This window comes from Lathyrus oleraceus, chromosome 6 (assembly GCF_024323335.1).
Source record: "Lathyrus oleraceus cultivar Zhongwan6 chromosome 6, CAAS_Psat_ZW6_1.0, whole genome shotgun sequence".
In the NCBI taxonomy this organism is placed as follows: domain Eukaryota; kingdom Viridiplantae; phylum Streptophyta; class Magnoliopsida; order Fabales; family Fabaceae; genus Lathyrus; species Lathyrus oleraceus.
Window position 1 is genome coordinate 241364891 of NC_066584.1, and position 72089 is coordinate 241436979.

Consider the following 72089-nt stretch of genomic DNA (forward strand, 5'->3'; position numbering starts at 1 on the left):
ATGGACCTCGAACAAACTGTCAAAGATCTCCATGCTCAGAATGCTCAACTCCAGGAGATGATCTTGAACTTATCCAAGGGGCAGGAGGAACTGAAGGCTCTCTTGCTCGAGAAGAAAAAGGACAAGAAATCTGTGAGTCACATTAACCCGGGAAGAAGGCAGTTTACGAAGATCAATATGACTTTAGCACAAGCACTTCAGGGTATGCTAAAAGCAAATTTAATTACCCTCAGAGATCCTCCTGCAAAACCCAACACTACTTCTCCTAGTTATAATCCCAATGCCAGGTGTGCATATCACTCTGATAGCCCCGGGCATGATACAAACGATTGTTGGTTGTTGAAAAATAAGATTCAGGATATGATCGACGCTGGAGAATTTGAATTTGATCCTCCGGATACTCCTATTGTCATCACTGCTCCTCTGCCTAATCAAGACGAGACTGTTAATGCTGTAGAAGATGCTGATAGCGATTGCAACCTGGATAGCTGGATTTTCCCAACAATTGGTGACGGACTCAATAATGGGAAGGCTGAAGACACTATCCCGATTTCCTTTAGTCAGGAATAATTGTTATTGCTCATCTAATGTATCAAATTTGGTTAAATGTTTTGTCATTTTCATAAGCATATTCACATTCAATGAATCAATGGATTTTTTGCATTCAAATATTGCGCTCTTTATCTTTCCTGTCATCTTTTAAACAAAGCTATGTTTTCTTGCACACACTCATGTAACAATTTGCCGATCCATATCCACTCTGGATCCAGTTGGTAATAACTCTGCTACTGTTCATTATGACTTTGAAAATCCGATCTACCAAGCCGAGGATGGAAGTGAGGAAGATTGTGAAGTACCTGAGAACTTGCTAGACTACTGCAAGAAGAAAGGACTATTCAGCCGTATGAGGCATCAATCGAAATTGTGAATCTGGACCACGTCGCCCGATTTATCTCCCATTTGACTGCTACTTGCAAACCCATCTTCAAATTACTGAGAACAGTCAAGAGATGATGAATGTCAGGAAGCTTTTTGACAAAATCAAGAAGTATCTCCTATCACCTGTTGAAGGAAGACCTCTAATCATGTATTCGACCGTGTTAGAAAATCCAATAGGGTGTGCTGGGGCAACATGACGAGTCTGGTCGAAAAGAGCATGCCATATACTACCTTAGCAAAAAGGTACCGACTGTGAAACAAGATACTCACAGCTCGAGAAAGCTTGATATGCTTCGGCTTAGGCTGCTCGCCGACTAAGACAATATATGTTGAATCATACCACTTTATTGATTTCTAAGATGGATCTCATCAAATATACATTTGGAAAACCTGCTCTCTCCAATTTGAACAACCAAATGATTACTGAACTCTGCACGCAGTTCAAAATAACACACCATAACTCTTCTCCGTACCGGCCAAAGATGAACGGCGCCGTGGAGGCTGCTAATAAGAATATTAAGAAGATTATACGAAAGATGACAGTTACGTACAAAGACTGGCATGAAATGTTACCATTTGCTCTTCATGGTTATCGCACTTCTGTGCGCACTTCGACAGGGGCAACTCCCTTCTCTTTAGTCTACGGAATGGAAGTTGTCTTACCGGTGGAGGTTCAGATTCCCTCTCTAAGAATCATGAAAGAGACAGGTTTAGACGAGGATGAATGGATCCAAACTCGACTCGATCAGATAAATTTGATTGATGAAAAGAGACTTGCGGCTGTTTGTCATGGGCAGATATATCAGAAGTGCATGACCCAGGCCTTTAACAAAAGGGTCAAGAGACGGGTGTATCAAATCGGCGACTTGGTGATCAAGCGTATCATTCTACCACAAAGTGATCCCAAGGGCAAATGGACTCCCACATACGAAGGGCCATTTGTAGTTAAGAAGGTATTCTCTGGCGGAGCCATGATACTTGCTACAATGGATGACGAAGAATCCCCGCATCCCGTGAACACGGACATAGTTAAAAAAAATATTACGCATGTACACCCAGCAAGTCGAAAACCTGAAAAGGCGGCTTGGGCAAAAAAAAGGTATCCTGGTGGACTGAAAACCTGAAAAGGCGGTCCAGGCAAAAATTAGGGATTAAAGTGTATGACTATGTCCCGTTCTCGGTCAGCTTCACCCAAATCAAAGGGACTGAACAAGCCAATCGCTTTCATCTGACAGCAGGAGATGAGAGGCTTGAAGACATAATGACAGTAGTGGAATTAAAATCGATGGGACTTTTTCTGTATAGCTTTTCTTTATATTCTCAACAGCTTCCTCTTACTAGGATTTCTGTCTCCTTGTACTCAAATTGCCTGTTTATAGGCCCTCTTTCAAAGTCGATACCATTTCATCTTCCAAAAAGATGCTTTTGTTTTACTTTCTCTGTTTTGTTTGCATAAACGTCCATTGATTTAATTTGAATTGATATATGCATTTGAATATGATTGATGTTTACCGAAAAAAATATGCATGAAATAGCAATAACAGTTACTGAAAGACTTTAGGGTCGAAGATAAGGTCTAACCATGCTTTCCAACAAGTCCGGTTACAAATCCTGTTCCCCAACAAAAACTGGCTATTTCCAGAAGAGGTCGGCATCACCAGACAGACTGGTCATCTCTTCTATCCCCAGCCAGGCTCTGTTGAGTGTTTCCATCGTCAGACAGAAATCAAGTATCCCCCAGCTAAGAAAGGATCATCAATACAAATATCTCCGACCAGAAGACTGAGATTTATTTCCCCAGTAGAGTCCCCTGGAAGAACGTTTCAGACGCATAGTGCATTCATTACATCATTTCACATCACATACATGCATACAATGTTCGCATTTATTTCAGACGCATAATCCATTCATTACATCATTTCATAACATACGCATGCATACCTCGTTCGCATTCAGTTTCAGAAGCATAAAACATCTCATGCATCATGACATGGCATGAAGCTAATTTTATATTTCAGGTTAATTATCCTCTTGATACAGTCAAAACAAAGATCCATTCAGACGGACATCTTTATCAATTACATTCAGGATTCAACTACATCTTTCAGATATACTCCATGTCAACATTCATTCTGACATCCTCCTAACGATGGCATCTATAAGCCCATCCCAGACATTTATTGCAAATACAACATATACAAATATCATCGGATATAGCCTAACGGACGGCTCATTCTGCTCAAATACGGTCTAATATACGACCCAGTTAGACCTTCAAGTCCTCAGATGCTACCTAGTGTACGGTACATTTCTGAAGTGTAGTCTAACATACGACTACCCCTTTCATCACCAGATTCAGCCTAACGGACGGCTCATTCTGCTCAGAGACGGTCTAATGTACGACCCAGTTAGACCTTCAAGTCCTCAGATGCTACCTAGTGTACGGTACATTTCTGAAGCGTAGTCTAGCGTACGACTACCCCTTTCATCATCAGATTCAGCCTAACGGACGGCTCATTCTGCTCAGAGACGGTCTAATGTACGACCCAGTTAGACCTTCATCTCCTCAGATGCTACCTAGTGTACGGTACATTTCTGAAGTGTAGTCTAGCATACGACTACCCCTTTTTCGTCATCAGATCCAGCCTAACAGACGGCTCGTTCTGCTCAGAGACGGTCTAGCATACGACCCATTTGGATGTTCATTCCCTCAGATGTTACCTAGCATACATACATCTCTGAAGTGTAGTCTAGCGTATGACTATCCCTTTCATCCTCAGATGCAGCCTGACATGCCACAACTCCAACACGGTCTAACGTACGACCCATTTGGATCTTCAACTCAGATACGATCTGGCATACGATCCACTCTGATCTCTCATCCCCAGTGAAGTCATCCGCCTAATGAACAACTCACTCTGCTATTCAGATACGGTCTAGCGTATGATCCATTCTGATCCCTTATCCCCAGCAGTATATAACACACTCCGACTCCCCGGCGAAGTCGACAACATAATGGAGGACTCACTATACAGTCTAACGTACGACCCGATATGACACCCATGTCTTCAGATATCGCCTAACGTACGACACAATCTGAAGCCCTCATCATCAAACTTCCTGGATGGCATCTTTAAGCCCATCTCCATCAAGACTAATTGACAAGTGCAAATATTTGGGGCATTCTAGTGTTCAATAATCTTCCACCTCCAGACCACGAATGGCATACATACCATTCTAACTCTCTCGGTTCAAGAATATTGAACAGGGGCAGCTGTCATACCCCAAAATTTGCCCGTTAATATCACAAGGCATTTCTCGAAGCACTCCAACTTATTCTGCAAGGCACTGACCTTAAAGGAACAAAAGCCCAGCTCACAACAGGCCCAATCCAGAAAAAGGCCCAAACTAGCTCGCTCGCTAGGCGAGCAACTCCTTCGCCTAGCGAATCTTGCGAATACCAGAATTATTGGGCTTCATTCTGAGCCCATTAGGTCACAAATGGCCTGCTCGCTAGGCGAGCAAATCCTTCGCCTAGCGAACCCTTCGCTACAACGCTCGCCTAGCGAAGCTTGCGATATATCAGAATTTTTGGGCTTCATTCTGAGCCCATTAGGTCACCACAATCACTATAAATAGCCAAGCTTCAGTCAGAAAGGGAGGACGAAAACAGAGCGAAAAGGGGAGACGAATCGGAACCCTGGCAATCAAACCTTGGAGGTCAACCAAGAGGATTCAGAGCAACCCTAAAGGAAACCCTGAAGGCAATTCAACGGCACCAAGGTTACCTCCGCCCAACTCCACCCGATACCAAAAGTGATCTGCCAATCCAGTGTTACAATCCAATTGCAAACAGGTTTGCGCATCACTACTGTTTTATGCTTCCAATTTGTAATCTCTAAATACATAATGCATCATGATTGAATTTTTGGATATGTAATTAGACTTTGCATGTGAATTCCAGTATGCCTGAATATCCTGAATGTTTGACCATGTTATTTCTGTAATTGAATGCCATGGGGCGTGCAGCATGCTGAGATCATACTGTTCTGAAATTCAAAACCCGCAGCCGCTCGCTAGCACATCGCTAAGCGAGCATGTAGCGAGTATTCGCTAGGCCTTCGCTAGGCGAGGCAGAGGCGAACGTGACAGTCGCTAATATTTTGGTTGTTATGTCCTATGCTTATCTGATCTATTCTCTGTTAATCATGTGTTGTTTTGCCTGACATTCATACTGTTGTGTTTCTTTTGCGGTGTAATCTTCGATTGCACCCTGATTTGGTATTCTGACCTGTTTGTTGAATGTTGTAAGGGTTCACATACTCTCGGAAAAGGTAGCTTGCTAGGTATTCCACTTTATTTGTGGGATACCCTTGGGAAGATTCATCCTAATTATTTAATTGATTTTAATGTGGAGATTCATCCTAATTATGTAATTGACTTTAACGTGGACCTAATTACCTAATTGATTACAACTACTTAATCGATTACAAAATATTGCCTTTGAATATGTGATCTTGGACCTCTCTTTGCCCTACGGTATTACGGTATTACGGTCATGTCCCGCGAACGTAGGGATACACTTAGCAAAGACCCTTCGACTAAATCATCATGTCCCTATAAAATAAATCATAGTCCCTCGGATGTTGCCTTCGAATATATGATTTTGTCCCGCAATGACCCTTCGGTGTAGCCCACGGTTAAATGATGATCGTCCCTTCGAATGCTAAGGTATCCTTACAAATGTTGCCTTCAATGACCAATCGATGACCCTTTTACATCCAAAGGATAAAACTACTTACTTCTCAATAGTAAGGACAATTTTACCCTCATAAGGATAGGAAATGCCCATAAAGACCTTGGGTAGGTATAACTCTTAATTGCTTACTCACAACTAAAACTACTTTTCACACCTCACACCTTTTCAAAACATCTTTTAGAAAATCAGCACTTGGTATACATTCATGCTAGAATCATTACTGAGTTATATTTTTCTAAACAACTTTCAAAACTAAACGAGATAACCACTTTGTATACATTCATACTAGAATCATTACAAAGTTAAATTCTCTTTTCAAAACATCTTCTAAACAATTCACCACCACTTTTTCCAGACAAACATAAGTGATCAAGCAATTAAGAGCCCATGGATAACCATGGATACAAAGGGTGCTAACACCTTCCCTTTGTATAATGTACCTCCCGAACCCAAAATCTAATTAAGGTCTTTCCTGTTCTTTTCCACCTTTCCTTATTGGATAAAAGAAAAGTCGGTGGCGACTCTTGCTATCCGCGACATTTGCTTTACAAAGCAAAAACACAAAAAGTTAGTTCACCGTATGACACCCATTCAGCCTCTTGCAATTTCACGTCCATCAGGACTCTCAAAGAGGGAATTTGAACCTCAACCGGTAGCATGGCTTCCATTCCATATACAAGCGAGAAAGGCGTTGCCCCAGTAGATGTACGTACCGAAGTTCGGTACCCATGTAATGCAAATGGCAACATCTCATGCCAATCTTTATAGGTCACGACCATTTTCTGCACAATTTTCTTTATATTCTTATTGGCTGCCTCAACCGCCCCATTCATCTTCGGACGATAAAGAGAAGTATTGTGATGCTCGATCTTGAAGTCCCTACACAGTTCTGCCATCATCTTGTTGTTCAAATTAGAACCATTATCAGTAATGATTCTCTCGGGAACCCCATATCGACAAATGATGTCTCTCTTCAAGAATCTGGCAACGACCTGTTTCGTCACATTTGCGTAAGAGGCTGCTTCCACCCACTTGGTGAAGTAATCAATAGCCACTAATATGAACCGATGCCCATTCGAAGCCGTAGGCTCAATCTTCCCAATCATATCAATGCCCCACATAGCAAACGGCCACGGAGACGACATCAAGCTCAACGGATTTGGAGGCACGTGCACCTTGTCGGCATAAATCTGGCATTGATGACACTTCCGCACAAAATTGAAACATTGGGCCTCCATTGTCATCCAGTAATAACCAGCTCTTAACAGCTTCTTCACCATTGCATTCCCACTGGCATGGGTACCGAGCGACCCCTCGTGAACCTCTTTCATCAATTGGCTTGCTTCTTTATCATCAACACATCTGAGCAAAACCCAATCGAAATTTCTCTTGTACAAAACCCCATCCTTATTCAAGTAGAACACCATGGACAACCTCCACAGAGTCTTTCGGTCCTTCTTGGATGCTCCCTCAGGACATTCTTGGGTCTCCAGATAGCGCTTGATATCGTAATACCACAGCTTCTCATCGTCAGGCGCTGTGTCAACAGCAAACACATAAGACGGTCTATCCAAACGTCCCACCTCAACACTTGGGAACTGATTCCACCACTGCACCTTAATCAAGGCAGCCAGAGTAGCCAAAGCATCTGCTAAAGGGTTCTCTTCTCTCGGCACATGATGCAATACCACCTTGGTAAAAAACGTCAACAATCTCCTCGTATAATCCCGATATGGAATTAAATGAGATTGATGCGTATACCATTTTCCGTTAACCTGATTCACAACCAAAGCTGAATCTCCATATATAATAAGGTTCTTGATCCTCAAATCAATCGCCTCTTCAATCCCCAGGATACAAGCTTCGTATTCAGCCACGTTGTTGGTGCACTCAAATGTTAGCTGGGCAGCAAAAGGAATGTGGGATCCTTTCGGCGTAACCAAAACAGCACCAACACCACTACCATTCACATTAACGGCCCCATCAAACATCAGAATCCATTCGGATTCAGGGTCAGGCCCCTCCTCCAGGATTGGTTCCTCACAATCTTTCGATTTGAGAAACATGATGTCCTCATCAGGGAATTCAAACTTCATCGGTTGATAATCCTCAATAGGTTGCTGAGCGAGGTAATCAGACAATACATTCCCCTTGATTTCTTTCTGCGAGGTATACTGTATATCATATTCAGTCAAAATCATTTGCCACCTTGCAACCCATCCGGTCAATGCTGGCTTCTCAAAAATGTACTTGATTGGATCCATCTTGGAAATCAATAAAGTGGTATGAACCAGCATATACTGCCTCAGTCGGCGAGCAGCCCAGACCAAAGCACAGCAAGTTTTCTCGAGCAGTGAATATCTTGTTTCACAGTCGGTAAACTTTTTGCAAAGGTAGTATATGGCATGCTCTTTTCGACCAGACTCGTCATGCTGCCCCAATACACACCCCATAGACCCCTTGAGGACCGTCAAGTACAGAATTAACGGTCGTCCCTCCACAGGAGGCATCAAAATCGGAGGCTCCTGCAAATACTCTTTTATCTTTTCAAATGCCGCTTGGCAATCATTATTCCACCTGACCGTTTGATCTTTTCTCAATAACTTGAATATAGGTTCACACGTGGCTGTTAGATGAGATATGAACCGCGAAATGTAGTTCAATCTACCTAAGAAACCACGAACCTCCTTCTCTGTTCTCGGTTCAGGCATTTCTTGTATTGCTTTTACTTTAGCAGGATCAACCTCGATTCCTCTTTCACTTACAATGAACCCCAGCAATTTACCGGACCGCACTCCGAAAGTGCACTTGTTCGGATTCAACCTCAGTCTGAACTGTCTCAGCCGGTCAAACAACTTGGCCAGATCTACCAGATGCCCCTCCTCTGTTTGGGACTTCGCTATCATGTCATCAACATAGCATTCGATTTCATGATGAATCATATCATGAAACAAAGTCACCATGGCCCTTTGATAAGTAGCACCGGCGTTCTTGAGACCAAATGGCATCACCTTATAACAAAAAGTGCCCCACGGTGTGATGAACGTTGTTTTCTCCATATCATCTGGCGACATTTTAATTTGATTATAACCAGAAAAACCATCCATGAAGGAAAACACTGAGAATTGAGCTGTATTATCTACCAACACATCAATCTGAGGTAGCGGGAAATCATCCTTCGGGCTAGCTCTGTTCAAATCCCGGTAGTCCACACACATTCTCACCTTCCCATCCTTCTTCGGCACCAGCACAATATTCACAACCCAGGGTGGATAATTAGTGACAGCTAGGAAACCAGCATCCAACTGCTTCTGTACCTCTTCTTTAATTTTCATGGCCATCTCAGGTCGAGTTCTGCGCAACTTCTGCTTCACTGGAGGGCAATCTGCTCTCAATGGTAATTTGTGCACAACGATATCGGTATCCAACCCTGGCATATCTTGATAAGACCAGGCGAAGATATCAACATACTCTTTCAACAAAGCTGCCATTCTGCTCTTAACATTTGCCTCCAAAGCAGCCCTAACTTTCACTTCCTTTCTGACCTCGTCGGTACCCAGATTCACAACCTCAACTTGCTCCTCGTGCGGCTGAATCACCTTCTCCTCTTGTTTCAACAACCTGGCTAACTCCTCCGGCAGTTCACATTCTTCTTCGCCTTCTTCTTCGGCATGATAGATCGGATTGTCGAAGTCATATGAGGGTGTAACAGGATTGTTATCAATGAGATCCGGAGAAATATCGCATCTGCATGAATGTTGATTCATGCATTGCTTTAGAACCGGAGCGAGACAAATTGAAAAAGGAAAAAAGAAAATAAACATTGTCATTTTTATTTTTGTTTTTAAACTGCAAAAATAAGGAAAAACAGGGAACACCGCTTTTAATGAAAAACATCCTTTTATTTATGATGCAAATTTTGCAAAATGAAACATGAGGTGGCCCTTACAATGAACCATTACGTTTTGGGCAAAACGTAAGGCTTCCATGCAAATAAAATTGAAAACAGAAAATATTACTCTTCAAGTAGAGTGACAGTGATGATCTTTTCAGCCTTCCAGTTCTGGACTTCCATTCCTGGTACGCACAGCTTTATCCATTGATCTATCTCGCAATCACTGTCAACTTCTTCACCCACTATGCAGATGTGATCTGGATCCAACATTCCAGCACTGGTGAATGTGAATGACGGACGACGTCCTCTACCTTGTCCAAACGAGCCTCGGCCCGGCTGATAACCCACTCCGAATCTATCCTTCTTGGCGGCGATGTCCATCATCTTTCCCCAAGCAGGAGCTTCCCCACTCTTCACCACCTCAGCAGCCTGTTTGTACGAAGAAATGGACGGTTTCTCCTCTTCTTTGGCAAAAAGAACATTCTCCACCTTGACGGTTTCGAATGCTTGACTCGGCGTTTCCCATATCTCACCCTCCATTTCAACATACTTGAACGATGACAAGTGGCTGACGAAGATATCCTCCTCCCCACAAATTGTGACGACCTGCCCATCCCAGATGTACTTCAGCTTTTGATGCAAAGTCGAAGTCACTGCCCCAGCAGCATGGATCCATGGGCGACCCAACAGGCAACTGTATGCCGGCTGAATATCCATGACATAAAATACCGACTTGAACACTTCGGGCCCGATCTTCACCGGGAGCTCCACTTCCCCGAACACTGCCCTCTTTGAACCGTCGAAAGCTCTCACTATCAGGTCAGTGGGCGTCAAGATCAATCCTTCACAGTTCAGCTTCGCCAGGGCTTTCTTCGGCAACACATTTAAAGAGGAGCCGGTATCAACCAACACGTGCGAGAGCACGGCCCCTGTTACACCCATCCACGGTTAAATCAAGATCGGTGAAACCCAGCCCATGGCTGGCATTGACATTTGACACCACCGTCTCTAACTGATTAATTGTTATCTCCTGGGGAACATAGGCTCTCTTCAGGATCTTCAACAAAGCCTCTCTATGCCCTTCGGAGCTCAGCAATAAGGACAAGATTGAGATCTTGGATGGCGTCTGTTGCAAGTGGTCCACAAGCTTGTACTCTGACTTCTTGATGATCCTCAGGAATTCTTCAGCTTCATCATCAAGTTCTTTCTCCGACCCACCAGGCGCCGGTGTCACCATAGGAGTACCTTCATTTACCACTTGTTTCCCTCTTGCCCTGGCTAAAGCCTCGGCCTTTTCTTTCTTTTCTTTTTCTCCTTCCCCACTTCTCAAAGCATCAGGGGCAAACAACCTTCCACTGCGAGTGAAACCACTAGGTCCGGCATTATCCACCTTTGAAACGGTGGTTTCACTTGCAGCCTGATCCTCCAACTTCTCCCCATTACAATAGACTTCTCCACCATAATGCCACGGCACGGCATCATCTTTGTCATAAGGAATTGGCTCAGGTACCGTGATGGTAACTGGAGCCGCGTCTGCCAGCGTTGACAAATCAACCGGATCGAAATAGATGGTTATGGTGGAGATATCTTCCTTCCCCGAATCAATCTTTTCAAATCTGAGGCTTCCTTCATTCATCAGCCTCTGGACAACCTCTCTCAACAGTACACACCCATCAGGAACAACAGTGCACGCAGCACAACAGTCATCACAGCCCGGAAAGACCCCATTCTTCAACAATTGTCTCTTGACCTCAGCCAAAGGAGTCTTCAACTGGCTCACATCCGTCGCCCCGATTCGGCCCTCATCCTGAGAAATTGCATTCACCCCCATTTGACCATGCACGGGCATGGGATTAGCATTCACATTTGAAGACGGTGCAAAATTAATTGCCTTGGAATCCACTAAGTCCTGGACCACATGCTTAAAAGCTTTACAATTTTCCACGTTATGTCCAGGGGCACCAGAGTGGAATTCACATTTGGCGTTCTCATCGAAACTGGCCGGCCTCTGGTCAGGTCTCAACGGAGCCAACGTTCTTAGCTGAACCAACCCCAAGTCCTTCAACTTCTTCAACAGGAATGAATAGGTCACATGTGGTCTATCAAATTGACGATCATTCATTCGTCCTCTCACCTGATACCCAGCCCTCTGTGGTCTCTGTTGAAATGGCTGTCGTTGTTGTTGCGGTTGTTGATGTTGTTGTTGATTATCAGCAGGAATGGTTACCGCAGCAGTGTGCTGGTAGGAACGATCCCTACTCTATCCTCTTTGGGTATACACAGCGCTGGTATCACCCTCCTTCTTCCTCTGACCATTCCCAAAGGGCTTCTTCGATCTAGATGACGAAGCGTTACCCTGTATCTTCCCCAACTTCAACCAACTTTCAATTCTTTCTCCAGCCACCACTATATCAGCAAAGTTGGTAACCGGGCATCCAACCATTCTTTCAGCAAAGGTCCCATGCAGGGTACCCATAAACAGATCTGACATTTCTCGGTCTACCAACGGAGGTTGGACTCGGGCAGCCAGCTCCCTCCACCTCTGTGCATATTCTTTAAACCCCTCATTAGACTTCTGAGACATACCCTGCAGTTGGGTACGGCTAGGAGCCATATCAGCGTTAAATTGGTACTGTTTAAAGAAGGCATCACCAAGATCTTGCCAGCTTTTGATATCCGAAGATTTCAACTTGGTGTACCATTCCAAAGACCCTCCAGACAGACTGTCTTGGAAGAAGTACATCCACAACTTCTGGTCCATTGTATAAGCAGAAATCTTACGGACAAAAGCCTGAAGGTGAGTTTCCGGGCAAGAACTCCCATTGTATTTGTCAAACGCAGGCGCTTTAAACTTTTGTGGGATCACAATCCCCTCAACCAGCCCCATATTTGACATATTAACAAATCCCGGAGTAGCATGACTTTCCAAGGCTCTTATCTTCTCCGCCAGCACCTGAATCTCTTTATTTGGCGGTTGGACACCGTACTGCCCAAACTGTTCGTTAAGCATGGAGAACTGATCAGCTTCCCTGTCCTCCTCAGCCCCAAAGAAAGGAGGAAACAGACTGTCCTTCAGATTATTACCCATCGGACCTGGTCTACCGCTTGTGGCAGCACCAAAACCACCCCCATTGTTGATCACCACGCCAGCAGTTGTCTTCTTTCCGAGATCTCCTCCATCCCTGGAACCACCAAGGCCATGGTTGGAGACACCCTCCAAGTTGACACCACTATTAGCAGCTGAAGCCCGCTCGAGCTTCTCCACTTTATCAGCAAGTGCTTTTTGCCCCACGGCAAACCCTTGCATGACATTGATCAATTCGTTCATTTTCTCCTTTAGCTCAAGAAAATCTGCGTTGGGTAGATCCATCAGCCTGGGTGTGTTGCGTCTGGTAAAGTATCTGTGTGGACGGGTTGTGTGCAAGGGAATGACTCTACACGCACGAGCAATGATTCCTGTAACAATCAAGCACGTTAGAAACTGACACCTGCAAAATAGAAGACAAGTTATTATGATTATGCATGAATGCAATGTCTATCCATATGAGGAACACTCTATCTTGCGATCCTGGCTTCATCGAGACAGATAATAATCCGGCAGTAATATTCTGATATTCATCGATTGATTTTGACATACAATGCAGAGAATTATGATTTAGCAAAGATACCACCCAACCATGTGTGTGTTGTGTGAGTGAATACAGGAAAGCAAATAAAGCTTGAAGACCAATCACTAAATGAAAACAACCATTGCATATCAAAAGTGCACCATACGTGCAAGAGTCATACATCAAGTCTGATACAAGTCAAATACAATCCTCCAGAAACAGAAAAAAATACAAACAAGTGAATTTCGTCAACAGGCCTGACAATAATCCAACACAAATGATAACAAAAGGCTACGCTGAAGAAGGCCCCACAGAAGGCTCCGCATTATCTACCATCTTGGTAAATTTCACAGCAAACCTGAGCTCTGTGTTCTCCTGCTGCAGTCTCCCTATCTCCTTCTGGTAAATCTTCATCTGTCGGAAATAATGATCCCTCTCAGCAAGGTAGTGATCTCTCTCAGCAATAATCTTCGCTTTCTCAGTTTCCCATTCTGTGGCAAGGACTTTAGCTCTGACATCTCTCTGATTCTTCACAAGGATTTGTCTCCTCTTCTCATCTTCAATAACCCTCAAGGCCCTAGCTAGTTTCTCCTTGGTAAGGTCATGCTCCTTTGTAGACGACTCCAATGCTTGGTTGATCTTGCGGTAATAGGAAGTATCTATCTCAAAGCGCTTCACCTCCATGGCATGTCTCTTATCCTGGTCTTCTATTCTCCCTTTGATTTCCTGATTAGCCATCTGAATCCTAGCAACACTCATCTCCAACTCAGTCTTCTCTACTTGCAGTTGATCTCTGGCTTTCTTCATCTCAAGGAACTCTTCCATGCTGACAGAAGAACGTGGCCCCTCAATCAATGGACACCAAGGATCACCTCCAGGAAATGGTAGATGGGTGAGCTCAATCCTCTTCCTAAGCCAATCATCAAATGGAGGAAGAGACCTGCTATTAACCTTACCAAAAGGAACCTTGCCCTTCCTCTGAATGTTACACCATGCCCCGGACACCTGCCTCAACTGTAACAAATTACCCTCAGCTGGGAAGTAGAAAGACTCCTGAATCTCACACTCGAGAGGAGGAACCTCCATAGCAAACCCCATTTGTCTCCTAAGAAGCGTCGGGTTGTAATTAATGCATCCCTGAACTCCTATAAGAGGCACATTGGGAAAGCTCCCACAACTATAAATGAAGTTTCGTCCAGCCATACCATTGTGAGTCCAAGCTATGTCCTTGGCCCGCAAACCCATCAACCTGGTCGCCCAATTAACCGTAGGATCAAGAGAAACAAAAGCACCTCTGGAAGGCAGATACCCCATAAACCATTTGTGTAACAGTTGAGCACAACATCTGATCAATCCCCCTCGCCTCTTCTCGTTCCGATTATGGACCGAGTAATAAACATCCCCAACCAAGGTAGGAATAGGATTCCTCTGCATAAACACCCGGATGGCATTAATGTCCACAAAGTTCTTCTGATTAGGGAACATGACGATCCCATAAATGCTCACAGCAATCAAAGCACAAACGACCCTCCAATTTCCCACAACAGCATGATCCTTTGCTTTAGTCTCTAAGAAATTCAGATGAAAACCGGGCAACTTCCCCTTCTCCTTCAAACCCCCCTTGGTCACCTCTGGGCTCAAATAAAGAGCACGAGAGATCTCAGCAACATTAGGCTCCCCCTTAGTGACGTAGAACGGAATCTGGTCCCTGATCGGGAGACCCAGGATGCTGGCGTAGTCCTCCATCAAAGGCCCCAACAAGTAATCCGGGAAAACGAAGCACCTCAAACCCGGGTCATAAAACTGGAGAAAAGTGTGGATGGCACTCTTATCCGTATCAATAAGCCTGAAAACCACCTTCAGAATACCACCATAATACTCACGGAACAACCCCACATGGTCAGGTGTAATCAATGTTATCATATCCCTTAACACATCAATCTCTGGATTGAAGAAACTGTAGACGACGTCATCTTTCAAGCCGGGCCTCATGTCTGGAACAAAGAAGTCTCTCAACCGGGATCTCGATCAAGAATGTCCCCTACATATGGATAAACATGAGTTAGATGCAGATAAATGCAAAATGTGAATAATGCTGATGCATGAATGCAATGCACTGTGCCATCCTCCAAGTCATCTGAACAACCCTTATACTGGATTCCGGTTTCTGAATTGATCTCAACCATCTGAGGTACTGAGCAACCATAAATCCAACTCAAGAATTCCGAAATAAACGGAACCGGAGAATACATCACCATCGTCACCAGAAAGTCCTCTGAACAGATAACCACCAGATCCTCTAAACCAACCCAGGGAATCCTGAAATAAACGGATCCCCACTGATAAATACCACGGACAGAACTCCGGCGTCTCAGAAATAAATCCATAAATCCGACTTATAAATAGAACTCTGATCAATAACTGAGCCATTAGTCACCATCAGAACATGCATCTGTAAGAATCAACCCTCCCCTCACAGGTGAATTCTAATCAAGTCATCCTAAGGCGGATAATGGTCTCGACAATCGGGCAAAGATACTCAACGGGTTTGCCCTTTCGGGTGTGCCGTTGCAGCTCTCTTAAGATCGTCTAAACCAAAGATCCGGGAAAGCACGGTCACCGAAGTCAACAGCCCTAAAGAGATAACCTAACCAAAGTGGAATACCCCACTAAGGAAGAGCTCACTCAGAAGAACCTCGTTCGGCTTGTGGTATGTCACGTCGCAACAACATGCTGATCCAACATGTGAGGAAACGTGAGACCACACTAATCCTAGGTGTATACTCGGGCCTGGATTTTAGTCCCACTCAGAACACCCACCCCAAATCAGAGAAACCACCTGTACAGAAGACAGCACAATGATAGTATGATGCATGCAAACATTTATGCAAATAATCACAGTACAATAATCATAAATGCAATAAATAGAACAGCACAAGCAACCTAAACTATCCTAGAGAGCGCTAGGAGAGACTCGCTTAGGGAAGATGGACCAGCGAGAGGTCAACTTCTTGTGTCCCCAGCAGAGTCGCCAGCTGTCGCATCCGTGAAAAACAACCGGCGGGTGAAACAAAACAAACAGAGCCGCCACCGTGCGTTATTTATCCCAAAAGAGGGAAAGGAAACGCTCCAAGTAAACCTGGGAAAGACATGGTCTCGCGACCAAAGAGAGATGGGATCGGGAGTCGGTTATGCGAAGGGAAGGTATTAGCACCCCTACGCATCCGTCGTACTCGACGGGATCCACGCTCAAAAGAATAGAAGAAAGGTTGCTAAACACTGCCCAAGAGAATGCACGCACACTGGAAGGAAACACAGATGGAATAAGAGGGGAATGGGCTCGCTAGGATATCGCATCCTATGCCTATGTATCTCATCTGGAATGAGAATCAGAGCTACCGTAGTTCGGCTCACGCACGCCGAAACAAAACACAAACACAAGAAACTGACTGCCAATCGCTGGGCTTACATCAGACTCCACCCAAACAAGCAAACATGGAAACCGAATGCCAATCGCTGGACTTACATCAGACTCCGAACCAACAAACACACACAGGAAACCAACTGCCAATCGCTGGACTTATGTCGGACTCCAAACACACACAAAAGGGGTTAACCGGACGCTGAGTCGTCAAAAACAACAAAAAAAGTTGAACAAACAAGCTAACAGGGAGTCTGGTACTCGAGCCTGCTAGCTGTCAAGCAAACACACACAAAAAGGAAAAGGGTGCCCGGAGAGATCTCGTACGATCTCCTGCCTACGTACCTCATCTGGTATGAGGATCAGGGCGACGTAGTTCCCCTTAACAGGGAAAAAACTTCTAACCTAACCAGAGACTGGGAAATGACAATCTAGAAGGGAGCCTGACTCGAGCCTAATAGTTATCATGCAATCCACAATGGTCCTAGGTTGAGGTTTCTATCTAACTTGCACAGGGAGCAAGCTATCCTAAACAGCACAGTCAAACAACACAAGCACAATAAACAATCACACACACACTATATGCAATCAATTGGGCTCAAACAAGGTTAGGTTGTGAAACACAAGCCAACTGGAATCGAGTGTAGTTAGCTCTTAACCCTAACATTGAGAGTTAGGGTGAAGCAGATGAAATGGGAAGTGAGGGTAAGACCTCACAGCTCTTATCCCTGGCCTGGGAGAGCTTGACTCAGAATAGAAGATGTGGGAGTTCAGAATGTAGGAACTCTTCTCCACAGATGACTGACACAACATAGATCTTGGGCTATTATCCACAATGCATCAACACAAGGTGTGTGAGAAAAGTGAATGACACACTGAGTAGCAGGAGATGGATTACACATCTCTTTTATCTGCCAATTGCCTCTTAAGAGGTCTTTACCTGCTTGGCACAAAAGTAAACATTCACAAGCATTGCCTCTTAAGGAGGGCTTCAGACAGGTGCCTGCCCATATAACAGGACAGGTCTTCCAGACTACATGAAGTCAAAGGAATTATACCTCAATGGTTAAGCAACCAAGCAAAGCAAAGTTCACAATGAACTTAAAGCAACTTAAGTACCTGTGGAAACATCAGACAAATCAGTACAGTACTCAAACAAACAGACAACAGTTAATAAGCAACAGACAATCCCAATGTACAAAAGGTGTAAGCCAAAAGGCAAACTCAAATGAGTTACCATCAACCTACAAAACACACAATGTTAGTAATCACAAGCAAATATCAATGCTCAAATGATGGAGCATCAACAACTATGGAACTTGGATGTTCAACCTGAAATCAAAGCTCAAATGTGAGAGGCAAACCACTAGGTCAAAGCCTAGGGTCAAAGATAGAGAAAAAATCCAAAACAGAAGCTGAAAATTAACATGAATCAACTTCAAACACATCTTGAAACAATCCAAAAGGTTTCACATCAATATCATATTCCAAAAGCATTTCATGATCAATTGAAGGTCAAGGCAATTTTAAAGCTCAAATGTGATCAACCAGAATGAAAAATCTCACTTAAATCAGAAATGATTCAAATAATTCCAAGAAAATTCATGATCAATCAAGACATTCATAATATGCATCACACAAAAAATCAGGACATTTGGAGATCATTTGGCAAGGCAAACACATAGCACAAGTTGAACATTCAAAGGTGTGACACCAAGTTAGAAAAATCATAAAACAGAAATGACAATTGATAAAAATACCAAATCAATACCAAAATGTCAAGCATTGTGTCTAGTTTCATCATGCAAAATTTCAGATTCATTGGATCAAAGACCAGCATTTCACAAATGAATAAGCAAGGCAAGGTACAAAATGGATACATGCTCACATACCCTAGCACAAAATGAAATCCAGCCAAGCACAATTTTGGAATTAATGATCAAAAAATAATAGACAGAAAAAGAAACACAATGCAAAAAACCTGGTAATTTTTGGAACAATATTCAATTTGTTTGGATTTTTGGAAGATTGAAATGAAATGAAATGGATTATGTAACAATTAAAATGGAATTAATTGAAATATTTATTTAATTTGAATTAAGGAAATGGCGCTGAATGTGAAACACAGTCGTTTCACTTAATGCGCTGGCAGTCAAGCGCGGTCAACATACACTGACCAATGAGAAGCGCGCATGGGCATTTCCATGATCCAATCACAACCAAGCCCTAAGAAACACAATAGGGAACGGATTTGCATGGCAGAAAACAGATCAAAGCGTTGCCTAAAGTTTAACATCATCTTCCTCACCGTGCACGCATGAACAGTAACAATTCCTCAAGAACACCAAGAACAAAAGTTCCAGAAATTGAAATTAAACACATCATTGTGTAGATCCTTCAACATAGATCAAAGATTCATGCATAGCTAAGCTTAACTCAAAGTAACAAGATCAAATCGAAGCAATCATCATTTATGCACAAAACTCTAAATCGACCTAACTAACTCAATTTTGCATGAAAATTTGTGATTCAAAGCTCAGTTTAATCAGCACATTAAGATCTACAACAATGACATGATAAATTTGAGAAATAAGAGATTCGATTCAATGACCTCTTGAAGAGAAGATATGGATTTGTGTTGATTCAAGCCTTGCAATGCTCCAATATTCCTCTCTGAAGCTTGTGAAGTTGATTGGATGAAAACTTGAAGTTCAATTGTGTACGAATCAACCAGAATCTGGATTCACCATTGTTGCTTCCAAGCTTCAAGCATGAATAAACAGGCGCAGATTCTCTTGGTTCTTCCTTCAAACTTGCTCAAAGATGCTTCCAGATGATGAATTGATCACGATAAATGCAATTTGTTTGAAGAAATTGGAAGAAAATTTTGAGAGAAAAATTTGTGAATTTGAGATCTAGATCTGAAATTATGAGAGCTAAACTGAAAAACAGTTAGGGTTTTGGCTTATATATGCAATGCTAATCACTCTTCTAATCATGCTTAAGCCAATGTTAATGAGATTAGCAAAAATGAGGTGTAAGTGCAATTTTGCTTTTCACCTTATGCATGGAAATGCATGTATGAACAGTACACGAGATTGGCTCATTTCCACTTAAAATTCCATTTTGGAGCCAATGGTAATGGTGAAATGTTCAAATGGTGCACAAAATTTGAATTTCATATTTTCCCTCCAAAAATAAAATGAATTACCAAATGTTCATGTGATGATAATTTGAGCAATGCAATGCATGATTTGGAATTTAGAGGTTAAGAGAAGAAAAATGCAAAAAGAGCCATCCAATTTGGAGCTTTGGTTGAGAAGTTATGTCCATTTGAATCTTCAAGTACACTTTGCCATGTTTTAATCATATCTCCTTAACCACACATGAGAAATTGATGATCTTGGACTTTTTGGAAATGGGAGAGAAAGATCTATAACTTTCATGTTCAACAAAATTCCATTTGAAGCTTTTTTGGTGATGTAATTTGAAGTTGAAGTTAGGCTAAAACCTTTCCATTTTTGGCAAGTTTGAATTATAGGTCACTTTCTATTTTTGGAAAGTTTTGACCTGACTTTAAATTCTTCAATATTGATGTTTGAAATGTCAAATGAGACTTGTTTGAACATGAATGAAGTATTTCTAGCCACTTCCCACCCCCAAATCCACAATTGACTTGGCAGTTGACTTTTGTTGACTTTTGTGGGCCTCAAATGAATTGGTCATGTACTGAGGAGTTCTGAGCCTTAACCACTTGATGAAATGGCTCCACCATGAAACCCTAGCTTATACAAGCTCCATAAAATCATATGATGATCTCCATCTCAAGAAAGACCTCATCTCCTTGAAAAACCCTTACTAGTAGAATGCAACTGATTAGGGTTGACCAGAGGTCAAAACCCTAATCCCAAGGAATCTGATCAGGAATAATGAACCATGATGATGATGGTGTATCATTTCAACCAAGATAATACCCAACCTTCTTGAGGAACCAAGAAAACCCTAATTGAAGCACAAACCCTCAGATGGTCGGTGATCAATTTATGAGACCCTCAAGCTTGAATCTTTTAACCCCTCTATCTTCTGATAAAGACCTAGGAGGATGACTTGCTTATTTCTCATGATATGCAAAGATGTAATGCCTAATGCCCTAAAAATGAGATGCAATATGCTAAGCTAGTCCCAAGAGAGGAGGGCAAATTTTGAGGTGTTACACCATTGACTAAATCTATGGAGCAAGTTACCAGAACCTGCTCTAATGCCAAATGTAAGTTAGGAATGAGTCTAAGAGGGGGGGGGGGGTGAATTAGGACTTTAGAAATTTATTCGGATTTTGTGGATAAAGGTTCTTTTCTTTTCTGGATTGGTATGATATTGAAAGTGGTAAAGAGCAGAAAGTAAAGAACACCAGGAATTATATTGGTTCCCCTCACAACTTAAGAGTACTCCAGTCCCCTTACAATGTGTAGGAGATTTTATTATTGTTAGATCTCCTAAAGTAAGCCTCTAACTAAGTAATCAAGAACAATCCTCTTTAAAACTTAACTCACAAGAAAATAAAACAATCCTTCCTTTTCTTGACACTTATATCCAACAATCCTGGATAATAAGCAATACACCTAAAACCAAACAATTCTTGGTACTTAGGATTTTACAAAGTAATTGAATGAATATGAATATTTGTATTGGATAAGACTTTAATTAATTGATTAGAATCTTCTTCTCTTTCAATATGAAAATTCAAAACAAAATAATCTCTAAGTGCTCAAGAGTACTTTTGAAGAAAATGATAAAAAAATTATTTTTCAAAAGTATCTTAATATGAAAAATAGATGAAACTGAGTGTATAGAGATTTTGCAAATTGATTTGAAAGAGGTGAATTTTATAATGAAAATATAAGGATTATTTATAGTATGAATGCATCCCTTCAATCATAACATGGCAATTGTTAGAATGGAAATCAGAGATTTGATGATGAAAAGATGTAAGCTTTTGCCATGAAGAGTCATGATGAATTGGTGCAAAGAATGGTGAATAACTTTTCAGATTTTTCAAAACATTTCCAGCATCAACCGATTGATCCACATAACCAATCGATTGACATAAGCAAAATATTGAAAAAATACACTAAGATCAATCGATTGACATACAACACCAATCGATTGGTCCAACTTTAAAAACGAAAAATTCTAAAATAGAAAGTTTGATCAATCGATTGTAGTATGGCATCAATCGATTGACATAGTCAAAACATTGAAAAAATTTCTAAGTTAAAAAACTTTTGAACATGCAATTTTTTAAACATCATTTTAAAACAAATAATCATGATAGAAAAAGTTTAAAGTGATCATATTAAAGTATGATAAAAACTTTTGAGCACTAGGAGTATATTGTAAAGAATTCCATATACCTTTACTAGATCCATGAAAACTTGAGCATTGTTGAAATGATCTTATTTTTCCATTCTTTTGTTATGGAGATCTTGATATGTTGTCTTCATCAAAATCTTGTAGGAAGCTTGTCTTCACATCCCCTATCTAATTGCCTTAAACCCAGAACAATGAACTGCCACAATGTTCATACCTTTAAGGTAGAAGTCAATTAGATACATAAACACCCCAAAATTTTGTTTTTAAACAATTGAGACTCTCTGTGAATCGGCAGAGCAACATCTTACGCGATGTAATTGAAATTTTTTGATAATGGAACAACATTCCAAATTATACAACCAGGACTCTTCGAGGATTAACAAAGTAGGATCTCGAACAAAACAAATGAGAATCCTTAAGAATGGTATAGCAACATCTTATGTGATATAATTGAAACTTTTCGAGAATGGAACATCATTTCAAATTATATAACCAATACTCTCCGAGGATTGATAGAGAAAGATCTCGAACAAAATAAATGAGACTCCTTGAGAATCAATATAGCAGCATGTTATGTGATATAATTGAAACTTTATGAGAATGGAACAACATTCCATATTATACAACTAAGTCTATGAGGATTGACAGAGTAGGATCTCGAACAAAACAAATGAGACTCCCTGAGAATCAGTAGAGCAACATCTTACGCGATATAACTGAAAATATCCGAGAATGGAACAACATTCAAAATTATACAACCAAGACTCTCCGAGGATTGACAGAGTAGAATCTCATATGTTCATCCAGTTGGGAAAATAGTCCAGAAAATACTTCCTTAGAAGAAGATTTACTGGACAAAGCTCTGCAGGGGAAAAGCTCTCAGGAGACCTTTTTAGGTAACCTCTGCTTGGGGAGAAAAATAGTGAATACACTTGAGGAATATCATCATTAACAAAAATTTAAAGAATAACTTACTGAGGACTAATCTCATTAGCACATGCGAGGTATGGACTCATTCAGAGAAACACCACCGACTTGGGTGAGGACTGACCTGGATTCTTATGATTGACCATAAATCCTGATTTATGCTATGTTATGCATGTTTGATTTTTCTTGGGTAATGCTCCGCCTTTGTGGAAATAATGTGCATGAACTGATACATTGAGATGCATGTAAGGATGCAATTTATTGACTAACTTTTGTAATGTAACGCCTCAGCGGAAATGCTATGCATGAAATGCATGTAGGAATATAAATGATTGATAGAATTTTGCTTAATGAAAATTTTCGCCTCAACGGAAATGCTCTGCATGAAATGACGTATGTGATGCACGTGGGAATGCAAATGGGTGATTGAATTTTTGGTGGAACTGGTTTCCTTTCCCCAGAAAGGTCAAACAAAGGTGATATTTTGGTACCAGGGTCAAATGGCTTTGGATGATTGAATTTGGACTTAGGAAAATGCCACTAGGTTAGACTTTTATTTTGGGAGACCAATATGGATTAGTTAGTTGAGTGGGCCTAACATCTTGATACTTGAGATTTGACAATGCTACGACCGATAAGGAGACGTCGATGCCATTGGTGCGCCAAGTTGGATTTGTTGTCGATAGGTTACGCCTAAGCAAGTTCTTAAAAGAACCTGGTTGTTATTTTGAAAGGGTCGTGACGACCTGCAAATGATTTTATTTCTTTATGCGACGAGGGAATTATTGGGGTCTATCGATCTCTTTTAGACATTTCAAAAATAAAAAATAATTTATTTTTTTAAATGCTTCCTTAATGCAATGTTTATAAAAAATAAGAACATTTTGTAAACAAGCAGATAAAACAAAAATAATTGAACACATTTTTAATGAAAAATATCTTTTAGTGATTTGACATGTAAATGGGTAATAATATATAAGGGTGAAATTCCTTGAAGAGGTAATTCTTGTGCTAGAAAGAAGTAAAATGGTAATGGGAACTGTTGAGTTTCCATTGAATTACAACACGGATATAGTCCTTATGTCTCTGAAGACCTCAACGCCTTGCTTCTGAGGAGAGTGGCTAAATCGATTCTTCTCTTCTAGAGCTTTCCATGGTAACTTGGATTCACGGATCTCAATATTTGCCTTGTAAAAATCCCTAATTTTTTCTGGACCGCCTGAAGCTACGCGAAAAATACCCGAGCGCATCGCACGCTCAAAGATAAAATAGAGTCGTCACTGAACTTTTTTTATTACCAAAGGAAAGGGAAAACATCGATAAAATCCAAAGGAAGAGAACCGAGTAAGGAAGTCAGTTATGCAAGGGAAAGGTATTAGCACCCCTTACATTCGTTGTACTCAACGAGAACCATTTTGATTATTCTATGTACAAATATGTGTTATTATTTAAAGGTTACTTGCAAATGATCTGGATAAAAGGTAAAAAAGAATTTAACAATTAATGTGCTCGCTGAGGACTGGGGCCCTCATGCCTACGTATCCACATAGTGTAATAAGGAAATTAGAGCTTTGTAGTTCATGGAACTAATTGTGGGAGATGAAATGAACGTTTGCCTAAGCACGGGGATTGAAAAGGAAAAAAAGAAAGAAAAGGGATGTTGAAGTGTGATGAAAGTATGGTTTAAACCAAAGGATTGTATTGTTTGAACCCATAGAGCAGGTATATCTGAACCAAAAAGGATGTGGCATGAACCAATACATGGTATGGCCAAAGAAAAAAAAGGGTTTGCCTAAGCACTAGGGCTAACAAGGTGAGTAAAAAGAAGAAAAGTTTGTCTAAGCACTAGGACTAACAATACAAACAAAAAGACTATTCGTTCAGAGGTGGGTATTTAACGATATGGTAATTAACCCAAAAATATATATGGAAGTCCAAATAAAATGTATTTGGTCCAAAGAGAAAGTATATCACCGATGAGAATTGTTGATGGTATTGAAAATGTTGAATGATGAAAGGTTTGGATGTTGCCATAAGGAAAAATAACATAGTTGATTGTTTATTTATGAAACTATTTTAGCGAGTTTAATCGTTGGTACTTAGAGAGAGGCAAGAATTTAACCATCGACTAAGTATGATCAATAAATAGAATACTCGGGTGTTGAGAGGACAATTGCATCCTAACCACTTTTTTCACCATAAGAGGACCAAATTAAACTGGTTTCACTATTAAGTGTTTTTGAATAGACGTCAAGTATCAGCTCACAAGCTAGGTACAACCGACAACCCAAGTACTTGACAATGTTGTGCACAAGTACGTACACCCCATACTTTTATCCAATTTATTATTACAAATTATTTGATGATAGGATTAAGTGTTTGATGATTAAATTGAAAATGTGTTAATGAAATGAAATGGATGAGATACTTGATGTTAGATCAAACACTCATGTTGCTTTTAAATGAATTTGATTTTTGAAAAGCACTTGACGTTGGATCAAGTGTGTTTTATTCTTTTGAAAAAGTTCTTTTTATCATTTTGTTTTTATCTTATTTAATAACATGTAAAGGAAAGCAATAAAGAAAATGTAAATTCTATGTTATTACATGTTCATGTGAATGAGGGACATTTTAACCACAATGGGGGGATGAATCCTAAACCATGAACAAGTATTAGATCCATACAAGCATATAATAATACAATGCCCAAACATCAATCAATTGGCAAGGATAAAACTCAAGCAAGAATAAAGTGATTAAATTCTAATAAAATAAGGAATAATTCCTAATACAATTTCTAATTAAGATTGCTAACCGGAGCTAACGGAAATATACCTGAGCGCATCACACGTTTGAAGTCGGAAATATACATAGTCATCATTGAACTTTATTTATTCCTGAATGAAAGGGAAAACATCGGTAAATCCTAGGGGAAGATAAAAAGGGTAAGAAGTCGGTTATGCAAGGGGGAGGTAATAACACCCCTCACATCCGTTGTACTCAATGGGAACCATTTTGATTGTTTTTTGCTCTGATGGGTGTTACTATCTAAAGATATTCACAAAAGAATAAGGAAAAAATAATGGAATAGATAGAGTGCTCGGTGAGGATTAGGGTCCTCACGCCTACGTATCCTTATAGTGCAATAAGGAATTCAGAGTTTTGTAGTACATAGAACTAATGGTGGGAAATGAAAGAAGAGTGATAAAGGTATGGTTTGAACCAAAGGATAATATGGTTTGAACCCATATGGTAGGGATATCTGAACCAAAGAGAAAACTAGCATCAAGCCAAAACAAAGGTACATTAGCATCAAGCCAAAAATAAGGGTACACTGGCATCAAGCCAAAAATGAAGGTAAACCGACATCAAGCAAAAAATAAGGGGTATTGGTTCAGAGGTTGGACACTGGTCAATTACCTAAAAGTATGTATAGAGCTCAAAGAAATAGTGTATTTGACTCAAAGAGACTGTATATCACTGGGATGAATGATGGTAGAAGATATTGAATTGAGGTAGTGAATAATGAACAATGGAAAGTGAATGGTAGGAAAGAGATAAATAATTAATATGGAAAGGACTGAAAGGTTTGGAAAAAGTGGCAAAAGGTATAATTTGGAACCGAAAGATAATGGTATTGTTGGAATCCATAAAGGAATGAAATTTGAACGACATAGTAAAGTAGGCATCGAGCCAAAAAAAAACAAAGGAATTAAATGTTTGGCATCAAGAAAAACAACTATTGGTTCAACGGTGGACACTGGTTATTTATCCTAAAAGGGTATATATGGAATTTAAAGAAAAATGGTATTCGATTTCAAAGAAATAAAGTATATCACTAAGATGAATAGTTATGATTGAAGATAGATGATAGTGGATCATGAAAGAGATGGATGGTGCCCTAAGGCAGGATGAATAATTAGTATGCTTGCTAAGGATTCAAACCCTTGTGTTTACGTATTCTCATCATGCAATGAGAAAGTCAGAGCTCTGTAGTTCATGGAACTAAGACATAACAAAGAAAAGAGAGACTTGTAAATAACATGTTTTATCAAGATAAACAAGAAGAGTGAGAAAGTATGACTGAAGTGATGAGGAGTATAACTTGGCACCAAAAGATAATGGTATTGCAGGAACCCATAAAGGAAAATAAACTTTGAACCAAAAAGCAAACAAGCATCAAAGCAGAAAACAAAGGAATTAAATGTTTGGCATCAAGATAAATAACTCCTGGTTCACAAGGTGGGCACTAGTTATTTTCCATAAAAGGGTATGTATGGGGTCCAAAGGGATATGATATTTGGTCCAAGGAAACAGTATATCACTGTTGGGGAACAGACAATCTGAAACCAAAAGATAGTGGTATTATGAATCCATGAAGGAATAAACTCTGAACCAAAGAGTAAACAAGCATCAAGCCAGATAAACAAAGGAATTAAATGTTTAGAATCAAGACAAACAACTCTCAGTTTACGAGGTGGGCACTGGTTATTTGCCCTAAAAGGGTGTACATGGAATTCACAGAAAAATGGTATTTGGTTCCAAAGAGAAGATAATATAATACTGTTGAGGGATGGTAATGATGGATGCACAAGACTTGAAAATCATTGGATATGAATTACACTAAAGTCTATGAGTACAGGTAAATATTCTGAGCAATTGGGTCATTCGTCCCATACCCAAAGATGTTCAGAATGGGGATATGAATGCTCCCACTCACCCCTTCTTTACTACTCAAGGCTCATGGCATGTGATACTCATCATAACTAGAAAGTTATTGAAGAAGACTCTCCTTGATGCTCATTATGATAAAGTGTTGCTTTAAAGCAGAATATTTGGCAATCATTTGATTCAAATTATGCTAAAGTTTATGAATATAGGTGAATACGATGAGCAATTGGGTCATTCGTCCCGTACCCAAAGATATTCATAATGAGTATAGGAATTCTCCCTCTCATCCCTTCTCTATTGCTTAAGGCTCATGGCACACAAATTGAATCATGATTGACAAGTGTTGATCCACCTTTGTTGTGCTTGAACAATAGCCCACTATGTCTGCAATGTGAAAGTCTTATACTGAATTAAAGTCTTGAACTCTTGATCTTGAATCTTGAGTTCTTGAGCTCCTGAGGTCCAGTACATCTTGAACACAATGAGACTTTTCTATTAGTTGATCAATGGTCTTTTGATAACTTGAACAAGCTTGGGGAATTGAGCACAGTGCAAATGATTTGTTTGATCAAAGTAAACATTGATCAACACAACCAATGGGAAAATGATCAGTTGATCTATATACAACCTAATGAATTAATCAGTTAATTGTACCAATTAAATTCTACACAACCCTAAACTAGGGGAACATGCAATGGTTAAGGTATAATCAATCAAAGAAATCAACATTGATATTCACATGAGAAACAAATGATTAAGAGATCAATTAAACCTAAATGGACAAGATTAATTTTTATAAATTAAATCCTAAATCAAGAATTAAAATTCTAAACATGGAAGAATTTAATCACGATGTGATAAACAATCACGTTGTACTTGACAATCTAAACCTAATCATGCAAACTAGGTTAAATCAATGTTTTCCCACTCATTTCCAATTAATCAAGAATTAATCTACACAACTAGTCCTAACTAAATCTATTAATCATGTTAAAAAAGACTAAAGGCCCTAACAATTAATTTCTATATCAAGTCAAGAACAATTAAAAAAGAAAATAGCAAGAAGTTAAAGGGAACAAAAATGGAATAAAATGCAAAAAGAAATACACAAACAGGGGGTATTAATTGCAAACATAGGCGCAATAAGCCAAGAAGGCACATGGCCTAATCCAGGGTCCATTAGCTAGTTGTTGTGAAAGCCAGGGGGAAACAAAACTTGGGCCCAAACGCAAGAGAAAAATGAAGCCAAAGGCGATGAAATTCAGAGGTTCCAAATCAACATGTGCCCAAACTCAGTCACTTTTCTCACATTTTTCTCATGGTCAGATTCAAAGTCAAACATCCAAAATTTCCTCTCGGCTGAGATTTTCCTCCACCGCGCCAGAGGTTGTCTCCAGCGGCAGAGGCACCTAAATACTAACAACCAAATACATCATATAAACCAGTTTCATGCCCTGAGTCCGAATCTGAAGTCTGAAATTCCTAATTCCTTGACAATAAAATGGATCGAAGCAAATTGATGGGAGAACCATAGCAATTTAAGCATAAATTTAATGGAAACCTCTCGAAATAAAATCCCTCAGGGTTAGGGATTTGATTCCCCTAACCGAACCTCACATATTAGTAACAAGAGCGGAGTAAATGGCTATGAAAATCAAGAACTCGCCGGAGAAGACGCAGAGCACCTGAATCTGGTACGAAACCATCTGTAAACCTTTAATTCTCTTATTCTTCCTGATCCTTCTCTTCTTCTTCACAAACTCCTTCTAAATATTCTACGAATTGCGAGATTGAACCAAGGAGAGAGAGAGAGAGAGAGAGAGAGAGAGAGAGAGAGAGAGAATCGTGATCAAGGTCAAGCTGTGCTCTGTTGAAGGTTCAAGGTAAATCTTCAATTGAATTTGTCGAAGGATCTCTAGGTGAGGGTGAAAAGGAAATTTCTGAGATGAAAGTTGAATCCCAAAATTATGAGAATGGTGAAAAAATCGTGATCCCTGATGATGAATGATTGAGTAACATTTATATACTTTAGGTCCTTCAATTTTCTGTTAGAAATGCAAATGAAAATGTGGCTCAAATTTGAGTGAAATGTAAAATTCAATTAGAGATTCATAATCAGTTAGAATTTGAAATGAGTTAGTTTTGATTTGCTACAATGTGAATTCAGTTAGCTAGGTGAGGATTATATATGTTGCGCATATGTTAGCTATTGTGAGCTCCATTCATTTGTTCTACAGGGCTCTGTTAGTGCTATGAATTGTGCATGTCATTTTGTTAACTATGCATTCTGTTTGTGCGTGCTCTGTCATTAATTATCCAGGTTGATGTTTTGTTAACAAAGTTATGCAGGGTTAATGCATGTTGTGGTTGAATTATGCGAGTAGAATGCTTTGTCATGAGCTGGTTACTTGGAAGATGTCAACATGGCTTTGTTGAAGTGAGATTGTGTGAGTTCATGGACTATGTTGCAGCTGACTTGGGATACATGTTAATGGGACCATTGAAGTGTAGGGCTAGGTTTAATGCTTAGGAACTTTATGTTATGGTTTTTTTTAGGGAATGGAATTTTATGGAATGTAAGATTGTGATGTACTTATTTCTATGAACTTGTATATTTGAATGGAAAATGTACATTGTATTGAATTTGTTAATGTGAAGTTATTTATGGATGAAAGTTTGAATGTGTATTGAATATAATGGTTTAGAATTGAATGGTTTAATGGAAAGTGTAATTGAATGTTGAATGGAAAGTGTAATTGAATTACAAGTTGAAAGGTGGATTGAATGTTGAATTGGAAAACTGATTGAATGTTAAGATTGTTATGGAAAGTTAACTTGAATGAATGTCAAATGGTATTGGATGTTGTATGGAAATGGTTTAGTTTGAATGTGGAAAGTTATTTGGACTTGGTCTTATGGATTTGAATAGAATGGGAAATAAAATAGTGTTAGGTTTAGGTTCATTTAAACCTAGTGTCTTGCAACTGTATCCTCTGATTAACTGTCTTCTGGAGTAGTTGACTTCTCGTGCTCTTGAGGTGACCTGCCCCAGATGAGCCTCGAAGTAACGTTTCCCCTATCTGGCTAATAGTAAAGAGATTTGTCGAATCTTGACGTGATTTCCCCAAATTGACTTAATCGTGAAAAGATATATGCTTCGGGAATCAAAAGAATATTCAATATTCCCATTGTGTAAGCTTTCTTGATGTTAAATGCCTGCTCACAAGCAAAAATGCTCATTTTGAAAACGATAATTGTAATTTCAATCCTTTGGTGTTTAAACTAGAAAAGAAGTAAGAGTGGTGTTTAAACCAAAAAAGTGGTGTTTAAACCAAATGTCAGTGTTTAAACTAGAAAAGAAGCAAAAATGGTGTTTAAATCAAAAGAGTCACATTTAAACTAAAGGTCAGTGTTTAAACCGTAAATGAAGCAAAATGTGTTTTTTAAACCAAACGAGGAGTGTTCAAACCAAAGGTCGGTGTTTAAACCGAAAAAGAAGAAAGAGGTGGTGTTTAAACCAAAAGAATGGTATTTAAACAAAATGTTGGTGTTTAAACCGGAAAAGAAGCAAAAGGTGGTATTTAAACCAAAATAGTGGTGTTTAAACCAAAGGTCGGTGTTTAAACCGGAAAAGAAGCAAAAGGTGGTGTTTAAACCAAAAGATCTTAGGATGAGAGTTGTTATACCCTGATTTTGGTCCTGAAATTTTTTCCATCAATCATTCATTTCTCTCCTCCTCATGACCATTTCATCTGGTCACGAATCTATCCACCTACACTGATTGTTTAGACAATGTTGCTCTTGCTTATACACTTGGAAAGGATGGACGGCGAGTACACGTGGTTGGAAGAGATTTGAGTGAACCGGATAGGATTGTGGGTGAATTGTTATAACCTGGTGGATATCTAAAGTTACTTGAGTTGGGTCTTGAAGATTGTGTGGATGAAATTGATGCACAAAGAGTCTTTGGCTATGCTCTTTATGAGGATGGGAAAAACACCAAGTTGTCTTATCCCTTAGAAAATTTTGACTTTGATGTATCCGGAAGAAGCTTCCACAATGGTCGTTTCATACAACAAATACGAGAAAAGGCTTCATCTCTTCCAAATGTAAAATTAGAACAAAGAACCGTCACACTCGAAGAAAATGGAACCATCAAAGGGGTAAACTATAAAAACAAGAGTGGACAAGAGTTTACAACAAAGGCTCCTCTCACCATAGTATGTGATGGTTGTTTTTCTAGCTTGAGACGCTCTCTTTGTAATCCTAAGGTTGAAATTCCTTCTCATTTTGTTGGATTGATATTGGAGAATTGTAACCTTCCATAGGAAAATCATGGACATGTTATCTTGGGTGACCCTTCGACAATTTTGTTTTATCCTATAAGTAGTACCGAGATTCCATGTTTGGTCGATGTGCCTGGCCAAAAAACTACCTTCTGTTGGTAATGGTGAAATGGCTAATTATTTGAAAAAACTGTGGTAGCACCTCAGGTGCCAAAATAAGGAACGTTCTACCATATTTGACGTCAAATTTGTGTCGAAATAACAGCAGTTGTATACCTCTTTTATAGCAGCAGTTGATAAAGGAAACATCATAAGCATAATATAAGCATTGTTTTGAAATTTCCAAACTGGAGAAATTAATGAAGAGTACTGGTGGAGAAATAATTCAAGTACAAGGAGGATAACAATAATGGTTTACAAAAAATTAAAATGGTCATCGCGGCGGAAAATTGAGGATCTTCTGGTTACAGTTTGCAGCAGAACCATAATCATTTAGGTTTCATTCAATCAAGTGTTGATAATGATGCTATTGCGTTTTTCCGACGGGTTGATGAATTTTCAAAGCTACTCTTCTTGTATAATCTCAAGAACAAACAGCTCGACACGGGATCTTAGTCTTTCTCTTCATTCAATCCAAGACAATTCAGCAGTTGCAAGTGGGAGCCTTCACGCTAATCCTGTCCATGTGTGCGTGACCTGCAAAGGACCTACAGAGATCAGCACATATACTATTGGCCCTTTCAAAACTGAAAATGGTGAAAAGGAAAAGATTAAAGTGAAAGTTTGTTTGAATCTTCATGGAATTGTAACTGTTGATTCGGCAACTCTCTTCGAAGAGGAAGAAATTGAAGTTCCAGTTACCAAAGAATCAACAGAAGAAGATGCCAAGATGGAAATTGATGAAGCTCCTGCTGCTGTTACTATACCCCCACCTGCTCCAATCAGAATAATAAAGAATTTGCGCATATGTAATGATTGTCATACCGTAGTAAAGCTAATCTCCAAAGCATTTGATCATGAAATTGTCGTAAGGGATCGTCATCGCTTTCATCACTTTAAGCATGGTTCTTGTTCTTGCTTGGACTTTTGGTAGCGGAAGACTGCAAAACCGTATCAACAATTAATACGAATGGCTCCTGTTGGTATAGAATGAGGGCAGCAGATCATGAGCGTAGTGAGGATCATCAAATACATTGCTCTAGAGAAGTTCCAGGTTCAGTTTTAAAATGGCTAAAGTTGGTAAGATGCGGTGCAAGTCCCGGTCTCGAGGTCACAGGGAAACCCCATATCTTTTATCTGGTGCAAGAAGAAATATGAAAAATGTTAAGTGCCTTTCTAAAGAAGGTTGAAAAGAAAGACTGGAAAGGTGCTACCTGCTCAGTCTGTATGGAAGTTCCCCATAATGTTGTCCTGTTCCTGTGATCATCATATAACAAGGGCTGTCGCCCTTATATGTGTGCTACCAGCCGTCGCTATTCAAACTATTTTGAATGGTATAAAAAGGCATACACGAAAGCAACTTCTGTTAGTTCGCAGCAATTAACAGACTATTCAACTTTTGAGCATTACAAATGATACAATAAATTAGTTGTTGGTCATTAACATTGGACCAAGCAATCTCGAGAAAATCTTATTCGTTGTTCACTTCAGGACAGTTTCTATTTCCTTTTCTTTAACGTCAACTGGTTTTCATGATCCATCACCCGCAGACATGGTTGTAAACCTGCGGAACATATCATGCAATTTTCGAAAGTGTAAGCAAGAGAATGCACATGAGTATATGGTAAACTTATTCGAGTCAATGCATAAATGTTGCCTACCTCCTGGAGTGACCAGGGAATCACCTGTTGCTTTTGATAAAAGGTTTTATTCATAGGATCTTCGGTGGTCGGCTACAAAGTCAAGAGAAGTAAATGCAGTGTTCTCATTCCTCCAACAGATTTTTTCTCGGATGGAGCAGAACAGCAATACCAATGCCAAATAGAAACTCCGTTCATCAACCAGCTTCTGAATCAAGGCTTCCTCTTAAGCAATATAGCTGATGCGTTTTTGTTAGAATTAGTTGTTGCTGCTGTGATTGTGTCCACATCTGCAAAAGGTCAAAAAATGTGCATAAAAAAAATCTGAAATAAAAACATTATGGCAATGAACTGTAGAAGATTGAGCCCGATGACAATCTTCAAGGCGTAGTCGATCGCTTTATTGAAGGTTCTGCTAGGATCAAAAGGTCTGTTAATTTAAACAAAGGCGAAGAAGTAACAGAGAATAATGAGTCGGTTATATACGAAGATGTGTCTATGGAAAGAGGTTCTTTCTTAGTACAATAGGCCATGAGGCATTCCGTGCTCAGAATTTAGGAAGTGCCAAATCAAGACTCAGCCTATGTGCAGAAGACATTCGTAGTCAGATAGAAAAAGTTGGTAACACTTCAGAGTTATGTTCACAACTTGGAGCAGTCTTGGGTATGCTCGGCGACTGCTGCCGAGCAATGGGCAATAGCAATTCTGCATAACTTATTTTGAATGTTCATGTTGGAAGAGGATTCGTGGTCTTGTAAGCCGGAAGAGTTCTGCACAAACATCAGATTGCAAGAATTATTCATAAGCTCACCGACTCGACAATAAACGTGAAAGGTGGGATTAAAGACAAGTGAGAAGAAACAGGTACTAACCAAAGAAAGAAGCTTGATCAACGGAGTCTCGTACCGTATAAGTCGTGATGTGAGAGCACTGAGCACCATAAACAGACCAAAATCCCAAACTAATCCAACTCTTACTCGAACAAGGCAACTTCATCACTTCAACACAAAATCACAGCATTAACACAAGAAAAATCAAAGCCAAGCTCGACCAAGGACTTGCACTCGTCGTAAAGCAACACTGAACCTCAATGCATTGCGAAGACACCCTCTCCATTCATTTGCTCGCATTTCACTGCAGTAAAAAGACACATCAACTCGGTAAGACTGTAAAAATTCCACAAACAACCCAAAAGAGGAATTAAGACAAACTCAGGAAGAAAGTATATGATTCGTTACCTTTTCCAGACGAAACACCAAATGAGGTAGACAACTGTGAGCACCCTAAAGGATTTCGCAGGGGTACCCCTTTTGATCTGAGTAACCAGCTTAAAACCCTAAACAAGGTGAGTATAAAAGGAGCCTCCTCCTCCACCAGTGAGGACGAAGAAAAACCCTAGAGAAGAGAGAAAGGAGACAGCGGAGGACGAAAAAACCCTAAAATTTTCGACGGCTACTATATCGCCACCACAAAACCCCAAAGGCCGATGAACCACCACAACTGCATCTGAAGATACACTCTGCCGCCGCTACTGTTGACACGCCTAGCAGGTATCTTTTAAAATGTTTGCTTCATTGATTTTCGGTTTGGTTTGTTTGAGAAGTGAGAGAGAGTATGGTGCGAGAGGTTGGTATGGTGCGAGAGGTTGAGAGATTGGGTGAGGCTGAGAGAACGGGTTTGTCTTCTTGAGGAAAGATGGACGAGTCTTTTGTGAAGCTTTGTTTCACGTTCCCAGTTCTTCCTCTTTTATTTATTTTAAAAGCAATTAAAACCTATTTTGAACTTAATGACCGTTGGTTTTTCCATGCAACCTTTCATTAACATATTGTCTGCTGGTATTAATGATGATTAAAGTGTTGATTCCCACCCAACAGCCAGGCGGCTAAGGTTGATCTTTGGGATTCTCTCACCATTTTTTGTGGGCTTTAGTTAGCCCAACAGACCATCTCGTTCTAGTTTTTTTATTTTAATTTTAATTTTAATATATTCTTGTTTATATATTCAAGTTGTTGTTAAGGTAACAAATGAACGTAAGTGACTGAGTGGAGAGGAAGCAATTTCACTTTCTTTAGTGGGATGGGTTAGATACTTGGGAATATCATATCTCCATTTATTTTATTTTTTATGCTTACTATTTTATTTAAAAAATTTATAATTTCTTACTATTTATTTTGTACCTTTTATTTAGTCCTTTTTATGCTTGTTGATTTTATCCTCTCCGATTTAATCTTTTTAATGTGTTGTAAATAATTTATTTATTTATTTATTTATTTCATCCGGTTACTTTCAGACATATTCTCCACGAACTCATGCGCCATATCAATTTAATGGATCAACACCACAAACATTCACATTAATCCTTCTATTTAAACGTATTTTTCAATAAAATTTGAAGAAAAAGATTATCCTGGATGGAATATCCAGTTATAATCCTGAATATTAGGCTCAAGCTTAAGAGCTTGCAAGCCATAAATATTCGTCTTCCCTCCAAAACATTCGTAAATATTCGAACCGTTTTCTTAGCAATATTGGAAAGAAACAGACTGCCTGGGTGGAACGTCCAGACGTAGTCCCGAGTATTAGACCCAAGTTGTAAGAGCTTGCAAGTCCCAAATACTCGTCTTTCAAACTTCAAAATGCTTAATTCCTACCTTAACACTTTTTCAATAAAGATGGAAATGGAACATGGTGTATACCGTGCACTCCTGAGATTAAGATTCGAGGCGGATGCCTTGCCTATCTTAGCTCTCGCCATCGTTTAAAATTGTCAATGCGGTTTCTTCAAACCCTTTCTCAATCAAATTCAAAACACTTAATCTTTATTAAACACTTTTTCCAATAAAGATGGAAATGGAACATGGTGTATACCGTGCACTCCTGAGACTAGGATTCGAGATGGATATCTCGCTCATCCAAGTTCTCGCCATCACTCAAAATACATCCAACCAATCAAACTCTTTTCTTCGCCGCCGTGCGATTAATCAAAAAGCCTTTTTCATAAACGAAAGATATATTGTCTTAAGGTGATGCAAAGCAATGTTTCGGCCACGATTGTTGAGTCGAGATAAGTGACGTTTTTCCGAATGCTGATTTATAAATCCATTCGATGTGTGGTATACGTCCGCTCCTCATCTGTTTTGGGTAAAGCAATGTTTTTGTCGATTAATACAATATAGCTTTCGCTAAAATCTACCAACAAACAAACATTTTCTACCCAGAACTACGTAAGCCTTGATTTCTCTATTGAAATACGTAGGAGCAGGATTTGTAAATCTTGTCAGGCCCACTAATAAAAACTTAGGTTTAGTCCTTCGTCAAAAAACCCAAAAATATTCTCCTCTCATACTTCCTTTCTTTCTTTCCCACCTAATAACTTAAAGCCTAACATTTCAACTAACACTAATGCACACAACTAACCTAATGGTTCCCGTTGGGTACAACGGACGTGAGGGGTGCTAATACCTTCCCCTTGCGTAATCGACTCCCGAACCCTGATTTGGTTGCGACGACCATAATCATTGTCGTTCTTTCTTGGGTTTTATCGATATTTCCCCTTTCCTTTTTTAGGAATAAATAAAGTTCGGTGGCGACTCTGTTCAGTCCATCATTCCGAGCGTGCGATTGCGCTTTGCTTAAGTTGTGTTCTCATTTTTTGAGGTGCGACAAAAGCCACATGGCTAGTTGCAGACTTGACAATGAATTGACTTGAATTGCACTAAAGTATATGAATAAAGGTAAACACTTTGAGCAACTAAGACATTCATCTTGTACCCAAAATGTTAAGAATGGGGATAAGAATGCTCTCTCATACCCCTTCTCTACTACTTAAGGCTTATGACATGCAATCCTTGTCAATGTCTGACAAGTTGTTGAAACAGGTTCTTAGGGAAGCTTTGTGGGGATGAGGAAGATGGTTGATTCCTTGAATTGATCTCGAGGTCTTATACTTGTTGGGAAACTTGAGCTCTAAAATAATAGAGATAAGTCTCCTCAAGTGACCAAGATACTTATGATCACTTGACAAAGACAAAGGGAATATGTGCAAAGTCAAACGATTTAGTTGATCAAACAGAATTTGATCAAACTAAATCAAAGGGATGAGATGGATAAAATACACAATGCATGATCATACAAAGACTAGCCTAGGGACTCATTGTTAGGTAGCCTAAGAGTAAGCCATGTGGATGCAAAAGTGTACTAAGTCTAGATCTCATTGTTAGGTAGCCCAAGAGTAAGCCATGTGTGTGCTAATGTGTACTAAACTAAATAAATGAATGTGATAAGTAGAGGTATAAGGCAATGAACAATAAACAAGATGACAAAATCACAAGTTCAAAAGGTCAACAGGTAAACAAGATGTAAGTAATCAAGTGGTCAACGAGTCTATGGTCACTCCAAATAAAGCATAGGTCTAAGTCCTAAGTCCAAATTCGAAAGTATTCAACATCACTCCAAGTAAAGCATGGGTCGTAAGGATCAAGTTTATCCATTTTATCATGTTTTGATTCATTGAGATTGTCAAGCAAACTAAGATAAGAAGTATAATATGAACAAGACAAGATGAATAATATATGAAGTGAAATGATGAATAATGAGACATGAAAGTAAATTGCAAGAATATAAATTAAAAGAATGTAAAGTGCACAAAAGTAAATTGCATAAAGTAAATGTTAGGAGTTAGAGTAAATGGCCAATTAATTGTGTCGGACAATTTAGCAGTATGTTAAGCAATTGTCGCACAATCTATATGAAGATCATACTATGGGAGGCCGGGTAATGACAATTTATGTGTCAAACATGTTAGAGTAATAACACAAGTTATACTCCTAAAATATGTAACACAATGGTTAAAACAAAGAAGAAAGATAGATGAAGAAGGAGAGATTAACAATCAAACTCAAACAATCACAAAGGATCATCTATCAACAAGTCAAAGAATCAAAAGATATGATACACTAAGGGATAATCTATCATTATCCAAAGTGTCAAAGATGATCAAATGGTCATCCATCAACATGTTTGAAATATTGAAGATTCAATCAATCAAAGGATCGTCTATGGATGACTTGAAGTGTTGAAGATAAGATCACTCAAGCAAAGTCAAAAGAGTGAAAACTTTTGAATTAAAAATGAAATAAAAAAGAATTAAAAGGATTTAAAAACGAATTAAAATGAAAAATAAAGAGAAAATTCCAAACCATGAGCAAAACAATGAAGAATTGACTAAGAAAAATACACAAAGTCCCAAATATTACTCATGAATGGATTTCAAAAGTTGGATGCAAAAAGGTTTGAAATTGATGAAAAAATAAATTTGAAATGAAAATTAAAAAGAAAAAGAATTAAAAATAACCAAAAATGCAAAAATAATTTTAAAAATTATGAAAAAAATATATGAGATGCAAAGTATTTTTGTAGAGACTGTGTAAAATATTTGGATCAAATTGAATTTAAAATGAGTGAGAAATTATTTGGAAAAATAAATAAATAAAAGAAAAATAAAATAAAATGAAATAAGGCGTCAACAGTAAGAAAGTTCAAAAAACAATGTGCTGGCACAATGTGATTGGCTGAGATTCGAATTTGGCACTATAATACACACATCCTCAACTGCATCTTCAACCTTAAGCTCGATTTTGCAAATCCATGAACTTGTGTTTTAGTAACACCTAAGCATGGAGTTAGCTTAACAACACATCATCGTTCATGTCTCCTTGCATCTGAGCCATTGATTGGCCCAGAGCAGAGAGAGTTTTGCTCAAGAACATGAAGCATCCTAAGTGTTCAAAGTGTTAGACGGTGTGGCTAGTGATCGAGAGGGGGGGTGAATAGATCACCTCTTTTAAATAAACGGATTTAAAAAAATCTTATCAGAGTTATTGAAACTTAGCAGGAAAATTACAGTCCCGAATCGACTTCCGTCTAATCTGAACCGCTACTAGAAAACCGGACACGCGAATTTATTGCTGGATTTGAATAGGAACGATAGAGATTATTAACACCAGAATATTATCAAATCAAATGCACTTATCACTAAATTCTAATTCCAATGAATAAAACTCACCTGACAGTTTTGTCAAACATTTGGTGTGTATGTGATCAATGATGAACAATGGTGGAGTTTAGATAAAGAAGTTTTCTTGCCACTATTGTATCACAAAATGTACAGCCACAATACACCAACTGAAATCATAAAACTGTTGAAAACATAAAGATAGATAAGGAAAGAATACGATACGCAGATATTTGGTAAGGAAGTTCCCCACTGTCGTCCTCGCGTGTGGGTACGTCTCCCTCTCAATTTCAAATGAAATTGAGAACTGTTGTTATCAATAATGCTGAATTCGTTGATACAAGGTTACAATACAAAGACAGAAATCTAAATCCCAAGATTTTCTTCTTGTATAAAACCTCCACTTGATCTGAGCTCGATCAAGAATTTCCTGCAAGAAATTGCAAACAATTCACCGGTTCCACGACCTGTTTGCGAAATTACCCAATTTCCAAACCCTACGCTATGGCTGAATCTGTTCTGCAAACGTGACTAACAAACCCGCGAGAACACTCCAATTCTTGAAGGACAAACCATTTGGTTTTTCCTCGAAACCCCCTTCAACCTTCAACTCAGCTAGATCCTCGATCGTTCCACTGAACACCTTAGCTAGATCCTTGATCGTTCCACTGAACGTTATCTCGTTGATCCTTTAATCCAAAGGACAAGAATGATTATGTGTTGATGTTCTTGAAGAAAAGAGATTGAGAAGATGAAGAAGATGAAGTCTCTTTCAGGTTTCTAACTGCTCAAAACAATTGCTGCTACACACTCCTTTGATTTGTGTTACAACTGTTTTTCACTTCTGAATTCGTCCTGTTTAACTGAGCTGTCAAAATACTTCTTATATGTGAAAGACAGAAGCTGTTAGTAGACAAAACAGAATTATGTATTGATACAAAAGATTATGCATCGATACATACTGTAGCTTTGATTAATTTTAGAGAATTAATACAAGCATGTATCGATACAAAGCTCGTATGTATCGATACATAGAACATTTTAACTAAGCATGTATCGATACAAAGCTCGTATGTATCGATACATAGAACATTTTAACTAAGCATGTATCGATACAAAGCTCGTATGTATCGATACATACTGAAGCAAAAACGTTTTGTGATTTAAAACAAATTTATGTATCGATGCAGATGAACATGTATCGATACATACTGACACAAAACAGTACAATGATCACACAATTTGCTATCATTCAAAACTTATTCAAAGTAAAGAATTTGCTCACAAACTCCCCCTTTTTTATGATGGCAAATTTTTAGCAAGATGTGTGATACTCCCCCTGAGTTTGTGCATATCTGTCAACATCTGCATTTCTCCCCCTTTGTCAACATCAAAAAGAAGAAAAAAAACAGTTTTATCAAGGCAACATGTTGTAGCAGGACACAGCAAAAATGATAAAGAAGCTAACAATCACAAAGAAGGAAGCTTAAAAAGTAAAGAATCACTCATAAAGAATGACAAATAAGGGCAATAACACCAGAAGTAAGCAGAAGGAAATAAGCATTTAACTAGTAGAAAGTATTTAAAAATTACATAAGCCAAGACATATAAGGTGCAACTAATCTGAAAAGAAAAAACTCAAGCAACATGCAATGAAATGCAGTGAAATGAAATGATGATGGTTTAATGTGGATTATAGCCACCACATGACTCCTCGTCATCTCTATCAGGATCTCTGAAGCTTGGCGGAGGCGGAGGAGGAGGCATTGCATCTGGATTGTGGCCCATGAAGGTGTAGTGCCTGAACCGGTCTTGAACTTCAACACTTCTGAATCTGTCCATAATACCAGGATTGGCACGGCAGTCGTCCATAAAACCAGACATTTCATTGTAGAAGACTTGGTGCCACTTAACCAAGTCTGTGTGCCAAGAGTGTTGGTTATGGTACATCCGTGTATGATCGTCATGCCACTCACGATGCTCCTTATGCCACTCACTTTGTTGTACATGCCAAGACCATGCCTCTTCATGACGTTCTTGGTTGGCAAGCTCCATTTGTTGAAGCATTTGAGTTAAGTGCGCAGTAGGTGTTGAAGATGAAGCACCGCCGGAGAACAGAGGAACCGTTAGTTCAGGTACATAGTTGGTTGGAGACCACCTTTGTGGCACCCAATCACCCCAACCAGCATTGTCATCAGCTGCAGGCACATCTGCTTCGTTCACATCATGCATTTCTTCATCAGGTTGGTCTTCAACTACATGAATTCGTTCAGAAGGCACATCAAAATTATAGATCCTTGTTTTGGATTTCCTTTCAAAGAAATAGAAACATTGACGTTCCTTGTCCCACCGATATCCCATATGAGATAAAGTGGAAGAGTCAAACTCTTGAGCAGCAGATGGTGATATGAGAGGAACTAAAGGGATTGCAACATTCCAGAACGTAAGAATTTTCATGATTTGAGACGCATAACCAAGAGCAACATTCTTGGCACTGTTACGCACGAAAAAGAGACGCTTCACAAAGTAATTCGCCCAATTCAAGGGAACCTTATTTTGAAGAGTATACAAGAGATGAATGCCTGCCCTGTCTAACCTAAAATGTCCACTGTTTGCTGGACGCAGAATGTGCGAGATAATCCACTGAAGTATACGAGGAATTTTCTTAATCATACCAGACGTAACCTGTTCATCCTCACCCAGCGGTCTGTCCAATTTCAAGATAGATAGAGTAAACTCCTTCAGGTTTGTAGCGGTGTATTCGTCGCTATATGATTTATTGATTAAACCATAAGCAAAGTATACAAGTAAATAGAGTCGCCACCGCACTTTTATTTATCCTAAGGACTGGCTAAAAAGCGAACAAAAGCCTAAGAAGTTTTACTCGTAGAAAACTAATGAAAAAGATCAGAGATCGGGGTAAGGGGTAAATTACGCAATGGGAAGGTGTTAGGCACCCATCACGTCCTAGGTACTCCTAGGGAACCTTTTTCACACTTGTTGTATAAGAAAAATATTTATTTGTTTTTGACATATTGTGCAAACATGAGTGGGATGATGAGAAAAGAATGTACAATTAGTTATTTTTGTGTTCGAACGGATGAACCCGTTGCCTACGTACCTTCCATCAAAGGTAAGGATCAAAACGCCGTAGTTCGGCTAAAAACTTCCAAAAGTTAGTGGATTCAATTTTAAAACACAAGCTCAAAGGTCTTACGTTACCCACGGGAGAAAACTCAACCTTAAGAAACAACAAGTCCACCATGTGAGAAAAGCTTCAACTTGCTAGAGAGGGGTTAACCCTATAATAAGCAAGGAAGACTTACAATTCAATCAACTAAGGACAAATAGGTGAGATTAATATCAACCAACTAGGGTAAATCAAACCTATAGCTAATGTATGAAAACTTAACAAACATGGACAAAGCCACAAAATCATTTGAATGGGTGGAGTTAATTGATTTGGATTATTTACAAAGTATGGTCAAAGTATGATTAAAGTCAATTCAAAATGAAGTATTTACAAAAGTGAAGTTTGGAAAATCATGGACTTAAGGTCCAAGTTTCTAATTTGAAAAGAAGGTGAGAATGTTTGCACAACATGTATATACAAGTTTGAAAAGTCAACAATGTGAAAAGGTTTTTTGAAACAAAAAGGGTATGGATGATGGAGTGTAAAACTTCCTAGAGGTTCACCTCTTGAAATCATATAGAAGATGATTCAAGTGTGTCCTTTGGAATGAGGGACGAAGCAAGTTAGTAAAATAAAAGACAAGGTGATACCGGATGCCACTCAATGGTCTTACTCCAATCTCACACAAAAGCGGATACCGGATACCAATAAATGGATTTACACCAATCTCCTAAAATAAACAATGATACCGGATGCCAATAAATGGTCTTACTCCAATCTCATAAAGGTAACATAAAACAAGACATGGAAGTCAACTGCCAATCTATCTGGGCTTAGGTTAACCTCCACATATGATCATAGGAAAAACAAATGCCAAATTACATGGACTTACAATGAATCCTCACATACAACAACAAGCTCAATCAAAGAGCAAAGAGGATATGAGTGACCAATGAAGTGTTCTTACACTCTATCCCTTCCATGTCATAGGAACAAAAGCCAATCAATATGGACTTACAATTGTCCTCAATGGGAAAACATCAATGTCACAAGGACAAAAGAAATGATCATGCACTAATGGCAAACAAAGATAATAAATGCACAATGGCAAATCAAGTAATCATGTATAAATGAATCAAGTAATCAATCACATAAATTCAAGTAGCACACACTATAACCATTCAATGAGGCTCAAGCAAAAGGGTGAGGCATTAAAGCCAACTGGAATAGGGTTCAAGTTGCTCTTAACCTTGCCATTGAGGGGCTAAGGTGAAGCAGATGAAAGGATATGAGGGGTGTGCCTCATCACTCTTATCCCTGGTCAGGGAGAGTATTGAATATCAGAAGGTGTGGGAGTTCAGAAAGATGGAACTCTCTCCACAAATTAGACTCGATAGATCTTGGGTTTGGATCTCAATGCTACAACCATGTAATGGGAGCAAGGAGAAGACTCACAGAATAGTGGGAGATAGGCTACATATCTCTTATATCCACCAATTGCCTTATTTAAAGGACTTTTCCTGCTTGGGGACAAACATAAACAATCACAAACATTGCCTCTTAAGGAGGACTTCAGACAGTTGCCTGGCTAAATAACAAGCCAGGTCTTCCAGACTACATGAAGAAGAAGGTGCTATACCTCAATGCAAATTCTATACAAGCAAAGCAATGCAAGTTCTTAAGAGAACTGAGCAACTAAGGGTACCTGAAATCAATCAAATATAATCAGCATCCCAACATAAACAAAACAACAACATAAGAATCAGCAAACAATGTACAATCAAACAATGATGTGCATAGCACCAAGTCCAAGTGAACCAAGCACCCTACAACACAAACAAATTAGTATACAATGATCAAATGAAAAAACTCAATTATGAATCAACCTCCTTAAGGCATTAGCTTCTTAACCTGAAAAGTCAAAGTCAAGCTCAAACATAAGTAACAAGACCACTAGGCCAAGCCTAGGGTCCAAAGGATGGAAAAAAATGTAAACAGCAAGTGAAACATAATCAATGTCAAGATAATTCAAATAAGAAGAGATCCCAATTGGTCTCATATCCAAACTATGCACTAATTTCATTTTATGCACAATTTAATACAAAGTGAGCAAAGTTGAACCACATATGAACAACCAGAATGATTTCAATCAAAAAAATATCAAAACAGCTCAATAAATCCCACAAAAATTATATCCTAAACAGAAGACATTCAATGAGCTACATATCAATTTTCATGCCATTTGGATAAAAGGAACTATGGGAATTAAATCAACATGTTAAGGCATGCAAAAACACAATCAAATCAAGTCTCCAAATGAGTACCAACTTCAATCAATTGTAAAACAGTGATATCACATTAGAAATGGGTGGGACCAAAGCCAAATTAAAGCTATACATATTAAGAAGCACTCCACCAAATTTCATATTCATGGGATAAGGGATGAGCATTTAGCAATACATGTAAGTTTGCTACTCAAGAAACCATCCAAAATTGCTAAACAGCAATCAAAAATCCAAATCAATTAGAAAATGGATCAATTAAATCCACAAAAAATCATGGTGAAACCTAACATACAAAAGTCATCTCATGCAAAAAATCAGAGCCATAGGCCTAGGGGAAGCATGGAAAAATAATTCATGAACTCAGCATAGCATAGTTTGACACATATTGTCACACTCAAAAAGAATTAATCATATCTATCAATCCAGAGGTCCAAAAATCACAAATGATACACCAAAATCTCCAGGCATGAGTCAAGAATCATCATATGAATTTTCAATTAATTTGGAGCTAGCATGATTGTTTGGTGATTAAAATGGTGAAACATATGAATATAGCACACATGTCAAAAATCGATATGCATGATTTTGTGGCTTTGTCCATGTTTGTTAAGTTTTCATACATTAGCTATAGGTTTGATTTACCCTAGTTGGTTGATATTAATCTCACCTATTTGTCCTTAGTTGATTGAATTGTAAGTCTTCCTTGCTTATTATAGGGTTAACCCCTCTCTAGCAAGTTGAAGCTTTTCTCACATGGTGGACTTGTTGTTTCTTAAGGTTGAGTTTTCTCCCGTGGGTAACGTAAGACCTTTGAGCTTGTGTTTTAAAATTGAATCCACTAACTTTTGGAAGTTTTTAGCCGAACTACGGCGTTTTGATCCTTACCTTTGATGGAAGGTACGTAGGCAACGGGTTCATCCGTTCGAACACAAAAATAACTAATTGTACATTCTTTTCTCATCATCCCACTCATGTTTGCACAATATGTCAAAAACAAATAAATATTTTTCTTATACAACAAGTGTGAAAAAGGTTCCCTAGGAGTACCTAGGACGTGATGGGTGCCTAACACCTTCCCATTGCGTAATTTACCCCTTACCCCGATCTCTGATCTTTTTCATTAGTTTTCTACGAGTAAAACTTCTTAGGCTTTTGTTCGCTTTTTAGCCAGTCCTTAGGATAAATAAAAGTGCGGTGGCGACTCTATTTACTTGTATACTTTGCTTATGGTTTAATCAATAAATCATATAGCGACGAATACACCGCTACAGAAAAGTGGCGACTCTGCTGGGGACATATGCATCCTTGGTGGTATTGCCCACTTTTCATCATTGTTATGATATATTATTATGTGTTATTTGACATATTTTTGTACAATTTGGGATAACTGTATTGATTGTAATGTTTGAATTGCTTGATATACAATTGCTGTTTGCTTTGGTGATCTCTGTGAGATGAGTTCTATACCCGAACTCGAGTGCACTCTAGGATAGGAGAATGGCATAGTCTTGTTGACTGGTGTGGAGTATTCCTTAGCCAGTTGACTTGCGAGTCCATTCACTTGGTGGAGGTCATGTTGGATTAATAATGTCACACAAGTTATTTGTGGTTAGGCATTATTCTTTCAATCATGTGCCTTAGAAGCCAAGGACCTTAGTTTACCAAACCCATCTTGGCCTATTTTTAGGACGTAGTGCGGAGGTCGTTCAGATGTAAGATCTGATGCGATTGTTACGCGATACTACACTCATAAGAGTCTCTCTTGAGAATATTTTTGGAATACGAGTATTCGTTCCTCCGATAATATCCGAGAGATGGGACGATGATTATGGGAACCTCTGGTAGAACATGTCTGGCAGGTTTAAACCCTAGTACACTCCCTTTGGGTGGTTCTTAACCAAGACTCCATGCTCGTGACTCTCAGCAAACCCGTGATTCATGGTTGAGTCGTTCAGACACCGTTAATATCAATGGAACCTGGGTGTTGATCAGGTGTAAAACCTAAATCCACCAAGACGGATGATTGATATTAAGGATGTCAGAGCCGGTTCATGTACCGCTAATATCAATGGAACTTGGGTGTCGATAAGGTGAAAACCTAAATCCACCAAAATGGATGATTGATATTAGGGGATACAATGAGCTTTCCCACGACCTTTGTTTGGTGTGCTTTGCTTGATCCTTGAGTGTGATTGTTGCATTCATGCATTCATGCATCCATCTGCATCCATATCATCAGATAAAAAGAAAATTTTCAAGGAACTCAAAGGAGTTTATTTGCAAAAAATTTCAAACATGGAAAAAACCGGAAATTTTTTTCACCTGATATATATGATGAGATATTCTCATATACGATCAAAAGGCTTCAATATTTCAAAGTTTGCAAATAAAACCCTCGAGTTCCTTTGAAATAAAAAACAAGCATATGCATAAACACTTCATGCATCATTTGCATAAGCGGGTGTTTTGTTCCAGTCTCCCGTCCTGTGGTTTGACCCAGCGATCTTCATTTATTTTGAAGACGCACTTCGCCGGTACTATACCAGAGCCGATTCTGCCAGATTGATGGATTATGTTGAGCAAGAGAGTTGTGAACTCAAGGGAGGAATTTTCCAGACTGAGTGCTTTTAGTGGACAAATCCCGGGCTGGCATTGGCTACTGTTCTGGGGCATATAATGAGCAAGGTTTGTTCACGAGTGGAGGATTCATCCATGATGATCAACCTGAAGAGAAACTGCTGCTATCATTGAAGAAGATGCAGAAGATTTGAACAATTTTGTCATACCTGGTGGTGTCTGCCATAATTGGGTCGCTGTAGATGTTCCTACAGTCATCCATAGATCAGAGTAATTGTTCGCTTTGTTTAAAACCCTTCTCCCATGCCAAAAGGAGAAGTGAGAACATTGTTGGCAGCATTTAATACAATGATGTTTTCATTCAATTAATGCATTGTTAAACATTTGTTTTTCCATTTGTTTTCACTTTTTGCTTTTGCATGAAATCAGTGATCACAAAAAACCCTGAAAAACAATAAAACAGCTTTTTCATCTGCATAAATGATTTGCTTGTTTAAATACAAAAGCTTTTCATTATCCAGAATCATTATGCAGGGATTTCTAAACCCATTGAACATAATGATCCAACGCCATCTCCCAATCTTGAATTCTTTGTATTCGAAGCAGAGGAAGATGATGTTGAAGGGGATTCCTGATGAGATTACCCGACTTCTCGAGCGCCAAAGGAGCTCATTCAGCTGTATCATAAGAATCAGCAAGACAGTCAAACTGAGGCATTACAAATGTAATGTAGAAAAAAAATTTGAAAAAAGAAAGAGAGGGTGAAAAAGATGAAAAAATCAAAAATCAGGAAAAAAATTTCAAAATTTCTTCAAAATAAAAAAGAAAAATCATACCCTCAAGTCCCTAGTTGACTGATGCTGAATGGATTCAGAGTCGTTACGACCAGTTGAATTTGATCGAAGAGAAGCGACTAACTGCCATGTGCCATGGTCAGTTATAACAGCAGAGAATGAAGAAAGCATTCGATAAGAAGGTCAAGCCTCGTGTGTTCCGAGAAGGTGACCTCGTGCTCAAGAAAGTCTTGTCTTTCGTGCCCGATTCCAGGGGCAAGTGGACTCCAAACTACGAGGGTCCATGTGTTGTTAAGAGAGCCTTTTCAGGCGGTGCTTTGATGCTTACAACAATGGATGGGGAGGATTTCACTCGTCCTGTGAATTCAGATGCAGTCAAGAAATACTTTGCCTAAAAAAAAGAGTATATGCAAATGAAAAACAGAATAGCTTGCTAAGTTGAAAACCCGAAAGGGCGGCTTAGGTAAAAATGAGCGTCTCGGTGGAGAACCCGCAAGGGTAATCCAGGCAAAAGTTAGAGACTTGAAAAAAAAAGTATATTTGCATCCCGCTAGATTGAGTACCTCACCCTGGGGCAATCTAGGCAAAAATTAGGGATTTGGCAAGTAACTGCATCCTAACAAGACTTTCTGGTCACCAGCTGTCTTTTCGTCAGAGGACTCTCGATTCGTCGCCGACTGAAGCTTCGCATACATCGAGATTCAAATTGGTAGAGAAAGGATCATTATGTTCAATGTAGCCCGCTTCCAATATATATCACTGATTTCAAATTTGTACAGATCTATGGAGTCTTGCCATTTGTAGGCTACCATTCCATCAAATCAATTTGAGCTTTTATCCAATTATTTGCACTCTTATTTGTTTTCAATTCAACAAATGTTTTGCATGTTTTAATTGATAAAATGTCATTTTTTTAAACAAATAAATTTTTCAAAAATTGTTGTTTTAAACAAAGTGAATATTCACAATGACAAAAGGATACTCAGGGACGTCTCAGTGCTCTCCCGGGGGTGGTATGATTCCCAACAGGTAAGACATTAGTTCATATTCCTGGCATTTGATTGTATCCCCTTCCTCCCACTTTGTCGTTGGGGTGGTTCCCCAAGCAGAGATGTTGTTGAAGACTCAGCTTCTTCCCCAGCAGTAATCTCCCCAGCATGGTTGTTCTCCTGGTGGTAGATTCAATGGTTGGTGGATTGATATCCCGGTACGTTACCGCTTTCCTCAGCATTGTCGCAAGCAGAGCTGTTGGTGGGGTTGTTCCCCAGTATAGTCGCAAGCAGAGATGTTGTCGAAGACTTCGCATTCTTCTCCAGCAGTAGTCTCTTCCCAGTGCAGTCGCCAGCAGAGTTGTTGTGTTTCTCCTCAGCATGGTTGCTTTCCATTTTTCCCAGCTTAGTCTGAAGAATGGTTATTGTGGCAGTTTCTGCCTGATGAAAGCTACCTCAATCCCCAGTCAGGTCGGTTGGTGGCTCTAGCATCCTAAAGATTGGGATGATTTCCTGATTACTTTTGATCGTCAGTAGAGTGGCTTATTGCAGAATCTACTTGTGTGATCCGGCAGATGTATATTCTCCCCAAGTAGAGTGGCTTGTTGCAGAATCTACTTGTGTGGTGCTTTCTCCTTCAGTGGGTTGTTCACGAAGAGGATAGCTGACAGCTTTCCCCAGTAGAGTTGCTTGTGCAGTTAGATTCTACCTGGATGTTTCTCCTTCAGTGGGTTGTTCCCCAGAGTTGTTTGGAGTTTGCTTTTGCAGCGGTTCTTGGTTGAGCCATGAATTTTTATTTCTCAGTTGATGTTGAGATCCCCTGCAGATATCCTCAGGATTCTCCTGATCCCCTACAGATTGGTCTTGGTGGCGGTTTGGCCTGTTGTGACTCTCTGTACCCTGTCTGGGTTGTTTTGCTGATTCTCTTGCCTCTGCTTCCCCATCAGTACCCGCAGATCCTTGCTTTACAGCATGCAGATCTCTAGCAGATTGGCTTTCCAGTTGGTTTTTCCCCTGGAAGTATAGTACCGGGCGTTTGATTCCTGGACCTGTTGTGTTAGATATGTCTGTTTTGTCAGCATTCATCAAACATGAATCACGCATATTCATGCATGTTCATAAAACATTCAGATATACATATTGCATTTTTGCCATATATCTTTTTGTTTGATATTCTCCTGCTATGGGTTTTATATATCTCTTTATAGATCTTCCCAAGCGGATGTTGGGTGGTTAAATCTCTCCATATAGAGTCAGCCCATAAGCAGAAAGTGTCTGTCTTTCCTTCTGCAGTTCCCCACTGAGATTATCCTCGTGGATGGTGGTTTCTTCCGTTTCCTCCCAACATATATATTGGGATGGATTTTCCTATTGAGTTATATCCTCATAGGACGTATTTTGATTCAGTCTGTCTTTTCGGATCAATCCCGAATCGGCGTTATGTCAGCTGTTTCTTGTGCTTCCCTATGGAAGAAATGGATGGTTTGCCCAGTAACCAGCACCAATTCATTTATCCCCAGTGGAGTTTTGTCGGGCCTCTACGCAGTAACCGGTAGTTGTAAGTCCTATGTTCCTTGCTTTGGCGGAATTTGTGGTTATATACCTTTTATTCCTCAAGCAAGAGCTGTTGGTCTTCTACCCAGTAGTCGGTAGTCGTAAATCCTGTTTTCCTGCTCTCCAGCAGTTTGTGGTTTGTTATAAACCCTATTTTGTTTCCCGTGCGGATTTGTGATTCGTTCCATCCCCACGCGGAGTTGTTGGTTTTCTATCCAATATTCGGTAGATGTAAACCCTAATTTGTGGTTATTCCCCACCAGAGTATGGCTTCTACCCCGTATTCGGTAGTTGTAAGTCCTATCTCTTTTCCCCTAGCAGAGGTAACCTTTGTGGTTCGTTCTGGTTATTGGTGAAGTTTCTGTTGTTGTGGTTTTTTATCCCAAACAGAGTTGGCGTTTCCCTGTGGTATAAGTTGAATAAGTGCTCAGTATTTGGCCTTTATTCACCCTATCCCCAGTGGAATTTATGGTCTTCTACCCCGTATTCGGTAGTTGTAAATCCCACGTTGTGATTGTTCTCCCCATTGGAGTTTGTGCCTTATGGTACGAGCGGATAATTGCCGGTTGCTAGCAATTTTATCCCAGCTGAGTCGTCGGTTTCTACCCAGTAGTCGGTAGTGTTTACCTCTTGTTTCCTTAGCCAGATTTTGGTATTCTACCCCGTATTCGGTAGTTGTAAACCCTAATTTCTCCCCTTTGCAGAGTTAACCTTGTTATTCATCCTAACCGATGACGGTTATTCTTTGTGGTTATCTTCATTCGTTGTTCGATGTTGATATTACCTCTTTGCTTTTGGATAATTGCCGGATGCTAGCAATTTATCCTCAGCAAGTTGTCTTCTGGATCATTGCCGTATGCTTGCAATGTTATCCCTTTTGAAGTTGCCAGTGGGTCTTTTCACCGTTTGCTAGTGATTTGTTCCCCGGATCATTGACTTGTTTATCAATGTATCCCCAGCCAGTCCCTGTGGATAATTGCCGGTTGCTTGCAATTCATTCTCAGCGGATCGCCTTTCGTTTACCCGTTTGCTCGGTAATGATTGTTGCTTTTGATTGGTCATCATTATATACCTAGTTTTGGTATCCCGATGTCTTTCTTTTCGGTCGATTTATCCTTTGTTAACCCTTATACCGGTTGTGGATAATCTTCCATGCGAGTGTGTTATCCACGTTCTGACGGTAATGGATAATATATCTCATGCGCTCTTCAGTTGAAGCCTTTTGTGTTTCCCTGGTCGAGTAAGATTCGTTGTTTCCCTTTGCGGAGTCGAATATTTGTTGTTTGGATAATTGTCGGATGCTTGCAATTTATCCCTTTGAGTTGTCTTTCGTTTACCCGGATGCTTGGTATCGATTGTCTCTCTTCTTTGGTTAGTCACCTATTATATACTTCGGTATCGCTGGTGTCTTTTCCTTTTGAGTATATTATTCACGGTCTGCCGGTAATGAATAATATATCTCTTTCACTCTTTGGTGGGAATCCGTTGTTGATCTTCCCCAGTAGAGTAAGATTCGTGTTCTTTGTAGAATCGAATATCCATCCTGTAACCAGTTTGTGTTTTAGATGATGAGTGCTTTGGCATATATACCAATCCATGTTTTCGGTAGACCACCTATTATATACTTCGGTATCCCCGGTGTTTCTTACCATGCGAGTGTATTGTCTACGGTCCGCCGGTAATAGATAATATATCTCATGCGAGTATTCTATCCATGTTCTGACGGTAATGGATATTATATCTCATGTACTCTTCGGGTTTGTGTCCCCAGTTGAGTAAGATTCGTTTTCCTGTTATGGATTCGAATGTTCATCCTGTAAGTCGTTTTGCTTTTTCAAGCCCTCCTTTCGGATGATGAGTGTTTTGGCATATATACCAATTCACGTCTTCGGTAGGTCACCTATTATATACTTCGGTATCCCTGGTGTGCCTTCCTTTCTGCTCCCTATTATGACCTTGGTCCCCTGCGGAGTCGGATTTCCCTGAGTTTATGTACCTTTTTCAGGTCTTTCTCAGATGTTTGGATTGATTGATATCTCTCACCCTTATACCGGTCTTAGATATTCATTCTTCCTGAGTTTGTTGCCCTTGTACCGGTAACAGTTCATCCTTAGCTTCCCCTGGAAAGTCTTTCTTCTAGATTTCCCTAGCGGAGTTGTATTGCTATTTGTGTTGCTGTATTGGTGTTATCCCCGGTACACGCATTTTGTGAGTCAGCTTGAGTCCTTTCCAATGGAAGTGTTTCCTTTGGAATCGCTTCTTTCCCCGACTCGAGTCCTTCGCTTCCCCAGTGAGGTCTCCAGTCTGACTTCTGTTATCCCCTAATCAGAGTCGTGCGTTGGTCACGCTGTGTCAGTTTTGTTTTCCCCTAATCAAAGTCGTGGCCTGCTCACGCATTCTTTTCTTTGATTATCCCAAATAAGAGTCTTGTTAGAGTCTCTGTTCCTGGTGAGTGTATTACTCCGATGGATCGTCTTTTCTTCTGTGTGAACCATTATCCCCACAGAGTTTGTGTCTTTTTGCATGCATACATCTGCATCATGAGGTCTCTTAGGGACCAAAAATTTGTCTCATTACTGTTATTTAAGCCCATTCTACCGCGTCGAGATGAAGATTTCTAAACTTCACTTCTTCGGCTAGAATGACCTTAAATAGGGGCATCTGTAAGACCCCAATTTTTTCCCTAAGATCCCTCATGGCCCATATCATATCATGTCATAGCCTCAAGGATCAGTGCATACCCTAGCTGTCCTCCTAGTGGGTGGGTTCCCCTGTGAGTGTGATTCTTGATCACCCAGCATGTATTGCATTTGTATGTCATTGCTTTTCATTTTTTATCTAACCAAAAGTACAAAAATATTGTCATCTAACCTTGTTTCTTGCAGCTGAAGCAATCATCAGTCAAACAGTCAAAATCAGCCATTGAGCTGGATGGTGACCATTCTTGAAGAATTTGGGCACCATGATCATTCATAAAGAGTTCATATAACTTGTGATATCATTTTGGATCAAGATCTCAATTGAAAGAGGCTTGGGATTCATCAGAATATGGCCCAGTCCACCAAAACCCTAGAAAGGTCAACTGTGGTCAACTGTGCATTTAATCAGTGATTTGAAGGTGTGAGATGGTTGGAAAAGTCTCATTCATGTCCATATAAGCCTCATTTGGCATTTCAAAGATCAAGGTTGAAGGATTTGAAGTCAGACAAAAAGTTTCCCAAAATGGAAATGACCTGTAATTCTCACCTGCCAAAAATGGAAAGTTTTTCTCCCCAAATTTACTTCATCATACAAGCTTCAAATCAAAATTTGTCCAACATGAAAGTTGAAGATCTTGTTCTTGCCATTCCAAAAAGTCCAAGAACACTCAATTACCATGTGTGGTTGGCAAGTTATGGTCAAATCAATTTCAGAAAATGCCTAAATTCAAAGTGGCATAACTTTCACATGGAATGGCCAAATTGGATGGTTCTTCTTTGAGCAAACCACATTTGATATGTAATTTCATAATCCATCATCACCTTTTGCCAAAAACCTTCACATAAAAAGGTCATTTTTCAAGTGTACTAATTAAAAACCAAGGGCAAAATGGTCCAACTTTCAAAGTACATGGAATTTTGACATGGGACCAATTCCAATAGCTTCTAAATGAAAATTATGACTTGTTCAAATTGAAAAATCACTGTTACATTGGTTCTAGTCATCCAAGGGCAAAAAGGCCAAATTGCACAAAGAAGCTCATTTTGCTAATTACCAATTTTTGCTAATCATGATTAAAGCTGGGATTAAGAGCACATATAAAAGCTTAATTCTAACAGAAACTCAAGAGAATAATCACAATTTTCAGATCAAAGCCAAAAAAACTCCAAAATTCTCTCACTTTCTCCACTTTTCACATTCACTTTTTTCCAATTTTCTCAAGAATCTTTGATCCTCTATGCGATTTCTTTGTGGATTCTTCATGTGCAGGTGATATTGAACTTCTGTTGAAGCATTTGGAGGTGTAAATCGAGCAAAAACTCCAGCTGCTACAAGCTTGCTCTCACATGGCAGTTACGATTTTCCACTGATTCGTGCATCGTTGAGCTGCGAAATCATCATCATTCATCTTCATAATCATCAATTACGATCTGTTTTCAACAATCGAGGCCAGAAACGCGAAGATTCCGCGGCTGCACTCCAAGAAGGTGAAATCTCGAAACCTTTAATTCTTGAAATCAATGCATGGCTTAGATAGATCGCTGAACATAGATCATTCTGCAATTTGAATCGCGCGATTCCGTTAAGTATGGAGCTAGATATGTTGATCTGAATATTTGTGTGTGGATCTTCTTTCGATCGGTTCTTTGCGTGCGTTAACCTTTAGACAAAAGCGTTGCCATAACTGTAACCTACACGGAGAGACGGTCACGACGGTATATAGTTTGTTCATTTTGGTCGAGAATTGCTCGTAACCGCAGCTGGTGATGAAGAACACGTTGTTGTTCGTGAAGAATGCTGGAAAATTCCGCTGCAGATCCGTTTCGCTGCCTGGCATGTTCAAAAACACGTTTCCCTCCTAATCCGTCCATTCACACGGTGACAGCACATTAAAACGAAACTGTGCGTTTTGGCCTTGGCTAGGTTTATTACGGAAATGCCATTCGTGGATTAATTAAACCATATTCACATTAAATAATTATTTCACATAATTAACAAATCTTTAAAAATTCACATAAAATCCAATTTTAGTCCAAATTAGGTGGGACTTTTTTTGATAGATTCCAAATTTAATCTACTTTTTTTTTGGCATAGAAACTTAAGTTGTGCCTGGTAGAATTTTAGAATGGCATATCGATTTTTGACATGTGTGCTATATTCATATGTTTCACCATTTTAATCACCAAACAATCATGCTAGCTCCAAATTAATTGAAAATTCATATGATGATTCTTGACTCATGCCTGGAGATTTTGGTGTATCATTTGTGATTTTTGGACCTCTGGATTGATAGATATGATTAATTCTTTTTGAGTGTGACAATATGTGTCACACTATGCTATGCTGAGTTCATGAATTATTTTTCCATGCTTCCGCTAGGCCTATGGCTCTGATTTTTTGCATGAGATGACTTTTGTATTTTAGGTTTCACCATGATTTTTTGTGGATTTAATTGATCCATTTTCTAATTGATTTGGATTTTTGATTGCTGTTTAGCAATTTTGGATGGTTTCTTGAGTAGCAAACTTACATGTATTGCTAAATGCTCATCCCTTATCCCATGAATATGAAATTTGGTGGAGTGCTTCTTAATATGTATAGCTTTAATTTGGCTTTGGTCCCACCCATTTCTAATGTGATATCACTGTTTTACAATTGATTGAAGTTGGTACTCATTTGGAGACTTGATTTGATTGTGTTTTTGCATGCCTTAACATGTTGATTTAATTCCCATAGTTCCTTTTATCCAAATGGCATGAAAATTGATATGTAGCTCATTGAATGTCTTCTGTTTAGGATATAATTTTTGTGGGATTTATTGAGCTGTTTTGATATTTTTTTGATTGAAATCATTCTGGTTGTTCATATGTGGTTCAACTTTGCTCACTTTGTATTAAATTGTGCATAAAATGAAATTAGTGCATAGTTTGGATATGAGACCAATTGGGATCTCTTCTTATTTGAATTATCTTGACATTGATTATGTTTCACTTGCTGTTTACATTTTTTTCCATCCTTTGGACCCTAGGCTTGGCCTAGTGGTCTTGTTACTTATGTTTGAGCTTGACTTTGACTTTTCAGGTTAAGAAGCTAATGCCTTAAGGAGGTTGATTCATAATTGAGTTTTTTCATTTGATCATTGTATACTAATTTGTTTGTGTTGTAGGGTGCTTGGTTCACTTGGACTTGGTGCTATGCACATCATTGTTTGATTGTACATTGTTTGCTGATTCTTATGTTGTTGTTTTGTTTATGTTGGGATGCTGATTATATTTGATTGATTTCAGGTACCCTTAGTTGCTCAGTTCTCTTAAGAACTTGCATTGCTTTGCTTGTATAGAATTTGCATTGAGGTATAGCACCTTCTTCTTCATGTAGTCTGGAAGACCTGGCTTGTTATTTAGCCAGGCAACTGTCTGAAGTCCTCCTTAAGAGGCAATGTTTGTGATTGTTTATGTTTGTCCCCAAGCAGGAAAAGTCCTTTAAATAAGGCAATTGGTGGATATAAGAGATATGTAGCCTATCTCCCACTATTCTGTGAGTCTTCTCCTTGCTCCCATTACATGGTTGTAGCATTGAGATCCAAACCCAAGATCTATCGAGTCTAATTTGTGGAGAGAGTTCCATCTTTCTGAACTCCCACACCTTCTGATATTCAATACTCTCCCTGACCAGGGATAAGAGTGATGAGGCACACCCCTCATATCCTTTCATCTGCTTCACCTTAGCCCCTCAATGGCAAGGTTAAGAGCAACTTGAACCCTATTCCAGTTGGCTTTAATGCCTCACCCTTTTGCTTGAGCCTCATTGAATGGTTATAGTGTGTGCTACTTGAATTTATGTGATTGATTACTTGATTCATTTATACATGATTACTTGATTTGCCATTGTGCATTTATTATCTTTGTTTGCCATTAGTGCATGATCATTTCTTTTGTCCTTGTGACATTGATGTTTTCCCATTGAGGACAATTGTAAGTCCATATTGATTGGCTTTTGTTCCTATGACATGGAAGGGATAGAGTGTAAGAACACTTCATTGGTCACTCATATCCTCTTTGCTCTTTGATTGAGCTTGTTGTTGTATGTGAGGATTCATTGTAAGTCCATGTAATTTGGCATTTGTTTTTCCTATGATCATATGTGGAGGTTAACCTAAGCCCAGATAGATTGGCAGTTGACTTCCATGTCTTGTTTTATGTTACCTTTATGAGATTGGAGTAAGACCATTTATTGGCATCCGGTATCATTGTTTATTTTAGGAGATTGGTGTAAATCCATTTATTGGTATCCGGTATCCGCTTTTGTGTGAGATTGGAGTAAGACCATTGAGTGGCATCCGGTATCACCTTGTCTTTTATTTTACTAACTTGCTTCGTCCCTCATTCCAAAGGACACACTTGAATCATCTTCTATATGATTTCAAGAGGTGAACCTCTAGGAAGTTTTACACTCCATCATCCATACCCTTTTTGTTTCAAAAAACCTTTTCACATTGTTGACTTTTCAAACTTGTATATACATGTTGTGCAAACATTCTCACCTTTTTTTCAAATTAGAAACTTGGACCTTAAGTCCATGATTTTCCAAACTTCACTTTTGTAAATACTTCATTTTGAATTGACTTTAATCATACTTTGACCATACTTTGTAAATGGCACAACTTAAGTTTCTATGCCAAAAAAAAAGTAGATTAAATTTGGAATCTATCAAAAAAAGTCCCACCTAATTTGGACTAAAATTGGATTTTATGTGAATTTTTAAAGATTTGTTAATTATGTGAAATAACTATTTAATGTGAATATGGTTTAATTAATCCACGAATGGCATTTCCGTAATAAACCTAGCCAAGGCCAAAACGCACAGTTTCGTTTTAATGTGCTGTCACCGTGTGAATGGACGGATTAGGAGGGAAACGTGTTTTTGAACATGCCAGGCAGCGAAACGGATCTGCAGCGGAATTTTCCAGCATTCTTCACGAACAACAACGTGTTCTTCATCACCAGCTGCGGTTACGAGCAATTCTCGACCAAAATGAACAAACTATATACCGTCGTGACCGTCTCTCCGTGTAGGTTACAGTTATGGCAACGCTTTTGTCTAAAGGTTAACGCACGCAAAGAACCGATCGAAAGAAGATCCACACACAAATATTCAGATCAACATATCTAGCTCCATACTTAACGGAATCGCGCGATTCAAATTGCAGAATGATCTATGTTCAGCGATCTATCTAAGCCATGCATTGATTTCAAGAATTAAAGGTTTCGAGATTTCACCTTCTTGGAGTGCAGCCGCGGAATCTTCGCGTTTCTGGCCTCGATTGTTGAAAACAGATCGTAATTGATGATTATGAAGATGAATGATGATGATTTCGCAGCTCAACGATGCACGAATCAGTGGAAAATCGTAACTGCCATGTGAGAGCAAGCTTGTAGCAGCTGGAGTTTTTGCTCGATTTACACCTCCAAATGCTTCAACAGAAGTTCAATATCACCTGCACATGAAGAATCCACAAAGAAATCGCATAGAGGATCAAAGATTCTTGAGAAAATTGGAAAAAAGTGAATGTGAAAAGTGGAGAAAGTGAGAGAATTTTGGAGTTTTTTTGGCTTTGATCTGAAAATTGTGATTATTCTCTTGAGTTTCTGTTAGAATTAAGCTTTTATATGTGCTCTTAATCCCAGCTTTAATCATGATTAGCAAAAATTGGTAATTAGCAAAATGAGCTTCTTTGTGCAATTTGGCCTTTTTGCCCTTGGATGACTAGAACCAATGTAACAGTGATTTTTCAATTTGAACAAGTCATAATTTTCATTTAGAAGCTATTGGAATTGGTCCCATGTCAAAATTCCATGTACTTTGAAAGTTGGACCATTTTGCCCTTGGTTTTTAATTAGTACACTTGAAAAATGACCTTTTTATGTGAAGGTTTTTGGCAAAAGGTGATGATGGATTATGAAATTACATATCAAATGTGGTTTGCTCAAAGAAGAACCATCCAATTTGGCCATTCCATGTGAAAGTTATGCCACTTTGAATTTAGGCATTTTCTGAAATTGATTTGACCATAACTTGCCAACCACACATGGTAATTGAGTGTTCTTGGACTTTTTGGAATGGCAAGAACAAGATCTTCAACTTTCATGTTGGACAAATTTTGATTTGAAGCTTGTATGATGAAGTAAATTTGGGGAGAAAAACTTTCCATTTTTGGCAGGTGAGAATTACAGGTCATTTCCATTTTGGGAAACTTTTTGTCTGACTTCAAATCCTTCAACCTTGATCTTTGAAATGCCAAATGAGGCTTATATGGACATGAATGAGACTTTTCCAACCATCTCACACCTTCAAATCACTGATTAAATGCACAGTTGACCTTTCTAGGGTTTTGGTGGACTGGGCCATATTCTGATGAATCCCAAGCCTCTTTCAATTGAGATCTTGATCCAAAATGATATCACAAGTTATATGAACTCTTTATGAATGATCATGGTGCCCAAATTCTTCAAGAATGGTCACCATCCAGCTCAATGGCTGATTTTGACTGTTTGACTGATGATTGCTTCAGCTGCAAGAAACAAGGTTAGATGACAATATTTTTGTACTTTTGGTTAGATAAAAAATGAAAAGCAATGACATACAAATGCAATACATGCTGGGTGATCAAGAATCACACTCACAGGGGAACCCACCCACTAGGAGGACAGCTAGGGTATGCACTGATCCTTGAGGCTATGACATGATATGATATGGGCCATGAGGGATCTTAGGGCAAAAATTGGGGTCTTACAAGGTTAAAGTCAGTATCAAACTTCAAGTCATGCCAAGTCTTGAAATTATGCGACGGAAGCGGAATTTGAAACACTGTTTCCCAATCAGCAGCCTCAAAAGTATAGGTTCTGACACCAATAGAACACTTAAACATATTTCCTTTACCAGATTGTAAGCCAGCATAAAATGCACGGATAAAATCCACATGGTAATCATCCTTTGTAGTAAAAAATGAACCAAGTTTTTTTGCATTAAGGAGTTCAACCACATCATTGAGATGCAGATGAATAGCATCATGTTTATCGAAGACATGGGGTTTCATAACTAACCTTGTCTTGAAAGAATCCTCAAACTCAGTAGCAATTGCAGGATGAAGCAAATCTAAGGCATTAGGAGGAATTTCTGGTAACTGCTGAGAAGTGCCAACCAGTTCCTTTCCTTTTTCTTTTCCCCCTGCTCTAGCCGGAATGATTCTTGGAGGCATGGTGATGAAAAATTGAAGAAAAGTGAGATGAATTTAGGGTTTTGGAGAGAATGATGATGAAGGAGATTAGGGTTAGCCGCAGGTTTTGAGAGGTAGAGGAACTGCTGATACCAAGTTTGTGAAAAGATATGATAAGAATTGCCGATGTGTCGATCCATGAGTGAAATAAAATGCATTTAATCCAAATAACAATCAGTATGTGTCGATGCATATGGGAATGGATCGATCCATGTCACACATTTTTGTTTTTAAAGGGTCTATGTATCGATACAAACGACGAATGAATCGATACATACTGAACCAATTTTGACAGATGTGAAATGAAGAAGACATGAATCGATACATACATCTTTGAATCGATACATACTGATGCCAAACCAAATTTTAATTAATTTTTATGCAGTATGGTTATGCATTATGAAGTATGTCATGATAATGATGCCCAAGTATAATTCACAAATCAGATATTAATGTTCAAACAATATATGCAAAGAAATTCACATAAACGAAAATAAGGAATTTTGTTCTAACATACACAATCACATAGTTCTAAAAGAGATATAGAAAGGAGTGATATTACCTCTGTTGATGTAACCTTGTGAGGTATAAATGAAATCTAAAACAAATCTCATCAACCAAGGTGAGGCATAATGTAAATAAGAACAAACATGCTTAAGACAACAATGGAGAGAGATCTAAGATCCCTAATTCACGACGAATGTTGAAGAACAGTTCCGTTGCCAAAGGTTTAGTGAAAATATCAGCAAGCTGGTTTTTAGTATCAACATGCTCAAATACAACGTCTTCTTTTTCAACATGATCGCGAAGAAAGTGATGTCTAATCTCTATGTGTTTAGTGCGTAAGTGTAGAACAGGATTTTTAGTAAGGTTTATGGCACTAGTGTTGTCACATTTTATTGGAATACGTTTGAGTTGAATGTTAAAGTCTTGTAGTTGTTGCTTTAGCCACAAAATCTGAGCGCAACAACTACCGGCTGCAACGTACTCAACCTCTGCAGTTGACAAAGCCACAGATACCTGCTTTTTGCTATGCCAACTTACCAAGGAGTTTGAAAACAAGTGACATGTACCACTCGTGCTTTTCCTATCTGATTTGCAGCCAGCAAAATCAGAATCGGAGTAACCTACTAAGCTACAATCACTTCCTTTGGAATACCAAAGCCCATATTTAGATGTTCCATGAAGATATCTAAATATACGCTTAACAACTTTCAGGTGTGATTCCTTAGGATTTGATTGATATCGTGCACACATACAAACACTAAACATGATGTCAGGTCTAGAAGCAGAAAGATACAGAAGAGACCCAATCATACCTCTAAACTTTTTGACATCTACACTCTTACCATGCTCATCTTTATCTAGATTTCCGTTGCTAGGCATAGGGGTGTCAATTGATTTTGAGTCGTTCATTCCAAAGCGCTTGAGTAGTTCTCTGCAGTACTTTGTTTGACATACTGTTGTACCCTCATCAAGTTGCTTTATCGGAAGTCCTAGGAAGTAATTCAGCTCCCCCATTAGACTCATCTCAAATTCACCCTGCATAACCTTAGAAAATTCTTCGACCAAGTGTATGTTAGTTGAACCAAAAATTATATGGTCTACATAAACTTGAACTAAAAGAATGTGCTTTCCCTTGTGTTTAATGAAGAGAGTGTTATCCACTTTACCTCTTGAATATCCATGATCAATTAGAAATTTGCTAAGCCTTTCATACCAAACCCGAGGGGCTTGTTTAAGACCATACAAAGCTCGTTTTAATTTGTAAACATAATCTGGATTTTCAGCATTCTCAAAACCAGGAGGTTGTGAGAGATACACCTCTTCATTTATGACACCATTTAGAAACGCACTTTTTACGTCCATTTGGTAAAGCTTAAAATCATTAGAACACGCATAGGCAAGCAAGAGGCGTATAGCTTCAAGGCGAGCAACTGGAGCATAAGTTTCCTCATAGTCTATGCCCTCCTCTTGGTTATACCCTTGTGCTACTAGACGTGCCTTGTTCCTAGTTATCACTCCATTTTCATCAAGCTTATTTCTAAAAACCCATTTAGTACCTATGATATGATGATCTCGCGGACGAGGGACAAGTTCCCAAACGTCATTTCTTTTAAATTGATTAAGCTCTTCTTGCATGGCCATTAGCCAGAATTCATCAATCAAGGCCTCTTTGGCATTTTTAGGTTCTACTTGTGAAACAAACACGAAGTGAGAACAAAAATTACTTATCTTAGAACGAGTCATTACTCCCTTTGAAATATCTCCCAAGATGTTGTCTATAGGATGGTCTTTTGAAGATTTCCAGGCTGGTGGAAGGTCATTCACTTCAGCTGTCCTTTCTTCCTCATCTTCTTCATGACTAGTATCTTCCTCCTTCTCATGGGCAGCTGTTCTGGACTGATCAGTTTCCTTAACAGCTTCCTTGAGTATGTCTTCTGTAGATACACCTGCGTCATCAAAAGAAATACCTTTTCCGACACTTTTCGGATAAGACTCATCAAAAGAAACATGGACAGATTCTTCAATAGTAAGTAAACGCTTATTATATACTCTATATGCTTTACTTGATTGTGAGTATCCAAGAAAGATACCTTCATCCGCTTTTGCATCAAACTTCCCAATATTTTCCTTACCATTATTCAAAACAAAACACTTACAACCGAATACGTGAAGATGTGACAAGTTTGGCTTTCTTCCTTTTAAAAGCTCATAAGGAGTTTTATTTAAAATAGGACGAATTAAGATCCTGTTTAAAACATAACAAGCTGTGCTAACTGCATCAGCCCAAAAATATTTTGGTAATCCACCCTCATTTAGCATTGTTCTTGCCAACTCCTCTAAAACACGATTTTTACGCTCCATAACGCCATTTTGTTGTGGAGTTCGAGGAGCTGAAAAGTTATGCTCAATACCATACTTGTCACAGTATTTATCAAAGTGATAGTTTTGAAACTCACCACCATGATCGCTACGAATTGTAACTATTTTGGAATTCATTTTGTTTTGGGACAGATTTGCGAAATTCTTAAAAGCAGAAAAAGTTTCATCTTTGCTATGAAGGAATATAGTCCAAGTAAATCTAGAATAGTCATCAACGATTACAAAACCATAATAATTTCCACCTAAGCTCTTTGTCCTAGAAGGTCCAAAGAGATCCATATGGAGAAGCTCAAGGGGTCGTGAAGTTGAAATTACATTTTTAGATTTAAAAGAGACCCTCGTTTGTTTTCCCATTTGGCACGCGTCACATAGGTGGTCTTTTGAAAATTTTATTTTTGGAAGACCGACTACTAGATCCTTAGATACAACCTTATTAAGCAAATCGAAATTAACATGCGCTAAACGTCTATGCCAAAGCCAAGAATCATCATTCAAGGTAACTAGACATTTAGTACTTGTTAAAGATACATCAAAAAGGTCAAGCATATAGATATTGTTTACTCTTACACCCTTAAACACAACGTTCTGTTCATCATGTTCAATTATGCAGCAAGTTTTTATGAAAGAAACTTTATAACCCTTGTCACACAATTGATTTATGCTTAACAAATTGTGTTTAAGCCCCTCTACTAAATGGACATCAGAAATAGTAGTGGTAGAGGGATTACCTACACTACCTTTGCCAAGTATGGCTCCTTTGTTATTGTCTCCATAAGTAACATATCCCTTCTTCTTTGCTTTGAAGTCTATAAAAAGCGATATGTCACCGGTCATGTGCCTTGAGCAACCGCTGTCAAGAAACCATCTCCTATCTACGGAAGCAAGGCACTCATCCTACAATATCAAAAGAGAGAAGTTGGTACCCAATTTTCATTGGGTCCAAGTGGGTAAGTGCTAACATGGTTGCCTTTTGGCTTCCATTGATAAATACCTTTAGGAACAAGAAATCTCCTAAACTTGCATTTCTCAATGGTATGGCCAGCACGACAACAATAATGACATAAACCATGATGATGTGTTTGTTTATTCTTGTTCATTAAATCCTTTGGAATAAAAGAGTATTTTGCATATGGTGGATTTAATGACTTCTTAAACAACCTAGAGTCAACGGCATAAGTAACCTTAGGTTGTAAAGCTTTTTCCAATTTGACCTTGAGAGTGTTTACCTCTTGTTGCCAAATATGACAAGCTTCACAATACCCAACTTTACTACATCCATCAATGTCAATATTTTTTGAATTTTCTGCAATACTAGCTTTTAACCATTCTAAATCTTTTTCAGCTTTGTATACTTTATCTTCCAGAAATAAAAAAATTTGTTTATCGGAAGATAATCTTTTAAAAGCATCTACAGCTTCGTTATGCAGTTTTTCAAAAGCTATTTTCAGTTCAGAAAAAGACATAGAAGATAAATTATTATAATAGGCTTGTTTTACCTTTTTATCATTGATTTTCTTCTTGTGGTAGGACAGATATTTGGTGTGAGCCATAAGGCACAGATTTGTGGTTTCATCACTATCACTTGAACTTTGTGTGCTTGATGAATCACTATCACTTTCCCATGCAATGTAAGCTCTTCTTTGTTTGCTGTACCCTTTTGGTGGAGCTTTTCCTTGATCCTTATACTTCATAGGACAATCTGTTTTATAATGTCCAGATTTACCATAATTAAAACAAGATCCTTTTCCTCTACTCTTCTTATTCTCTTCCTGTTTTGAATCTGTAGATTGTCTTCGAAGCTTCATGAGGTTTTTGTCAGAATGCTTGACTCCATTCTTTCGAATGAATCTATTATATCTCCTTACAAAAAGTCCCATTTACTCATCATCAGAATCTTTGTCACTACTAGAATCATTGTCACTTTGCTCTTTTCGTGAGGACTTAGAGCTAGAGGCCACAAGAGCTATTGGCTTCTTCTCTCCCTCTTTGTCTCTCTTCTTCTCCTTTTCCTTCTTACTTTTGTTCTCAAACTTTTCAAGACTTTCTAATGCTTGCTGATGTTCTTCCAGCTTTCCAAACAGAGTTGTAATCGTAAGTGTCGTTAGATCGTTGGCTTCCTTAATAGCTGTTACTTTAGGTTGCCATTCCCTACTAAGACATCTCATAATTTTATTAGTAGCTATTTCATTGGAAACAGGTTTTCCAAGTGCATTCAAACGATTAGTGAGATGAGTAAATCTCTTTTGCATGTCGGAGATAGATTCTCCTTGTTTCATGCGAAAGAGCTCAAACTCTTGATTGAGTGTGTTAATGCGGGACTGTTTTACTTCAGTAGTACCCTCATGGGCAACTTCTAAAGCATCCCACATTTCTTTAGCTATTGTGCAATGGGATATCCGATAATACTCATCAACACCAAGTGCTGAAATTAGCATATTTCGAGCTCTCCAATCACTCGACCACTTTTTCTCATCTTTCTCATTCCAATCACCTTCTGGTTTAGGAACTATGGCGTCAGCCGCATTTGCCATAGTAATTTGAAAAGGACCATTTTCAATGGCAGCCCACACTAGCCTATCAACAGAATTTATATGAACTCGCATGCAGTATTTCCAGTAGCCGTAATTTTCACCGTTGAAAATCGGCGCTCTATTATACGCCCCCTTTGGTTCAGAATCCATATCGTTACAGGCAGCCACAGAACACCAGCGAACCGGCGCTCTGATACCACTTGTTAGACGGTGTAGCTAGTGATCGAGAGGGGGGGTGAATAGATCACCTCTTTTAAATAAACGGATTAAAAAAATCTTATCAGAGTTATTGAAACTTAGCGGAAAATTACAGTCCTGAATCGACTTCCGTCTAATCTGAACCGCTACTAGAAAACCGGACACGCGAATTTATTGCTGGATATGAATAGGAATAATAGAGATTATTAACACCAGAATATTATCAAATCAAATGCACTTATCACTAAATTCTAATTCCAATGAATAAAACTCAGCTGACAGTTTTGTCAAACATTTGGTGTGTATGTGATCAATGATGAACAATGGTGGAGTTTAGATAAAGAAGTTTTCTTGCCACTATTGTATCACGAAATGTACAGCCACAATACACCAGCTGAAATCACAAAACTGTTGAAAACGTAAAGATAGATAAGGAAAGAATACGATATGCAGAGATTTGGTAAGGAAGTTCCCCACTATCGTCCTCGCGTGTGGGTACGTCTCCCTCTCAATTTCAAATGAAATTGAGAACTGTTGTTATCAATAATGCCGAATTCGTTGATACAAGGTTACAATACAAAGACAGAAATCTAAATCCCAAGATCTTCTTCTTGTATAAAACCTCCACTTGATCTGAGCTCGATCAAGAATTTCCTGCAAGAAATTGCAAACAATTCATCGGTTCCACGACCTGTTTGCGAAATTACCCAATTTCCAAACCCTACGCTACGGTTGAATCTGTTCTGCAAATGTGACTAACAAACCCGCAAGAACACTCCAGTTCTTGAAGGACAAACCATTTGGTTTTTCCTCGAAACCCCCTTTAACCTTCAACTCAGCTAGATCCTCGATCGTTCCACTGAACAGCTCAGCTAGATCCTTGATCGTTCCACTGAACGTTATCTCGTTGATCCTTTAATCCAAAGAACAAGAATGATTATATGTTGATGTTCTTGAAGAAAAGAAATTGAGAAGATGAAGAAGATGAAGTCTCTTTCAGGTTTCTAACTGCTCAAAACAATTGCTGCTACACACTCCTTTGATTTGTGTTACAACTGTTTTTCACTTCTGAATTCGTCCTGTTTAACTGAGCTGTCAAAATACTTCTTATATGTGAAAGACAGAAGCTGTTAGTAGACAAAACAGAATTATGTATTGATACAAAAGATTATGCATCGATACATACTGTAGCTTTGATTAATTTTAGAGAATTAAAAAAGCATGTATCGATACAAAGCTCGTATGTATCGATACATAGAACATTTTAACTAAGCATGTATTGATACAAAGCTCGTATGTATCGATACATAGAACATTTTAACTAAGCATGTATCGATACAAAGCTCGTATGTATCGATACATACTGAAGCAAAAACGTTTTGTGATTTAAAACAAATTTATGTATCGATGCAGATGAACATGTATCGATACATAGTGACACAAAACAGTACAATGATCACACAATTTGCTATCATTCAAAACTTATTCAAAGTAAAGAATTTGCTCACACAAAGTAAAATTAAATGACCAATACCAAAGATAAATGAAAGGAAATAAAAGGATTTTAATTAGTGGAACAATGCGAAAAGAATGGTAACTTGTTTGCTCAAGGATTTAACTCGTGGCTACCTTTCCAATTAAATCTTCGAAGGTGAGCAATGGTAGAAATGGGAAGCACGATGCAAGAGGTACCAAGGCAAAATGATGATGCAGTTAACTTTAGATGATGCCGATGAAGCTTTCTGGGAAAATATTTGAGGTTGAAAAAGCTTGAATCAAAGAAACCACAAACTGGTTTTGGAGTGATATCGGGTTCAAGTGAGGCAAAGTTTTTCAGGATTTTCAAGCTTGCTAATGAAGTCACTCCTCTATTTATAGGAAATGAAATGGGAAGCTCAGACATGCCAAACAGATCTCAAATCGTGTGAGCTAGGATTGAATTTTTTTCAAATGGTGCTCGTGTGGAAACAGGTGAGTAAAGCATTAATTGTTGATGAAATATGGTTGCTTTCAGCTTGTTTGCACACGTTTTGGTGTCACGAGTAAGTTTCACATGTGCAAGTGGTCCCAAAAGGACAAATGATTTGTAATTGCAAAATTTGGGCTTCGTGCAAAATAAAGTCCATTGCATCATGTTTGAAGCTAGGCCAAATGAAATTTCCTCGTGTGTTTTTTATTTTGCTTCGTGCATTTGGTTCACTTCATTGTAAGGAATTCGGTGCAAAAGGACTCACATCAAAAGGAGATTTGAGTTGAAAATGGGATGGTGGTAAAGTTGAGATCGTGGCAAGGTTCTTTGGTCAGGCATTGGGTCGAGCAACTTCTTGCATATTTGGGAAAATTGGGATCTCATGTTCATGCTTGAATAACTTTTGATTCCCTCATGCATTTTGAGTCAAACTTGGGCCAAATTAACTTTGACATGAGCTTAATAAAAGGAAAAAGGAATGAGATCAAAATGATACTTGAGTTGAAAATGGCATGGCTGCCAAGTGTGAGTCATGACAAGGTTTTGTCCCGGTTTAGCAACTTAGTCCTTTCCAAAATTGAGGTCCTCAGGGGTTGAATTGATGTTTGAGCCTTGAATCATAATTGTAGAGGAATTCATTATTAACATTTGGATCAAAGAAACTTGTTAATTGGTTGAAAATTAAAGAAGTTATGGGGTTTTGAGCAAAAGTAAACTATACTTGCAAATTAGGTCAACCAAACTTGTGCCAACTTGTGCAAACTTGAAGTTCTCTTGCATCCCAAGCTAAAATGATGAAGGAATGGGAATATCTTAAAGAGAACTTGATTAAAGCTTGAATGATCTTGAGGATGGCTTGAAGAGTGAGTGATGTGACATAAACACATGAACCACCCTTGAATCAATGAACCACACTTGCATCTTTCTTGACCAAAATGACCTTTGTTTTGTCTTTAATTGAGGAATGCTCCCTTATATGAGCAAATAAAAAAAATTCCATCTCTTATTGATGCTTTGGTTAGTTGATGAGTAAATCAAAGTGAAAAAAACCATAATGTTAATATCAAACAAAGAATGTGTCCATGCTTGTGAGCCAATAACCAAATGCAAGAGGTCATGCTAAAGTTATAATGATGTATGCTATGATTCCATATATGCAAATGAAACTAAGTAAAAGGTGAGAAAATGGAGGTTAAAATTTGGGATATGACAGTTGCCCCTATTTAATCATCATAAACCTGAAGGTGCAAATTGCGTTAGCTTTTCGGGTGTTCAAGGTAGAATAGTGTTAAATACAGAAATATCCAAAAATTTGCCCGTTGAAAAGAGTTGTGATGAAAGGTAAGTGTAAGGAGCAGCATGCAAACTTGTTGGTTTGATCTGCTGGGGATTGACTGAAATATTCCGCTGGGGAGATAGATCAGCTGCAAGAAGAAATGCTTGGTATGCATGATGTATGCAATGTATGATTGTTTGTTCATGATGCATATGCAATGTGAATTATTAGGTAGCAAGGTGAGGATTTTCTGGTGAAATATAGACTTAAACTCATCGGTATCAACACCAAAGAACCTGCAATGAAGAGCTTCTTGTTACTACTGCTGCTGGGAAATTCCAACTGGCTTAGGACTCCCATCTGGCTCTACCGGGGAAGAAACATGCATGATCTAATTGAGTAGTTATGTGTTCGTGCGGAAAGTGCTTACTGTAAACTACCAATCGTCCACTAGGGAACCTTGAAGAATCAAAGAAAGGCATTGAGTGTTTCTCTTGATTTAGCTTTTATTATTCTCAAAGTTTTATAGCATTATATAATCAAGATTGACAGTTATTTTGTAAATAAAATGCAGAAAAATAAAAATAGAAGTAATTGAATAACGACTGAATTTTATTGATTATGAAAAATTTGTACATATGAGGTGTGTAAAAGGATGTAAAAATCCTTAAAAAAGAGATTTCAAAAATTGAAAAACAAGGTAAATGGCAATGGGAAATTTGTTTGATTTTCCACTGATTACAACATTTATTGTTATTCACTGTAGCATTGGGCTCCAACACTTTGCTTCGGTTGACGATGATTAGATTAATCCAATATTGTCTAAGGTCAAGCTGATGGTGAGACAGGCTTAAGAGATATAGTCATATACTTTTATCCCTAACTTTTACGTGGAATTTTTATTTTTCTGTCCACCGGAATACCCATTTTTGCCTAAGTCGCCCTTTTGGATTTTCAACTTAGCGGGCTTGTATAATTTTTTTGTTTTATCTATAACTTTTGAATGGACATTTCTTTTTCTTTTTTTTGGGTCCATCGGGATACCATTTTTGCCTAGATTGGTTCTTGCAGATGCCAATCTAGTGGGATTTGTATTCATAATTTTTTCTAAGCATAATATTTTTTTACTATATTTGAATTCACTGGCATCGGCAAGTCATCCTTATCCATTATGGTGAGAATGAAAGCCCCTCCTAAGAAGGCCTTTTTAACAGCGAAGGGTCCTTCATAGTTGGGATTCCACTTGCCTCGTGGATCCTAATGTAAGGAGAGTATCTCTTGAGCACGAGTTCACCCGCTTGGTACACGCGAGGGTGAACCCTCTTATCGAAAGCTCTTTTGAGGCATCTTTAGTACATCTGACCATGGCAGACGACTGTCAAATGCTTCTCTTCAATGAGATTCGGATAATCATATCTGGATTCCACCCATTCAACTTCATTGAGATTTACTTCCATGATAACTCTTAGAGAGGGAATTTCAACTTCAATAGGCAAAACAACCTTTATTCCATATACCAGGGAATAAGGGGATGCCCTAGTAGAAGTTCACATTGAAGTTCTATAGCCATGCAAAACAAAAAGAAGCATCTCATGCAATCTTTATACGTCTTGACCATCTTCTGGACAATCTTCTTGATGTTTTTTATTAGCTGCTTCGACGCCACCATTCATCTTGGGCCGGTATGGTGAAGAGTTGTGATGCTTGATCTTGAATTCTTGGCACAACTCATTCATCATTTTGTTGTTGAGGTTACTGACATTATCAGTAATAATCTTGCTAGGAACATCATAGCGACATATTATTTCCTTCTTTATGAATCGTGTAACTACTTGTCTTGTAACATTCACATAGGAAGTAACTTCAACCCACTTTGTGAAGTAGTCAATGAAAACTAGGATGAAATAATGACCATTAGAAGCTTTTGGTTCGATCATACCAATCATGTCAATACCCCACATGGAGAAGGGATAAGGAGAAGTCAAAACATTCAATGGAGTATGAGGAACATGGATCTTGGCACCGAATAGCTAACATTTGTGACATCTCTTGACAAAGTTGTAACAATCGACCTCCATGGTTGTCCAATAATAACCAGCCCAAAGGATCTTTTTCTCCATGGCGGGCCCTTTAGCATGTACACCTTCACAACCCTCATGGATGGCCCTTATGAACGTGCTTGCTTCTTACCTATCCACACATCTTCTTCTCAAAGCCTTCTTATCAGTGATGG

The 72089-nt window shown here is 38.8% G+C and overlaps 2 long non-coding RNA genes and 1 pseudogene across 6 annotated transcripts; 2 read left to right on the plus strand and 1 right to left on the minus strand.

Moving 5' to 3' along the window:
- The first annotated feature begins 24895 nt into the window (after positions 1-24895).
- Positions 24896-32183, plus strand: LOC127094959 (squalene monooxygenase SE1-like; annotated as a pseudogene).
- On the plus strand, positions 28714-30264 carry LOC127093040 (uncharacterized). Of its 2 annotated transcripts, none has more exons than XR_007792396.1 (2): positions 28714-29284; positions 29932-30264. It is a non-coding gene; the product is annotated as an uncharacterized LOC127093040 (long non-coding RNA). The 2 variants fall into 2 exon arrangements; XR_007792397.1 differs by having other exon boundaries at positions 29940-30264.
- Positions 32184-32187: 4 nt separating the features above from the next.
- LOC127093039 (uncharacterized) lies at positions 32188-35472 on the minus strand. Of its 4 annotated transcripts, none has more exons than XR_007792395.1 (7): positions 34914-35472; positions 34548-34809; positions 33697-34445; positions 33250-33599; positions 33069-33172; positions 32861-32976; positions 32188-32572 (listed from the first exon to the last, which is right to left on the minus strand). It is a non-coding gene; the product is annotated as an uncharacterized LOC127093039 (long non-coding RNA). The 4 variants fall into 4 exon arrangements; XR_007792393.1 differs by having other exon boundaries at positions 32861-33172; positions 33697-33965; positions 34162-34445; positions 34914-35469; XR_007792394.1 differs by having other exon boundaries at positions 32861-33172; positions 33721-34445.
- Positions 35473-72089: the final 36617 nt, after the last annotated feature.